Source organism: Typopeltis vanoorti, chromosome 15 (genome assembly GCF_054136105.1).
Source record: "Typopeltis vanoorti isolate ZY-2024b chromosome 15, IOZ_Tvanoo_1.0, whole genome shotgun sequence".
Classification (NCBI taxonomy): Eukaryota; Metazoa; Arthropoda; class Arachnida; order Uropygi; family Thelyphonidae; genus Typopeltis; species Typopeltis vanoorti.
Window position 1 is genome coordinate 20,719,851 of NC_143563.1, and position 72,089 is coordinate 20,791,939.

Consider the following 72,089-nt stretch of genomic DNA (forward strand, 5'->3'; position numbering starts at 1 on the left):
AATAATATTCTACCACTACAGAAACTGTATCTCTACGGTTGTCTATTGTACGTAAAAAGAAACGCTGAAAGTTTCTTGGTATATAATGTAGACTATGGATTACGCTGCGGTCGGAACTTGCTGGTAGTACCCAAGGCAAACAAAGAAATTTTTCATAAATCCTTCGAATACCTAGCGACAAGCAGCTACAATAAACTCCCAAATGAAATTAAATCTATAACCTCAGCTTATGCATTCAGAAAAAGATTGAGAGACTACCTCATGGGACTAAACGTATAGTATAAGAGATCATTATAACTCACATATCATATCCAATTACGGTACCATTATACTAAATAACTATTCCATTTAATTAGGAGACTAATATATTAACTTGTACATCAAATCAAACCTTGTAAGGTGAGCCCTCATAGATGCGGTCACTGGACTCGCAGTGACGCATAAACTAACTAACTTTATCACTAAAACCAGTAGCTTATTATAAACTACGAAAACTATCCGAAATGTATTCTACTCTACTTGCATATATGAGAAAACGTTTTATTAACTATACCAAACTAAATAGCCAAAAATAAGTGTAAGTACCAACAGAAAATTATAGTAATACTTGAATTGTATTATATAATACTGTATATTGAATTGTACAACTTGAATTTGTATTGTATAATATTGTACATTGAATTGTATAATTTAAATATCTTGTACTTTAGTTTGTAAAATAAAAAAAAAATATTCTGCATAAATAAAAAAATTGTGAGCTGTACATTGATTTGTTGATCAATGCCACGGACAAAGATAGCCAGTTGTGCTGTATCCTTCACATTTGTGCTCTCATCTAAAGCAAGTGAATATGACGTAAATTCGGACGACCATTTTTTAAAGTTCCTTCAATATCATTAGCAAGTTCTTCGTCACGTCGTGCTACAATTACTCCAGACAAACTCGGTTTTTTAAACACTTCCTTATTATTTAGCAGAATTATCCCCAGCAGCGATGAGACACTCTTTCATAAACTCGCCGTCCAAGAACGCTTTTGATTTTTTAGCAATTTTTTTCAGTTATTACATAACTTACTTTGAAGCACGCTTCGCTGTCTTCTCTCTGCCTTTTAAACGTACCCTGATGACATTTTAAATCAATTGGAAGACGGTTCATGTCCACACGAAGCCACCCTTGAAGGTGATCGAAATTGCACGCATGCTTTGTCTCAGTGTCGTTTTGTGTTGTATTCTTTTGATACTGACACTGACTCACAACAAATTAAACACACTCGGTTATTGTCGATTGGCACAAAAAAGTACAAATTGGTCCACTTATTATTATTATTATTATTGTTGTTATTATTATTATGATTTGACACCTCCTGGACTCCAAAGACTCATCGGGGGAGGGCATCTATCTGTCTCCACCACTCAATACTACAACTGACTACAACTACACCAACGCCATCTACCGTCAACCACCATCACCACTAGTAATCCACAGACTATCAAACATCCATGCCCACGGCGGGATTCGAACCCGCAGCCTATTGGCTGGAGAGGGGATACGTCTTACAATTCTAAATACTGCAGTATAACTTAATGGCCCGCGGGCTTCATTGAATTTGTTTTTTTATTTAATCGCATTTTAATGTTAAGTAGTTATTTTCTCAAAATGGTCGGCGGACCACAGCAAAGAGCATCGCGGGCCATACGTTGAAACCCCTGCTCTAGACCTATAATAGCTCTAACAATCGACATGAGACTATTTCGGGGATTTTTCTGTCCTTATCGTAAGTCAATTTTGGTTGCAGTTAAGTCATATTAAAAAGAAAAAAATGTACAGCACTAAGGAGTCGGATTAGGAATTTTCAAGTCGTATCAGTGACTCTTAACCGTCAAGAAGCGATTACAAAAAAACCTCGTCTCGTCTGTTGATAACTCAGGAACTTTAAACTCGAGTTGTTTCATTGCCATCCTACTCTATAATTTAACATCTAGTTTTCGTAAAAAGAAACTTGTCAAATGAATACCAAAATGAAATGGTTGACAAATGGATAAATATACTTATCGCATGCTCATCTCACTATTCAAAGAAATTAATCGTGCGTCATTTGGTTTCCTTCTGCTGAGTAAAAAACTAGTAGCATTCTGTTTCCTAATTTTTCGAAAATTTTATAAAATAAGATTGTAGATTAATTATTAATTTAAACACTTTTATAAAGGTAAAAATAGAGTATCGTTAGATTTATAAAATATATGCAATATGCACCTGTTAGTATTTTCTATAATAATAGTATGATAATCTTTTGGAAGAAAATTTGAAATGAGTCATTTTCCAAGATGGCGGCTCTCTTGTTAGTGTTTCATGCATTTTTGAGAATTGCGAATTTGATTGATATGTTTTTTAGCGATTTATGCTTTTGTGTCGAGTATTATGTTCAAAAATATTGATCAAGCTTCTTGGTTACGAAACGTTTTTATAAGTTACAGGTGTAAATACTTTAATTTCAATTTTGAGTTCCGTCGGAAACCATCTTCTAAGCCTAATCACAGGGCATACTAAACTATATATCGTACTGCTGGAAAACACCAGATTGTGTCTACGGAATTTGCTATGGCAAAACCTCTGAACGAGACCATTTTCGAGGAGGTTTATAATGAATTCCTCAGATAAGGAAAACTTCTGAGTGATAGTTGGCCGGGAAAAGTTAAGCTTTTTGACTCATTCCCACTCTCTGCAGTCACAGAAGATAACTTTGAAGAAGTTCGTGTGCACAAAACCACTGACACAAAACCTCCCATAGATTTTGGTATGGAAGAGGATACTCCCAGTTCCAATCCCTCGACCGCCACGAAAGAGAGGGTTCCACCGATAGTCCTCTGGGAAAAGAAAAGATGGACACAATTAAGGTCCACCATGATAAACTCACAGATGCAGTATCTCTCAGCCAAGAACACTGATGATGGCATAAAAATTCAGCCGGCTACTGTGACTGATTACTAGAAACTGACCAAAGTGTTAGACTCCAGTAATATTCAATACCACACCTTTTCTCTTAGTTTGGAGAAAAATCTGAAGGTAGTACTGCGGGGTGTCACAGAGGATATAACTACAGAAGAAATTGAGGCTGACCTCCGCCACCAGGACCTGGAACCTATTAAGATCAGCAGAATCACTAGAGCAGACAAATCCTCTATGCCTCTGGTCTTGGTGGAGAACCACAAAGCCTATAAGAACATCTATGATTTAACATCTGTTTGTGGACTCCGGATCACCCCAGGGCCACTCAGTAAAAGGGCATCTATTGGTCAATGCCAGAAGTTTGGCCATGCTCAAATACTCTGCAAGACAGACTATAAATGCCTGAAATGTGCTAAGAACTACCCCACTAACACCTGCACCAAGCCAAAAACCACCTCGGCTAAATGTGCCAACTGTGGTTGCCCTCATCCAGCAAACTACAAGGGATGTACTCAGCACCCAAAAGACAGAGGGATGGAGACAGGCTAAACCGCCCTCTTTCTCTAGTAAAAGAACACCTGAGGCCCCTGCTCCACAGCCTGAGCCTTGGCAGCAACAGTCGGTGACCTACAAAGACAGTGGAAGCCAAAGGCAAACAAGAAGTTATGCTGACGTGGCCCGTACTAACAAACTAATATCTGAACAAAATCAGCCAATAGTACCTACTAATCTGACAGTTATTACAGCTTCTTTTGCTAACATGCAATAAGAATTTAGCCTGTCTAACCCTTCAGCAACCACCACTAAAAGATTCCTACAGGAAACATAGGCCATCCTCACAGCCATCATAAATGAATAAAAACAAACTCATTCCAGCCTCTCTTCAGATCATTGCATGGAATGCGAACGGCTTAAGGAATAAAATTCTGGAGCTACAAGATTTCACTTACAGATACCAACCTGATATTATACTGATCAGTGAAACACACCTTAGACCCTCTGACAGTCCCAAAATACGGAGTTATCTCATGTACAGAAATGACAGATCCACTACACAGGTGGTGGCACTGCCATCTTCATTAAAAATTACATTAAGCACTATTCTATGAACAACCCACCAACCACTAACCTTGAAATTACAGGCGTGGAAGTTTTCACAGCTCTGCCGACAGATTGAAAATCTATTCAGCTTACAATCCACCCTTAAAAACTCTGCTGCACACTGACCTAAATGCCATTTTAGGAGTTAGAGTAACCATCATTATTGCTGGTGATTTAAACTCCAAGCACCCTGTCTGGAATAGTAGAACCACCAACAAGAATGGCTGCATCCTTTCCGACTACATAGGATCAAACTATGCTGTCGTGGCTGGATCTACCGAACCAACTGATCTCAGAACGTTTAGCACTGACATCCTGGATAGAGCTATCCTGCAAGACATCAAATTTCAGTACAGCCTTAAATCACTAAACGAGCTGTCATCAGATCAAAACCCAATTCTACTACAACTGGGAGAACAAGAATACCTCCCTCTCACTCATGCATATCGTGGGACAGATTGTCTAAAGCACTTAAGGATCAAATTGGACCTGTCGCTCACATATGCACAGAAGAAGATGTGGAATCTGCAGTGCCTAGTCTCACCCAACAGATTAAGTCCGCTATAATGGTTGCAACTTTCCACAGACCTGTTCCCAAGCCTGGTCGTTTGCCTGAGGATATTATGGACCTGATCAGAGAGAAGAACAGAGCTAGGAAGAGATTTCGTAACACTCGCGCTCCTCAGGACAAGACAGTGCTTAATAGATTGAACGGGGTAGTGAGAGATGCACTCAAAACTCATAGAAACCAAGTTTGGGATGAAAAGTTAGCTTCTATCTCACCTATTGATCACTCATCTGGGGGTTACTGAGAAACATCAAAAATAAAAACAGATCCCCCTATAATCTCTAACCAGGGCTTCACACAGATGTAGATAAGGCAGTAGCCATAGTAAAGAAGCTAGAGGTGCAAACCTTCATATAACAACTTAGATTTCAATCACTTATACAAAATCCACAGACAAGTCAGACACGTATTAAAACACCCAGATACCAGTGCTGACCATATTGCACCCACATCACCTGATGAATTATATGATATTATTAAAAAACTAAAGAACAATAAAGCTCCTGGACCAGAAAGCATTTTGAATAGGGTGATCAAGCTGTTGCCTCGAAAACTTGTAGTGCACCAGACCATTATAATTAATGCAATATTAAGACTTCACTATTTTCCTTCCACCTGGAAACTGGCTGATGTATTCCCTATACATAAGCAAGGCAAGGACCTACACCTACCGCAAAATTATCGTCCAATCAGTCTCATCTCCAATCTGGATAAGGTGGCAGAGAAGGTCATCCTCTCACGACTCCAAACCTCAGTAAATGACCTAAAAATCCTCCCTAAAGAACAGTTTGGTTTTCGGCAACACCGTAGTACTACCCAGCAAATCTACAGAATTGTGGAATACATCACCACCAGCTATAACTGGCGCCAGTGCACAGGAGCTGTTTTCCTAGACCTATCCAAAGCATTTGACAAACTCTGGCTTTTCGGACTCCTACGCAAACTTATCTCATCCGGTATCTCACTAAAAATGGTTCATATAATCCATTCATATCTTCAGAACAGATCAATACAAGTCAAAAGCAACGGTTCTACCTCATCCCAGGGCCATATCTTTGCTGAAGTGCCGCAGGAATCCTTATTAGCTCCATTGCTGTTTTCTATATACATGTCGGGCATCCCACACAATTCGATGTCTTCCATTTTGGCCCTGTATGCGGACGATACAGCAATACTGACCAGATCTCTCCTACCCCCATTTCATTTCCAGAAAGCTTCAAGAAAACGTTCTGAAGCTGGAGGGTTGGTTCTCCAAATGGAGATTGGAAGTCAACCCCCCAAAAAGCTCAGCCATTCTTCTTTCGAAAAGGCCAATATCTCCTGCAAGAAATGTGTTACTATTCAATACTAAAATTCCCTGACATACATAAACAAAATACCTGGGTATAATTATCGACAAAAACCAATCTTTCAACCAACACATTAAGTTTACGTGCGCAAAGGCATCTAAAGCCATAGCTTAGATCTACCGCTAATTAATAGAAATAGCAAGCTCAGCAACAGAATCAAATTGCAGCTATACCAGATGACGATTCGTCCTATCATCACCTACGCCTCTCCAGCCTGGAACCACACCTCTAATACTAACATTATCAAAACACAACGAGTACAGAACAAGTGCTTGAGAATGATTCTGAATGCCCCGTGGTATGTTAGAAACAATCAACTTCATAAAGATACAAATATTCCTTATATTTTCTCTTTCCTACAATCCTTAGCATCTAAGTTCTTCCTAAAGACGTCCATACACCCCAACGATTTGGTTCAGCAAGCGGCATCATACGAGGCAACAGACATATCCAAACATAGAAGACCAAAAGCTATTTTAACCTTCTATAGTGATGCATAATCTCCATGCCCAATCAGGGCGAGCAAACTGCTTATAAATTTTACCCTCACTATAACCACAACAGATAGAGGGGAATATGAAAAGCATATGAAAAGCTTCACCCCTAAAGACATAAATGTCAATTGTCAATTGTCAATTTGAATTGGATGTTTTAAAGACGATATTCTCAGCTTTCTGTTTGTTTTATGTGCGGTTTAGTTTTTGTGCAAAGAGCAAGGGATGTTGAGGAGTAATTTAGAAATCCAGCCAAGTTAAAATAAAAAATAAAAAAAATTCTCAACAGAAAAAGAAAACACATTAGTTTAAAGAACATTTTACGTGAAAATTTTTCAGATTCAGTAAAAAAAAAAGTAAAGAATTTGGTATAAGCCAATTTCTTATTCAATGATCTCATAATAGTTATCATCTTGAAATAATAATATTCATGATAATGATATCGCTTTGGAAGAGTCAAGTGCTCCATGTAATCGATCAAAAATTGTGTAGACGTTTATATTCGCTAAGTTGAACAAATCCAAAGTATTATATTGTACAGTAATTAGCTGTATCTTGTACAGAGAGAAATTGTATAGAGAGAAAATATTCAAATATCATCCTGTGAACGAAATTAAATAATCAAGAATAGAAATATAAGTTCTACATTCTTGGTGGCATGAAATTTCCTACTGATTTATTGTTATCTTTCAAACCCATTTTCTCCTGTACAAGCCGAAATCCTTGGCTTGCCACCGCTACGCCATTTGGCTTCATAGAAACCTAATTAATGTTATTATAGGACGGCTAATTCTGTCTGCTATCCTTCAATCGCGTATGTATTTGCTAGCAGGTGTCTTGAGGGATGAAAAACCCGAGTATCCACGAGGAAAATCCTTTGCCTCTTCCGTATAAAACCGGCTAACCCACCTTCAGTTGGAAGCTCTTATAAAAGGTTTTGATAAGAATAAATAATTTTGTGTGTGTGTGTGTGTGTGTGTATGTGTGTGTGTGTGTGTGTGTGTGTGTGTGTGTTCTGCAAAATAAATTATTTTCAGAGATTTCGAAATTGGATTGGAAAGAAATTTGTTTTTCTTCTGTTTTTTTTTTTTTTTTTTTTCGATTATCCATGATACCAAGAACCAAATGAATTTCGTTTGGTTTTATTCTAGAAATAAAAACCGAAGTCCGTCATCAACCACGTTACTAAACATGCTGTAGTTTTACCAAACTGACGTATACAGAATTGCACTGCTTTTTTTTTGTTAATATTTTTTGTTTTTCTTGTGACTTCTTTCATAATTTTCCCAATTTGCGTAAGCGAGTACGCCAAAAATAATTAAACGAATAAGTCGCAAATTTCCCCCTAAAAGCGAGAACCTAACCTAATACTAGTTCAAAACCTGCGCAGTATTTTTCAAGGTTACAACGTATTCCGGTTTAATAAAATGACGTAATCCTTCTATTTTAGTGTTATGTTTCATACACACACATTGGAACAATCCCACGGAGATCTCTTATCTACTCCTACCAGTTTATTATGACGTAGTTCAGTACAGACAGGTGGCCTTTGTTTGAACAAAAATAAATAATTAAAAAAAAAAATTGCTCACACCTGAAGGGTAAAATCTATATAATACGGAAGCAATTGTCGTACATTCATTTTCTCTTTGACTGCAGGAAAATTTGTTCTGATCCTTTCCTTTCGGTAAGTATTTAAATATAAAGTTTATTAAAATGTAATATGTTATGAAATAAAATATTCAGTTTTGTAGTTATTTAAAAGTTAACTTAGATTTACGTATATGTATCGGTATACCATTATATTTTATTAATATTTTTATTATGTATTTTTATCATTGTTGCTTTTTTTTTTTTTTTTTTAAATATCGTTTGAGTAACATTTGGCATTTTCATTATTGGGATTTTGTGACGGTTGAACCAGGGTGACCCCACATCTAGTACTTTCGTACTAGATCTAGTATGTTTTTTTAAATTTTTAGTGTTCTATTACGTTCACCAACAGATGTAGTACTTTTCCCCTTTCGAATAATAATAATAACAACAACATGAAAGTTAGACATATGAGTTGAATATTTTTCTCTTCTCCCACCTCCCCATATGTCACATTCAATGACACAATAATATCATTTCTCTTTTTTTCCTACCCTTCTCTCTGTCCCCACGTTCCCCTACTCAGGCAATCCGACTGGCATTAGCCAATGAAAATATATTCTTTGTTGTTCAAACACTTCTGCAGCGTTATTAGAATTCCAATGTTTTTATGAATTTTATTAACAAAAACTTGTTTATTTCTTCATCGAAAATATTATTATTTAGATTTTACTTTTAGACATGGACAAGTGACAAGAAAAACTTTCTAAATTTAAATTTTGATTCTAAATCTCAGGAGAAAATGTGTAGTGCATGAGTCAGTAAAGTACATAAACGACTTATTGAAGTGAAAATCTCGATGCTAGCTCTTCCCACTCACAAGAAACCACGTCTCACACAGGTAATTCAGATAAAAGAGAAAGTGATGCTAGTTATGATTCAAATTCAGGTTTGGAAGGTTCATTTTGCTTATATGAAAAAATCATATAAGAGTTCACAAAGATGCCTCCAACGATCTCGATCTTGAGCTTCTTTCTTCCATGTTATACCCATAGATTTCACTAGTGGGTCTTCTCATCTTATAGGTGGTCTTCTTGGTTTTCTCTTTATTCTTGTTGTCAGTTGAATATTCTATATGTCCATCTGTTATTCCTGAGTCTGGCTATGTGACTTGCCTATCTCATCTTGCTTTCATATACTGCAGTTACCATATCTTTTATGCCGGATCTCTTTCTTAGTTCCGTGATTCTAACATGTTCCATTTTGTTGATGTTACAAATCCTACGTTCCATTGCACGCTGAGTTATTCTGAGAGTCTCTTCTTCTTTTTTGTCGTGTACTATGTTACATTATAGGTGTATATTTGTTTATTATATAAAAATAAGGGTTTTTTTACTATTTGTGTTTTTTCTTTATTGTAATATACATTCATTCCTCTTATTGAGCAGTATAATAAAATGATTCGTGACGTGTTATTGTACTTCGGTATCCTTTAATTTTTAATGGAAAGGGGGGGGGGCACAAAACTTTTGCACTCAGGAGGTTCAAACCCACGGAACGGCCCTGGATGCAGAACACAATCTGCTTTTGTGACTTATGGATACTCTTCCAACTCTATTGAAAACAATTGCAACTGATAGTAAAATTGCTAAGAAAATACAGTGTGGACACACTAAATGTAATTATCTTAAAAAAAATGCGTTCGCTGTAGATTCACGCAATGAAATCTCAAAAGAAAAAAAAAAAACTCCTTTGGTGAATGGACTCCTTTTAACAAAATAAAAATTGAAACATTCTTATTTCTGTAGAGTTAATTTCGCAAAATCTGATAAAAAAAAATGAATAAACACTTGCAGTGTTTTTCTTGTCGGTGGGAACCCCTGTATATATGTAAACAGCATAATAAATAACTGAAAAGTTAATGTTACATTATTTTAAACATTAAAATGAGACTAAAAATGGTTAATTAATACACATGTGAAGTGGTAGTTGGGACTTCTGTTATGATGATTGACAACTGCAGCTTTTGGACTCATAGCCCACTACAGTGAGGTGCGTTTTGACTTTTTTCTTTTCATATTTGTCGTACATGTGTTAATTCAGCGGTTTTACATTGAGTTCATCTATGAAAATAAGGTAGTAATATCGTAAAATGCTCTAAATAGAGTGAAACGAAAGCAAATGAAAATTTAGTACTTTTTTTTTTCAGATCTAGTATCTTTTTCCTGCATAAGTTAGTACGAAATATTTTTTCTGGGTGGTCACCCTGGGTTGAACTACTCGTTTGTATAAATTATAAAGTCGTTTGTTTAAAATAAGGAATTATATTCTTCTTTTAATCCTTTACTCAAGTATAAGCAAACAGAGATTATTGCGTATACGTGTGTGTTGAGGTGATTCACGTATAATGACTTGCCGAAGAACTTAAATTAGTCAGTTTAACCACGCCTCAGTTATTTCCAGAAAGAAATTGGTTACATCATATTGGACTATTTGTGCTGAATATTTATTTTGTAGTATGCGGGCTTGATTAATTAAGTGTTAATGGAAAATGGGTTATTTTAAATCGGAGGATAACCAGTACATCAACTTCATCTAAGGATCATTTGACATTGTAGCGCCGTCACCGGTCATGAATCTAAACACATCTAAAAGAGAGAATGCACGCAACAGATGCTAAGAAACGTTTTATAAAAAGAACGTGTTTTTTTTTTTTGTTGTTGTTGTTTTTTTTTTGTTATTGTAATTTTCAGCCTGTTTACACACCACATAATTCTGGTGTCATGGTCTTTCCGATACTTTCCCACAAATATTAATTCCTGCTATGTATCATCACAGACCCTGCGGGTTACTATGAGCATGCTATATAATTAACTTCACATTATTAATCAATAGTTATTGCCTAAGTGAATCGGTTTACTTGTTAAACCTCCGATGTTAATCTGATCTTACTTATCGGCCTTTTAAGGCACTGCTAAATCATCAATATAGATCTTGGGATTTCTGTCATGAGACACCCGTTTTGTTACCTTCCCCCCACTCGCAGCTATTACTTTTATAAGAATCCCTCTTAATGTACCACGTTAGATTGGTACCCTGGGTGAACGACCTGCTCTAAGAGGCCCTTTCAAAAGCGAATTTAGTCCTCCTGTAAACAGCCAGGTGGTCTTCTCCTATCGCATAATGTAATTCACCTACCGCCAACTGTTTACAGGACTTAGAATGCTGTAGTAGTAGTAGTAATAATAATAATAAGCAAGCAAGCAAAAATTAACAAAGATAAGTTACTTTTAAATAGTGTAAGTATACGTAAATGCAGATTTTATAGTTCAACGCTATCTCTGCATAATTACAGATAACGTTGGAAAAGGGATTATGGAAAAAAAAGAATGCTCATCGGTATAGTTGATTTCAAACTGTATTAATAAAAGCATAGAAATAAAAGATTTCAAGTTAAAAATAATTGTTAAAGTTTATAAATAGTTGGGAATATGTATTTTTTTTCGCTTTAGAAAAAATTTTCGTATATTAATGGATAAATATTTTTAAACCACTTTAAATTTAAAATATCAATTTTATAAATAAATATATCTCGGCTGCCTAGGAGAATGGTGGTGATTGATTCATTCAATCCAATACCCCTTGGAGGGTAATGAATGGCAATGCTATAGCCAATGAAGTTCTAACTGAGGTTCGGCTATTGCTGTTACCCTCCTGCCATGATCAGAGCTTTAATTGCTCAATAACACCTTATCCACACACTGTCCTCTACAGATAACGGGGAAGATGAAAAGCATTCTTGCTTCGCCCCTTTAAGCCAGTCCTTATAAGGATAAGGATGCCTAGGAATTTTAAAAAAGTCCTTTTTAGGACTTCCAGGGTAACAAATGGCAATGCTGTAGCCAATGAAGTTTTAACTGAGGCTCGGCTATTGCCGTTACCCAGCCATGACTAGGGCTTTTTAGCTCAATAACATCTCATCCACACAGATTTTCTTCATTCAGATGACGGGATAAAGAGTCAAGGACTCAGTCCATCGCCCAGTTCTTTTAAGAACTAAGAACTTTAAGGATGCCTAGGAGGGTAATGGATGGCAGTGCTGTATCCAATGAAGTTCTAACTAAGGTTCGGCTATTTCTGTTACTTTCCTGCAATGATCAGAGCTTTAATAGCTCAATAACACCTTATCCCTACACTGTCTTCTACAGATAACGAGGAAGATGAAAAGCATTCTTGCTTCGCCACTTTAAGCCAGTCCTTATAAGGAAAGGACTGATTCTCTTATAACATAATAAAGTTGATTATACTATAAATAGTGTACTTTTGTAGAAAGGATGTTATTGTTTTCTTGTAGGATGATATGATATTTGCAAAATAAAAACAAAAATTGACACCTACAGTAAATATTTAAGTATACTAAGTATATCAAAATGTAATATATTATGAAATAAAATATTCAGTTTTGTAGTTATTTAAAGGATAAGTTAGATTTGCGTATATGTATCGGTATACCATTATATTTTCTTAATAATTTTATTATGTATTTTTATCATTGTTTTTTTTTTTAAATATCGATTGAGATTGATGTCTTTTAGGTGAAGAATGATGTTCATCACCGTTTATATAAAATCACTATTTTACCTATTATTACAGGCTGTGGTGAAAATATTTTGTTTGGTCTGTTATAGGAAGATTTCAAAATTATCTTTAGCACACAAACAGTATTAATGTCCTAAAGAAGTCTGAACCTTTCGTCGGATTATTATATATATTATATTATATTATATATTTATATAGCTGCCTGTGTTGCATCGTGGCAATCATGACAGACCTACCTAATTTGTCAGCCTAGTTTATAGAGTGGGGAGCGTATCCACGTTCTCCGATGAATGTTTTTTTTTTTTTTTTTGGCAGTAGATGAATTTCAAAACCACAGAACGTGATTTTACACCCATCACCTAATAGACATCATTCACAAGCATATATAACAGTGGAATTCGAACCCATAGTCTAAGTCGTACATGAACATTTTCGGTTCTGCCAGACAGATCCTTCAATTCGGTTTGACTCTTGTCACAGGTCATAGTTTGAAGGATATATACGAGTATAATACTTGAGCTGTTTGGTTTCGTGGAACAAATTTCTTTTAGCCTTAAAAAATCTATCAGTCTAGCAGATTAAACAAGAACAGGACTTCATCGAAGGGTAGTGAGGAGAGTAATTCATATTTATTTAAAAGAATAAATTTTATATATTACATGAAATATTAGAATAGAGTATACACGTTTAAATTTATGAGAAAATATAGGGTGAGTTCTAAAACGTAAGGGTTTCATTTAGCTTGTATATTGCTCTGGTATCTCTGTTGCTGAAGAAAATTAGAAATATGAATTGGGCAAGGTTCATCTTAATTAGCTAATTATAAGTGTGTGTGTGTGTGTGTGTGTGTGTGTGTGTGTGTGTGTGTGTGTGTGTGTGTGTGTGTGTGTGTGTGTGTGATTAGAATGTCTTATAACGAGAAATATCATTAGCTGCATTTTAATTTGCTGTAACTCGCTTCCAATTTTATTCCGGATATCCTTAAATGATATCTGAAATCCTTGTTCCGAATATCTTAAATGATATCTTAAGCAAAATCAAGTATTCTTAAGGCGTAAAGAATCACTTCGCCAATGAACCCTGTCTTTACGTCCTTGAATGTTAGCTGCATTTTAATTTGCTGTAACTCGCTTCCAATTTTATTCCGGATATCCTTAAATGATATCTGAAATCCTTGTTCCGAATATCTTAAATGATATCTTAAGCAAAATCAAGTATTCTTAAGGCGTAAAGAATCACTTCGCCAATGAACCCTGTCTTTACGTCCTTGAATGTGCTATTCACGTCAATCTTTACTGAGTTCCGGCATGCGATCCTGGTTATGAGATCGAAAGTTCAATAGGATCTTATGCAATACTGCCTAAAATAAAACAAGACATCATTGGCGATGTATATAAGATTTTTTTTTTCTTCGGAGCGCAGATTGTTACACTCAGCCAAGGAAATGAAAAACACTTTTTACTTGGAAACTCTGCTTTTACATGTCTCAAATACACATCGAAATGGGACAATTAACAAACAACACTAACCCCATCAATTTAATTGTTCCGACCTTAATTCAAACCAGCCATCATAAAATAGTCATAATAAATTACTTTATGCATTGTTTTGCATAACATAGTGATTATTGATCGCCAAATTCATATAATGGTATTATACAAAATATTTAGAGATTTATTGAATTTTTAGGTTGCATAGGAATTTTAAGGTTTTTTAAATATATATATATATATATATATATATATATATATATATATATATATATATATATATATATATATATATATATATATATATATATATATATATATATATATATATATATATATATATATATATATATATATATATGTATATTCAAAATTCATTTTTACTCGGTTGGAATATTATAAAAAAGGTTTAATGACTATTACCGAGAGAAAAGATGACAAGATATATTTAACAAGATACTACTAGTTTACTAGTTTCGTTACATGAACATCCTCAGGTATCACAATCAAAGAAGTATATTAAAAATTACAGAGACTTAAAATTGTAATAACAGAACAAGTATAAAAAATAGTAGCATGTTTGAAAAAAATGCAAGTATGAGTTCCAAACAAACGAATACTACGCGCTGTCGCGAGTGCGCCAGTACTGAACAGAAGCAACGTGTGCGTCAGAGAGATTGTAACTCAGGCTGTTGTTGATATGAGAGGAATGTAGAGAAATTTCCCTAGATTCAACAATCTTTCTTTCGAGTTCATCGTAGCACACATGGATGTTAGTAGTTTGAGTCCAGTTTACAATGTGCTGGCGGCCTTCGTCTGAGTTAGCTGAAAAGAGAACGTGGCTAGAGAGAGCGCTAGCTCTAGTCCTGTTATAGGAGATATCTCTACGGTGTTCATCCAAACGTAGAAGGATGGATTTAGCAGTCTGTCCATAGTATGGCTTTCCGCAATCACTTCACTACGCTTCCAAAACTGCGAAAACTGTTTGATTACTTAGCAAACATAAACAATAAACATCAACAAACATAAACATCTTCCTACTCAGTTTCCAGGAGTATACAAGATTTTGTGTGATTGAGAGCTAGCGCTCTCTCTAGCCACGTTCTCTTTTCTGCTAACTCAGACGAAGGCCGCCAGCACATTGTAAACTGGACTCAAACTGCTAACATCCATGTGTGCTACGATGAACACGAAAGATAGATTGTCGAATCTAGGGAAATTTCTCTACATTCCTCTCATATCAACAACAGCCTGAGTTACAATCTCTCTGACGCACACGTTGCTTCTGTTCAGTACTGGTGCACTCGCGACAGCGCGTAGTATTCGTTTGTTTGGAACTCATACTTGCATTTTTTTCAAACACGCTACTGTTTTTTATACTTGTTCTGTTAGTACAATTTTAAGTCTCTGTAATTTTTTATATACTTCTTTGATTGTGATACCTGAGGGTGTTCATGTAACGAAACTAGTAAACTAGTAGTATCTTGTTAAATATATCTTGTCATCTTTTCTCTCGGTAATAGTCATTAAACCTTTTATATATATATATAGAAGATGCATCCTTATTTCTTAGAATTCCTATATGACCCTGAAACAACACGTCTGCTTTCATAGCAAAAAAAAAAAATGCTAGAAAAAAGATCATTTTAGGTTCGAATTTAGTCTTTGCTTACAAGACGTTTCAGCCTCTTTCCACCCGTTGAACTATTTCAATCAGTTAAGGTTTAAGTAAGCGACATGGCAGCGGTTGCCTTCCCTACTCTCTCCCTTCTTGATGTCTTGAAATCGCGGGTAATCCTGAACTCAGCGCAAAAATGGACCAGCCCACAGGCTGGTCCATTTTTCATGTCCATTTCAACTGCGATTTCATATTATGGTTGATAAATCGATAATGTCGTATGTGTCGGTAACGAATGTTCTGTTTATTAGAAATTACCGGGTTTATTTAACATCTTTAACCACTGATTAAACATGACTGTCAAAGAAGGGAGAAAAGGCTACAACTTTTTAAATTTACCATTAAGAAGATTTCAGATCATATTATCGATACAAAAGTATACCAAAAACCCGCAGATATAGAAAATTTCTTGTCATTCTAATTAACCCTAGTTACTGTATTTTAAATACATTGCATCGTATTAACACAATAATTAATAGTCATGAAATATTCATCCTTAATAACTAATACTCAACCACTTAAACCAAGAAAAGGCTTGGCTTAAGGACATCTTAAGGCGCGAAATTTCTTCGTTATTCCTTCATCGGCAATTCAACCTACAACAGCTAATAGATATTAATAATAATATTTTTGGTTTACAGATCAAGTGTTGATCAATTTTATTAACTTAACCAACTAATTTCGCCACACTTTAACTGTTGGCGTCTTCAAGGCACTTACATATAGGCTGAAACAATCCCACAATTATGTGTGATTGTAAAAATTAAAATAACTGTGAAAAACTGACTAGAATAATTACAAATAAAATAGTATCTAACATTTGGAGTTTTTTTTTTTTTTTTTTAGATCTTAGTATACCTATTCGTAAACTACTAAGATCTCCAAGACAACCACCCTTTCTATAAATATGCTGGAGTTTATAAATATAATATTCCATGCTCGTGTGGCTCTAATTACATCGGACAGACTTCGGGAAGCCTTGAAATCAGGCAAAAAGAGCACATTGGCTATGTCAAAAACAACAGACAGGACATTTCTGGCCTATCGTCCCATTTCTCTACAACTGACCATGTCATCGAGTGGGACAAAAGTTGTTCCCCTTACTTAGAGGAACATTACCATTCAAGGATTTTCAAAAAAGCAGCTACAGTCGCCCGTTCTACTGTCAACCTTAACAGAAATCAAGGCCTAATACTCCCAGAGATATGGAAAACCCTAATCAAATCCCTAAAAACAAAAGAAATGAACTTTAATACAAACTACAGAAAGTCCCTTAGCAACAGCTAGCTAATCTTGTACACGCGATACGTGTTTCACGCACGTTCGATACTATTTTATTTGTAATTATTCTAATCAGTTTTTTACAGTTAATCGTGTCTGTTTTATAGTTACACATAATTGTGAGATTGTTTCAGCCTATATGTAAGTGCCCTGAAGACGCCAACAATTAAAGTGTGGCGAAACTAGTTGGTTAAGTTAATAAAATTGATTAACACTTGATCTGTAAACCAAAAATATTATTATTAATTCTGATGATCAAGAAAATAAACCTTCATTATAGCTAATAAACATATCCGAAAGAAACATACCAAAAACTTGTACGGCCTTAAATTCTCTTATGTTATAACATCAATAAAGCCATTAAACGAATTTTCAAAGTTCCAATTGCAAATTTATTTTTGTCACTAGTAATAAAATGCAAAAACCAACTGAAACAAACAAACAAAGTAACGCTCATTCTATTACAATGTCATAATGTTGTTTACAAATTTAACTGTAAATCCAGGTGCAATACCAGTTATATATCGGATCTAATGTTCATTCTTTGAAATAAACATTACATTACACTGAATGCAATGAACAAAAAAAAAAAAAAAAAAAAAAAAAAAAAAAAATGCAAACAATGTGAACAAAATCCTACGGAAATATCATTACAGGCCACACAGTGAAGGTGACTGTTATTAATTTTCAATAAAATGTGAGCAAATTACGTTACTCAGAAACTTTAGCAATAACAGCAATCGATACGTGATAAACACGCGTACACCACACTTAACTGCGTCTAGATGATAATTAAAATAAAATTAAATGCTCTCCTTACTCTCAAACTAATAAAATAGCATTAATATCTAATTCCTTCGCAACTAGTCTTTTTTTTTTTTTTCTATAATCTGATGACGAATTTCTCGAAATGGCCAGCACTCGGTCATTAATCCGACTGGCTTTTCATTTACATTACAGGTTTCTTTCCTTAGTTTTTTTTATGTACTTTATATCACAATTAATTCAAAATTTAATGTTTTATTTGCATTAGATTCTTGCTATTTTATATTTTTTAATCTATATAAATTCATCCCTTCGTAAATATATTGGTTCTTTTCTTTCCGCTTTTTCAATATCAAACACGTATCTCATTACTAATAAATATTTGCAGCTATTAAAATTGATACAGTATACTTTTCTATTGTCCTCGTTAAAAATAGTTTCATATGTTATGTACTGTCCGACCACAGATACGAGAACCTCAGTTGTCAATGTGCTAAAAGGAGTCAATTCATGCTGAAGGGGAGAAAGAAATACGGCGATGTACGAATTCGTCACCGACACGTTAAATCATGGGCTTTATACGTAAAATTTGCCAACTGTTGTACAAGCAAAATAGTTACCAGTTTAAAAACTAGAAATTTCATTGAAAAAAGGCTAATTTTCTGATAATAATAAACACTCGTCCCACGAAACGCATTGATTTCCCCTATTATATGAATGGATTCACCTTCTTCTGCCATGCGCAGAAGTGCTGATGAGTCTCGCATCTGTGGTCGCACAGTAAAGCTGTTTTCAAAAGATATTATTACTCATAAACACATAGAAAGTTTCATTTGCAATCATTAATACTAAACTCTATTTGTTTTCCAGCAGGTATGAATGCTTACATTAAAATCGTCTTTGGGATTTTGCTTATTCCCTGTGTGTTAAGTAATGCAGTGCCATCTAGGAATACATCTAAGCTTATAGCAGAAGCCAGTAATATTTTCTCATTAAATTTACATAAGAATCTGGTTGCAGATTCTGGAAATGTCTTTTATTCTCCAATTAGTTTGTCTGTTGCATTAGCCATGCTGTTCTACGGATCTCGTGGGACTACAGCTGAAGAACTGCGGGAGATTTTAGGCTACAAACAAGTTGGAATTTCCGATATTGAAGTTCATGCCAGCTATCAAAATTTGTTGTCCGTTTTAGAAAAAGTTCAAGATGAATACACCCTCAACGTAGCCAATGCTGCTCTGTTCCAGAAAGATTTGAACATTGAACCAACTTACACAGCCGGTCTGACTAACATTTACCAAGCAGAAGTTCAAAATGTGGATTTTGTAAAGGATAACGACAAGGTAGTAGAGCAGCTGAATTTTTGGGTAAAGGACAAAACCAAAGACAAAATCGAAAAACTTGTGGACACTTTAGATCCTTCAACCGCTTTTGCAATCCTTAATGCAGTTTATTTCAAGGGTACTTGGAGCACCCAGTTCGAACCCGAAGACACAAAGGATCACGAATTTTACAATAATGGTGAGAAAGAGCAATCCAAACTCGTCCCTACGATGACCATGGAGAAGGTCAAATTCTTTTATACAGAGACCGACGAAGCGCAGATAATTGAATTGCCTTACAAAGGCAACGATATCAACATGTGGATCTTTCTTCCTAAAACATTAAATGGATTGTCTGATCTGGAGAGTAAACTCACGCTGGAGTATTTGAACAACATTAACCAAAGTTTTGATGACATTGAGATAAGCGAGTTGAGTCTTCCCAAATTCAAGATGGAATACAAAAATGAGTTTTCTGATATATTGAAGTCGATGGGATTGAAGAGCGCTTTCCTGAATGCAGATCTCAGTGGAATTAGCAGTGACAAAGGTCTTCTGTTATCTCAAGTTCTTCACAAGGCTGTGATCGAGATTAACGAAGAAGGAAGCGAAGCGGCTGCAGTTACGGGATTGATATCTAATAGAATAAAACCTTTCCCGGATATGCCTGTTGAGTTTCATGTTGACCATCCCTTCCTGTTCTTCATTGTCGACCACAGAAATGGCATGATTTTGTTCACAGGAAGAGTCATCAGTCTGTAGAAAATGTCACGACAACTTTTACTGATAATGGCCAATAAAAAAAACCTCTTGTACATTTTTTGTATTAATGTTCTAATTAAATTATGACTTGACCAATAAATCTTAATTTGTATAGATATCTTTATATTTAACTTTATGATTTTTTTTTTCAAAGGGAAAAGATATGTTCTTTATTTGTAGACCGGAAAAAAAGTTGTAAATCAAAAGTCTTAAAGCAAAGAAAATATTCCCGTTCCATCTCAATTATACTATTTAACATTTTCGCAACAGTAGCTCTCAGCGCCCTCTCACACGATTGAAATATTGATAATTACTGCTATTTTATATTTTATTTGTCTTTTTATGATAAATTATTCATGATACTAGAATAACAAAAGGACCCGAGACTTGCTTTCATAAACACTAACAGAATTTGTAATGAAAGCGTACATAATTATGTTTTATGGACACTTTTGAGATTTGGTTATATTCAGTTATCGTCCTTATAGTCCTTATAAGGACTGACTTAAAGGGGCGAAGCAAATGCTTTTCATCTTCCCCGTTATCTGTAGAGGACAATGTAGGGATAAGGTGTTATTGAGCTATTACAGCTCTGATCATGGCAAGAGGGTAACAGCAATAGCCGAGCCTCAGTTAGAACTTCATTGGCTACAGCATTGCCATCCATTACCCTCCAAGGGTATTGGATTGAACGAATCCTTTTTTTTTTTTTTTCGCTCAGTTATCGTCCTATATTACGCTAGGGAATTTATTTTGTTAATTCAGTTAGTTATATGCATTTTAAAAAGGTGGGGGAAGGAGTTGCAAAATATATGATGAACTAGTAAAACAACAACAAATAAAAACGATATATATCAGCAAATTCGTCGTTTCTTTTTACCTTGCACTGATGTACTATAGGTCTTGCGATCTTTGGTGTGAGTTTTCGGAAGTTTACCGTGCATTCTCTTTAATCAGCTTTGATCTTTTGTGTCTTTGTCACATCGATGAGATATTTATGGCAGCATACCAGACGTTATTTTGATGTTGTGTATTTATTTTGCCATTCTTGGTATCTGAGCTGGACATAGCCATCCTAGTAGGGAACAGTTTCCGATATATTGTTGCTGGTGTGTCTGGTTACAATTATCATTTCCCTAATCACAGTGACAACTTTTCTAATTGGCCAATTTCATATGGTACCCATAATCTCATATGACTCCGATTAAATCTAATAATACGAGGCTCACAAATACACAGTACAGAGCTCCAAATGTTAGCACAGCGATTGATTTATTAACACATATAAGGCAATGATTGTACAATATTATCAAAAAGTATTATAAATAATTGTATTCTAAATTCCAAAGTAGATTATGACCAGCTCGGCAAATATTTTTGGGTAAATTTCTCAAAAAAAAACTTGTTATTAGTACACCATAATTTAAATAACACTTTTGATATATTTAAGTTAAATAGAAAAAGTTTGTTTATATGTATGCATTTTCTCAGGACAAATATTAGAGTAATGAGGAAAGAGACCTGAGTGTGTATTAGAATGTATGCGGAAAAAGACTTGCAAGTTTTCCAGAGCGTTTTTAAGAGGACTGAATTATTAAAGTTCCACCACTCGCCCTGTAAATAGCACTACATTATTTGGATTATCAATGATGAAAAACAGAAATGGATGGTCAGCAACAAAGTCCAAGGTAGCTGTCATAAAACACTCAGTGACAATACTGTATGCAGCTGCTTCAGTACCCTTCTCATTCACCTCAATATAGGACTTGTGAATCACTTTCGATACTGCTAATCCACCACGTTCAGTGATTCCCCCGAAATCAGCTGCATTAAACGCACTTTCCATTCCCATGGCTTTAAACTGATCGGAAAGTTCCTTCGTGTATTTCAGTTTGAATTTTGGGATTTGAACTGAATCCACATTAACACTATAAAGTCTTTCTTTCACTTCTACAAGTCGATCGAAGGTGAATTCTTTTTCTAGTTCTGACAGTCCGCCCATCTCATCGGGAAGAATAATCAACATAACAATATGGTCTCCTTCATAAGGCAATTCTAAGGCTTTGAAGCTATGTTCGTGTGGTATTTCGCACATACGAAACGACTTATTTGCTAAGTACATCATAGGCACTCGTTTCTTGGATTGTTCAAGTCCATAGTTATAGAAATATTTTTTCTTTGTGTATTTTGGGTCGAAAGATGACGTCCATAATCCTTTGAAATACACTGCGTTCAGTTGTAGTAATACAGTTCCACGCTCCACTGAATCCAACAGAGTTTTAATTTTATCTCGAGTCTTACGTTTTACCCAAGAATTCAATTTGGATTTCACTTCTTTTTCTTTGATAAAGTCAACTTCCATAATCTCTGCTTCATAGTTAGTCTTCAGTCCTTCCACATATGCTTCACTAATCGCAGACTCCTTTTGCACAACAATCGCGTTAGCAACGTCTAAAACATATTTCTTGGTTGTCATCTGAAGATATTGTAAGAGATTCTTCAAGTCTTTTCGGATGTCTTCATATGGGATGGTGCTATCATATTCCAAAACAGTCCTAATCTCAGATTCTGTAATGTCACGGGCACCATCCAGGAGCATATGTAATGCAACAGATAGACTGAAAGGAGAATAAAACAGATTTCCAGGACCCCTTGAAGCTAGATGGGTGTGTAATTTGAGAGCAAACTTATTGATCATTTTTCCAACATTGGGGCTAATTTCTTCAGCAGATAATTCAGCCATAGGGATCTGTTTCTTTCTTATGTAATGTTTCGTTGATATTAAACCTATAAAGAAATGAAAAATGGTTCAGTTATAATTGTTAACTTTTTAACATAGCTTCCAAAATGTAACATTATACATTAAGTAATTTTTATAACCAGGTTCCGAATCATTCGCTCTTTGACAGAGGCAGTTTAGATGTTTCTTTCAGAAACTGGATTTTTAACTAGCTAGTGCAGAACAGTTGACTGTAAAAGACCTTAGAAACTCAAATAATATTACCCTGTTTCTGATAATAATACCCCTTAGACTTAGGAACACGATATAAAAGTTTTCTGCCATAAATCTCAAAATCATCGGGAGAAATAAGTTCGAGCTACTCGCTAGGAGAATAAAATGTTTGAGAATTTATAGAAGAGGATTGAGACACAAACCGTGAAAAGATTCAAAGAAACTCATGTGATCTCTTGGCATTTCCTGAGTATGTGTTCGGCCCTAGCATAAAGACACACTTACTACCTTCTGATGGCCTGCAAATATTGAACATTAATTTATTGTCATTATCAATTACCAAAGATCATTCTAAATACCTCTGTGCACTTCCTTTAGAATTTTCTACAATATTTCTGTGATTATTGTTCATCAAAACTGATATCTGTAATTCCCTTTCTTTCTCTTATAGTCGTTTTCAAAATACACACGAGCGGAGAGTGTCGCTGTTTCGCCACCAAGCATGACATGGGTTATTTGTGAATGTCTTTAGGTGGTCGGTGAATTTCATTCTTCGGGGTAAGACCATCAGTCTGCTTATTGTAGGCCAGAATAGCTATGAAAAGTGTCTACATCTGTTCTATACAGTTTCTGAATTATCCATCACTTAGCTCGCCCATGATACTAATATAAAATGGGTTTGTAACCTTTCGTGGGTAAGAAAATGGCAAATATTACAAACATTTACCCATATTGTACGTCAGCGTTCAATGAATTTGATAAATCAGGTTTTTTAGATTTTCCTTGCTGAAACTAAACCTCCTACAGTCTAATTATGCCAATAATGAAGTGGCCACATCAAGTAACGTTACGCGCACTTCAGTCTAACTCAGTCCTCTTATAATCCAACTAATAGTCATTCTGAAGCACTTGCTATTAGCCTCAATTCAATATCGATGAAAATAATACCACCTGTTTTAACACGTTCATTGCCAATCACGCGATATCACGTTATGCGAGCACTCACCGTGTGGTCGATCACGCGTTATCGCGTGGACGTCGCTAACTAAATGGGAAAAAAGGGAAAAAAAATTTGGCCACCACACGAAATTCCAATTTTTAGCTTGGCAATGAACGATATCGCACGATCACGCGATGCGAGTTCTCACCAAACGGCCGATCACGCGTTATCGCTTGGACGTCGCTAACTAAATAAAAAAAGAAAAAAAATTTGCCCACCACACGAAATTCCAATTTTCAGCTTGGCAATGAAAGTGTTAAAACATTTGAACCGTTTTTCTGATATCCATTCCAGTTATGCTGTTTATGTTAATTCTGTCATAGGTAATTCTAATCACGATACTGTGCAAGTAGCAGACGTGATACTGTTTATGTTAATTCTGTCATAGATAATTCTAATCACGATAATACTGTGCAAGTAACAGACGTGATGCAGCAATCTCCAACAGCCGTTTCCAGAGTGTGGATGTAAAAATAGCAAAAAGACGAAGCAACCTTCCTCGCATCATAATTAATCCCTATATTCTACTACTTGGGAGGGGAGTTCTTATTTCTTTGCTACGAATATACCTGATGTTTCCTTTACTTTTTCATCATCAGGAAATAAAGAAAACCATCCCAGCAACAAAATGGATAATAATATGTCCTCTGGTTCCGATTTTACTCTATAAAACTGTGCCTCAGATATACGCTACTTCTAATTACATATTCAGCTTATCACAGCTTATAACGGGGAGGAGATTTGTATATTTTAATCACAGTCCTGATCCTTTCGATTAATTTCAATACGTCAGAGACTTCTTCATGAGATATTTCTGACAATTTGGTGGAATTAGTTGAAATGTGGATTTCTCACATAGAAAATCTGTTCTGCCATTGATATATCTTTCTAAAAATAGAAAATTTGATATCAGAATGGTATCCTAGAGATGGAAAGAGAGCTACAGGAAGACCAAAAGAACCGGTGGGAGGATGAGATGGGCAGAGAAAGGCTCAAGATAGGAATGAATAGAGGACTTTCGGAGAGGCCTTCGTCCAGCATGGACAGAAAATGACTGTTGGTGAGGAGTGTCATCTGAGGAGAAAAATAACAAATACAGAGAATAGTCCAAATTTAAAATAAAAAAAAAATGCTGAACGTTTTCTAAATACTTAATAGACCTATCGATTTTACATGCTTTTTCGATTTCACACACACACACACACACACACACACACACACACACACACACACACACACACACACACACACACACACACACACACACACACAAAAAAAAAAAAAAAAAACGTATCTCTAAAATAAAAAAGCAATTGGAAATAAACTATTTTTTAACATTACAAACCATACGTGAAATGGGTCGTAATACAGGGCGTTTCAAAAAGAATGTTCCGATTTGAAAATTGTATAGCTCTGCAACCACGAACCACCAATGAATGCGACTTGTACCATGTGAACGGCCTTGGTCCATTGTTTGAAATGTATGTATAATATAATAATATATAATATATAATAGAATATAATATAATATAATATAACCACGGTGGCTAAACTGCGCTCTTCTTAAGTTTTATTGCGGCTCAACTAACAAATAAAAATATTTATATATATTTTTTAATTTTCTATTGCTTTTAATTTTATTTTTCAATTAACTGCATTGCTTTTCGGCAATGTATTTATATTTATATTACTTTGTCAGAAAATTTAAAAAAGATACAAATGAATCAACTGACATTACAGACCAACCACAATTAGCAATTTTTATTCGTTTCGTTCTTGAGGACGGAGTGACGCGAGAAGAATTATTAGATTTAATAGCATTATAAGATAATAGTCGTGGCGTTGATATTAAGGAAGCTTTTGATGTTGCCCTTAAAAATGTTCCAAAAAGTAAATTTGTGGCTCTTAACAATTTCTGGTGGGTAACTATGGCTCTGGCTGCAAAAACTCTGGCCACTCTTGTAATATAATATAATGTATAATATAATTATTTGAAAGCGGGTCATTCTTTTTGAAACACCCTGTATTAAAACTATTTTAGTTGGCATAAGTTAATAAATAGATGGCACCTGAAATAATTCAAGAGTAAATTAAAATAATGTGTATGGTGGAGTAGAATAGTTCCCTGTGGCAACGATTCCTTGAAATCCTTAAAGATGTAACGTAATAATAATAATAATAATAATAATTAGAAAAATCATATAAATTAAATATTTATTCCCAACTTCTAGCTATATAATGGCAATCTCTGAATACACCATAAAGAATATTGCATAACTTAACTGAAATTCTGATTTGAGGGAGAGTTAATTGACAAGGAGGATGGAGTGATTCTGATCGACCATGAGATGCGGTGATTAATACCCTTCGAGGGTAATGAATGGCAATGCTGTAGCCAATGAAGTCTTAACTGAGGCTCGGCTATTGCTGTTACCCTCCTTCCATGATCAGAGCTTTAATAGCTCAATAACACCTTATCCCTAGACTGTCCTCTACAGATAACGGGGAAGATGAAAAGCATTCTTGCTACGCCCCTTTAAGCCAGTCCTTATAAGTTAATCGACAGTGAGATGCGGTGATTAATACCCTTGGAGAGTAATGGATGGCAATGCTGTAGCAATGAAGTTTAACTGAGGCTCGGCTGTTGCTGTTGCCCCCTGGGGCCCAGAGATCCGAGAGTTTGAGTTCGCTCTCTTAAGGTTTTTGTCTTAAGGGAGCAATTTGAGTCTCCGGGGAAGGTGTTCTCCGGCACGGCCCGCTGAGGGGCTTTGTCGGTGAATGCTTTTCTTTGGAATATGAGCGGTTCTGCTCGGTGGTGGGGTGTGGGTGGATGGCCATCACTGAGTGGAGCCAACGCTGAGATGGACGGTCTTTCGCCCACGATTGAATGGCCTAGGGATCGTCCGAATTTTTAGAGACAGCTTTACCTTTACATATGGCAATGCTGTACCCAACGAAGTTCTAACTGAGGCTTGGCTATTGCTGTTACCCTCCTGCCATGATCAGAGCTTTAATATCTCAATATATAAAGCTAAAGTTGGAGGAATTGGTCAGGAGAACAGAATCGACTGTGAGATGCGGTGATTAATACCCTTGGAGGGTAATGCTGTAGCCAATGAAGTTCTAACTGAGGCTCGGCTATTGCTGTTACCCTCCTGCCATGATCAGAGCTTTAATAGCTCATAAACACCTTATCCCTACACTGTCCTCTACAGATAGATAACGGGGAAGTTGAAAAGCATTCTTGCTTTTCAACACTTCCCCGTTGGAGAGACCGCAAAGATTTGCAAGTTGATGGCAGATTACTAGTACAGTATATATTACTTGTAGTAATATTTTTGCACATCCTGAATTATGTTTATGCTTTTAGAAGGAAATGTAAGAGAACTATCTGAGTATAATTAGGATTTTTTTTACTAGTCTGCTTTTAAGCTTGATGTTATATTATGTTGCTATCCTTTACTTACAAAAATGACCACAGGGTGTTACAGGCGCTGTTGTCTTGGCCTTCCCCTAAAATTTGATGTTAGGGGCAGTAGATAAGCTATAATGGATAGAATAAATGCTTCTTATTGACATTCCGATTCATTTAATTATAATTTAGATTTCATTAAATCTAAATTATAATTAAAAAAAAAAGCTCAACGTGTACTAAGTGCCTACTAAATAGCTAAATCAAAATAAAAGAAACTCGATTCCCATGGAAAAACAATGCATTGAACGATTTCTTTAACAGTTTTGGATTATCATGAAGTTATAATTATGCTTAATTATTAATTATAACAATATAATTATGCTATTATTTATTTGTTTATTTTATACAATATTTATCAGCAGTCGTAGTGCAATTAACTTATCTCAGCAATAAGTCAAAAAAAATAAATAAATAAAATAAATTTAACTATTTTAGCATGGGGAAGAATTTAGCATACATTGCTGTTGTTCCGTAAAACGTTACTTTAAAATGTTCTTAAATGACTTGCCATTTTGAATCAATTTGACGGATTTTTTTATTGTTATTGTGAAGATCAGTATACCATTTTTAATTGCACTGATCGACATTAATCTCATATTGTCGAACAAAAAATAATAAGATTTTTAAGAGTGAATAAACAACGTATTTTTAATACTAACTTATTCAAGTTGAATTGTTTTTATATAATCAATTATAATTATATATACAGTAAAACCTGTTTTTACGTTCCCGCAATTTATGTTTTTCTGCCATTTACGCCATTTTCTGTTGGTCCCGTCTTAAGTCCTATTCTCACGATTTATTGTTTTACCGCCATTAACAACTTGACGTGGACGTTATTTCCAGTGATTTGCGTTTTTTTTTTTTTTTTTTCTCGGTGGCAATACCGATTTTCGAATCGATTTCAGCGGAAATCTGCGCATTTCTGTTCTCAGGTAGCGTTGCTTTCGGCTGTAGTTTCGTTTCCGCCATCACGGTGACTTGCGCGCATGCAGCAGTGCTGTAGTGATGAGCGATCCCGTGATTTTTCAATGACAGTACGAATTGATATTGCAGAATTTCTGCAACGTAATTTAGCGTGTGAAAGTTGCTTTCAAGTTGCGGTGGTGGATTATCCATGTTAGCAACATGGGGGAAAAAAAAAAGACAGAAAATGTATTTCGGTGGAAGAAAAATGGCAATTCTGCGACGTGTAGATTGACATGCCGGAACACGTATGCATTTAGCACAAGATCTTGGACTCTCCGTGTCCACTTTGAACACGATAGTAAAAAAACAAGTCAAGCATTGAACTCAATGCAAAACAATCTGGCGCTAAGTCAAAAAAAAAAAAAAAAAAAAAACGAAAAGCAAAAACAGTCAACAATTAAAGATTTTTTTTAAATAGATACATACTAGCAGTAAGTCATCTTTTAGCCTTTTTTAATGTTTTTTACATTTACTTCTATTCACACTTTCCTGCTATTTGCACTTTTTTCCATCAGTCCCCTGAAAAGTGTAAAAAAGGGGTTTTACTGTATATATATAATCAATTGTAATTATATATATATATATAATCAATGTTAATTATATATGTAATTAATTATATATAATCAATTATAATTATAATTCCAATAAGTTATGGCGTATGTATACTTGAAGCAAATTCGGGACGTCTAATATCTTGACAACAACATTCAGGACATTTAATATCTCAATCCTTATAGTCCTTATAAGGACTGGCTTAAAGGGGCGAAGCAAGAATGATTTTCATCTTCCCCGTTATCTGTAGAGGACAGTGTAGGAATAAGGTGTTATTGAGCTATTAAAGCTCTGATCATGGCAGGAGGATAACAGCAATAGCCGAGCCTCAGTTAGAACTTCATTGGCTACACCATTGCCATCCATTACCCTCCAAGAGTATTGGATTGAATGAATCAATCACCGCATCTCACGGTCGATTGATTCTAAAATCCGACTGTAGGCCCTGAAATCATTAGTTAAATTAATTTATGTAATATACTTTATGGTGTATTTATAGATCGCTATTATTTTAGTTGCATTTGGGAAAAGTTTGTTTTATTTCATTTAAATAATTTCTTTTAACTGATGCCATCTATTTATAGTTTAATATAGTTGTCTTATTAAAAAAATTTTAATATTGCGAGCCATTTCACAAATACAGTGCTTTGTAATGGTAATAAATACTTTAGATTGTTTTGTTTTTTTTATTTAACGGATACACGTCTCTTACCTAACTCAGCGGTGGCGGGGAGGGGAGACTTTTAATTAGTAGACGTCAGCTGAATGCGTGATGTTTTTATCATGTTGGTGTACTTATGAACTTTAGTCCATCATGGTAATATAGCATGTTGAACTGTATAATTTTAAATTATTATTTTCTTCATTTTAAATTATATTTAAAATTTTGATATACTGAAATTAAAATATATTTTCCAGTTTTAATTTTTCAGGGGTTTTTTTTTTTTTGAAAAATGCAAATAATTTTATTTTATTATGAAATTAAACTGAAATTGTTAATTCAGTCATAAATTTATTCACGCGCTAATTTAATAAAATTTCGCCATCAGCAGTCTACGAAAGTTGTCACGTGCCAGTTAACTCATGCAGTTACGATTCTGCTTCAAAAGTACAAAAGAAATGTTGTTGTCCTAATCATTTTCTTATAAATACGCTAACAAAGAATAATAAACTGTTTGTGTTCACATTTCACTTGACTTAAATATAATTTTCTTTATCTCTAAAAGTCGTACAGACTTGTATACCTTGAGAATTGAGTATCGGAGATGAATTTCGTCACCTAATTTGAGATCCCTGCTTATTGGTGGCTTGAAATAATCCCATATTCGGTTCATTGAGGTTGCGGTGCCTGGACTATATAAACATAAATACCTGGAAATAAAAAAATTAAAAGAAGAAATCGTGTTGCCACTCACGGTTCAAATATACAATAGGTTTACAAGACCTTTCGTGCATTTGTATAGATGAGAACCATATAAAAAAAAATCAGAAAATCATTAGACACGCACACACAAAACTTAATAGTTTAAAGAAGCTGGTATGCTACTGAAATCCTAGGTAGCTCTAGGGTCTTTTATTCCAGAAAGGATGTCGGTGAAATTTTTCACTACCAACTAACTTTTGGAAATCGGTGGGTAGTGGGGTCCACCCTTAGTTGATACGATAGTTGAGTGCTGCTGAGTTGAAGATTTGGGGGGGGGAAGAGTACTGTAGAAAACCGTCATATGTGTCTCTAATCCTAATTTATATTACTGTGTTATATGTAGATTTCTAATTTGCGGGATTAACAGAACAGTTGACGTGTGTTTGAACCTATCTTCCGGTGGCTTAACATTATAATTTTAACATTATAAAATTATTTGGTTAAAATATAACTGAAATTATTGCCTAACATTTTGTATATTAAAAAAAATGTATTCTTTATATTTGTTTAAGAGTTTATGTTATTTTAATTTTCTTTTTTTAACTTATATATCTTAGAAAAATAAATAATATTAATACATCTTTTTTAATTAGTTATCATAATTTATTCTATAGAATAAACAGTACGTGAATAAGCATCTGTGTGCATCTGTAGAAAGCCGTATCAATGACTAATAAAATAAATTTGAAAGAGATGTGTAGCAATAGACTGCAAGCTTAAGATATATAGTATAATATAATATATAATAATTGGTCATATAGTATAATATAATATAATAATATAATATAATATATAATAATAATAACACTGACCTCATAGCCAATTGCTTCGGCCGTAAATCCTAAACAACCAACCAAAAACTCATAAAAAAAGAAAATTAACATCTTTAATTACAAATCAGATGATTCATTTAAATATGACTAATCAGACATGATACTTCCAATTATGTCACCAATAACTTTATTTCTAATATCAAATCTCTTTTTTTTTCTCTCCACTGGAAAGCTCAACTAATAATGACGCAAATGCTAATACGTTGACGCCTTTATTTGGAAAATAATGTGAACATGTAGTCTTTCGCAAACATACATACATCTTTCACTGCGAATATAGATACCTCTATCCTGGAGAGATTTTCTGCTGAATGTTGATGAGCGGACAACTATTTTACACTCGTTCCACCGTCAAAATGGCAGTTGCCCTCTTGACCTAACCCTAATCTTACACGTTTAACTTTACCAAAAAAGTGTTTTGTAAAGTTCACATCGAGACTAATCTGACTTTTGCATTCTCATTTCCTCAAACCATGTCACTACAGCCTTTGCAATATGCGACATAGGGTATTATCGTGTTGATATTCAAATGAGAACCATCCTCGCACAATAACACGAACACTCTGATAAATAACATTCCAATAATAATAATACTGAAATACATTCGCCATATGAAGCATAATTCCTCACTCAATAAATCACTGCTTTCCAGTGATCCAATCGTGGTGAGATCTGCACTATGCAAGTTGACCTAATTTAGCTTTTACGCCCAACCCCCCTTCCATACAAATAAAAGTTACGAAGTTCATCGGCACTAACCTCTAAAGACCGGTCGGGTCACAGATTACATCCTCCAGATATGGAGGACAGCTGCGAGACAAGCAGGGTATCCTGACCAATAAACAGATCCGAATCAACATTGCCATCACGGTTGTCGAATCGGCCCTCGGTAAGGCTTTCAAACCAAAACGTCACACAACCGTAAGACATCTGCTCCATATTAGGAACTGCTGCTTTTTTTCAGGGAATTGATGGTAGCATGCACCTTCTCCCTGCTAGAAAGTTGCATCTTCTGACTAATATCTCACCTTGGAGTTCAAATGCCAACTACAGTATTCAGGACCTGACAAAAATTGAACACACAATATCAAAGTACCGGCTCGAATACCGTCGGGTCAATAAGGATCTCGTCCATAGCTTAGGCAGAGGGTTATGTTCGAAAAGTCCTCTACAGTCTCCAAATCATCTCAATCACATTAAAAATGAACGAATGTAAACAAACCAGAACATTGGGAATTCCTTGACTATCCTTCAGTTGAATATCGAAGAATTCACTAGATCAAAATCAGATGTACTAAATAATATCCTAACCAATCAAGTAGAAATTGTTGCTCTACAAGAAATCTCCCCCCCCCCTCACACACACACGCACACACAAGGAAATATTACCATTCTTGGTTGCATTCTTCTCTCTCATAATCCTGGTGAACGACATGGTCTGGCGGTCTACGCAAAAGCATATTTGGGAAGCATCTCTGAATATATGAACCATTCGCAAAGTGCCTGTTTCATTGGTATCCGGCTGTACAACTTCTCGCTCTCTCTCTCTCTCTCTCTCTCTCTCTCTCTCTCTCTCTCTCTCTCTCTCTCTCTCTCTCTCTCTCTCTATATATATATATATATATATATATATATATATATATATATATATAAGTAAAACCGAGATTTAAGTAAAAAGGTTTTACTATAAAAACACTACTAGTTTCGGCCTGTAACAGCCTTCATCAGGTGACATTATAAAAGAAAGAAAAAAGAAAAAACCCTAAACACTGAAGGTTAAAAGACTATGAACAACATAGACAGTCTCTATACATAATTAGCATGAAAAAGTTGTAGTTGTATTTAAATCTGTTCTTTCGTTTGTGGCATTGTTGGGAGAGTGCGTGCTTGCAGCATCACGTGAACGCCAGTACATGATTACAGTTGAATGACTATCTGGGAGGTTGTAGCTCAAGTTATTATTTAGATGAACAGGATTGAAGATAATTTCGCTAGATTCCACGATTTTTCTCTCTAGTTCATCATTGCAACGGAAGATGTTAGTAGATTTTTCCCAGCAGACTTTGTGACTTTGTTTTTCATCATTAGGATTAGCCGAGAAAAGGATATGACTTGATAATGCACTGGCTCGCTGTCTCTTGTAAGTAATGTCCCTCATGTGTTCTTCTATACACAATTCGACAGATTTGTCTGTCTGCCCAAAATAAGGAATATCGCAATCACACAATATTTTATATACACCAGGGTATTTGAGTTGATGATGACAAGGTTTTGGGTGGCTTATTAAGAAACGGATCTTTGGAAGCGGAGTAAACAAGGTTCTGATATTGTATTTTCTTAGAACTTTTGCTAATTTATATGAAACTGTACTTATGTAAGGAATAGATATATTGTCTTTGAATCTATTTGTTTCTTCTGAGTGGTGTCTAGGAGGATTAAGAAGGAATTTTTTAATGATTCTCTTGGAATATCCATTAACTTCGAAAGAAGTTTTCAGATGGTTTTCTGTAAGAAGTTCATTTGGGTCATCCAGAAGAGAACGGGCTCTATGTCCCAAGGTGGAAATTATTCCAAGCTTATGAGAAGGGAAATGATGGGCCTGCACCTCCTCACCTAAAGATAAATCTCCTGGCATAGACGGGCTCACCACTGAATTTTATCAGTCTTTCTGGAAACAGCTTGGACCTATCCTCTACAGAGTATTTGTCGACTCGAATACCAATGGCTTTCCACTCGATATGACAACCTCAGTTATTAAGCTCATTCCAAAGAAAGGAGACGCGACGAAATTAGGAAACTGGAGACCCATCTCTATCACAAACACCGATTGTAAAATTATATCAAAAGCCATTGCCAACAAACTTAAACCCGCTCTGAGCGAAATAATAAATAGGCATCAGAGCTATTCCATCCCTGGAGGATCTATCCACGAAAACTTAACCTCATAAGGGATCTCATAAACATAGCGAACAACAACAGTGAAACAATAGGTCTTATAACACTAGATCAAGAAAAAGCTTTCGACCGCGTTGAACACCTATACCTCTTCAGCTGCTTGAAAACATTTGGCTTTGGCTCAGGTATCATTCATTCTATTAAGATGTTGTATGCCAAGGTACAGTTTTGCATGAAAATAAACAACATTCTTACCATAACTGTACCATACAGCAGAGGTATTAAACAAGGCTGTCCACTCTCCGGTCCTTTATACACAATTGCCATTGAACCCTTTTTGTGTAGACTCAGCATGCTGCTTAGGGCATCCCGCCTTAAACTTCTCTACCAAACCATAACCCTGACAGCATATGCTGATGATGTTACAATCACAGCCCGCAAAGAAGAGAACTTCCATAACATACAAATGGCATACCAACAATATCAGGAAGCCTCAGGAGCCAAACTAAACACATAAAACCACAGGACTGTGGTGTAGCAAATGGAAAAACTGAACGGATTCCCCAATGTCTGTTACCTGGTTCTGAGAGCGAAACAAATACCTGGGGATTTACCTAGGAAACACGCCCTCTTATGTGGATAAGAACTGGGAAACACTAAACAAACGTTTCAAGCAAGTACTAGGAAAGTGGGCAGCAATACGAGCCTCTGCCTCCACAAGAGGGAGAACAATAATCGTTAACCAAATAGCCACCAGTGTCCTTTGGCATACACTAAAGATTCTCACGCCACCAGTGCATTTCATTAAACAAATAAAGTCACCCATATATCGATTCATAATGAACAAAACAAACTGGCTTTCCTACTCCAAGCTATGTACTTCTCTCAAAGATGGAGGACAAAATTTGACCTCCATTGACAGCAGGATAACAACGTTCCGCGCTCGATTTCTCCTTAATACCCTACAACAGGAAATATCACACAAATGCACCACTGAATATATTTTCACTTCTGCCACTAGAGGTCTCTCTCTCTCTCTCTCTCTCTCTCTCTCTCTCTCTCTCTCTCCACAACCTTAAGAATGACAACAGCTCAAGTGCCAGTAAATTTAACAAACTTCTACAAAGATGCCCTTCGACGATGGAAGAAGCTAAACCTCCATCACTCAATGAAGACAGCATCCCTACCTGAAATCCTCATGGAACCCATCTTTCACAACACGATGGTAAGAAGCCCGATCACTCAGAAAGAGTTTTTCTTTCCTCCATGGAGCTGGCGAAGCATGAGGAGCTTGGGCGACATTCTTTCTCCAAGCCTCACCTGGCGCTTTCCAAATTCGCTCGAAAACCTGGAATATGGGAATGAGTCTGAGCAGATAGACACCGTAAAGGCCGCTTTTCAAGCCGCTATGCCTGATAGCATAACAGAAGTGGGGCTTAGCCCTCCCAACTCAGAAGATCTTTCTGATAATAACCAATAACTCATGGGAGCAACTTACACCCAGCAACACCAACAAGATCTACAGCACTCTAACACAACAGTCGAACCAAAGCACTTTATTGGAAAATCCTGCATCATCGGATCAAACACTATTTCAATGGGACCTACCATATCGCACAAGAGCCATCAAACCTGACACAGATAAGTGGAGAATGCGGCACAATATATTACCCACTCCTACTATATTACGAAAATTTAACTCAAACGTCTCAGATAACTGCCTGTTCTGCTACCAATTAGGAACAGTCCGGCATATCTACTTGGAATGCCCAGTCAACACCCAATTAATCAGTTTGTCACGGGAAACGTCAGCTCTCACCTGTGGTAGTCTTCATACAGAAGAGGAATATTTCAATCTAGTCCATGCGGAGTCAAATAACCATTCATTCTGCAATTACCTTTTCATCACCGCGAAAGCGGTAATATACAACTTCTACCTCAGACATACAAGACCAGACAGCACAGCAACTTCACAGAGAGGCAACTGACCAACTCACTGCAGCCTTCCAACAAAAGGTGAGAAGTCGGATCCTACACGAGCATCACCACCATAGGCAAAACAACACCTTAGATCTTTTCCACCAAGACTGGAATCCACGGAATCAACTCCTGGCTGAGCAGGGCGACTGCATTATAATCCACTTTCCAGCATAGAAGTGATATCATCCCCCCCCACCCCAAAGAAAGGGGGAAGAAGGATTGTTGTGCTTAACAGCGCGAAAATTAATCAGCTGGCACTCTCATGTAAATAGATAATATTGTGCAATGTTAACTCCTATGTTCTTCCACATTTATGTTCTTATGCAGTATCATGTTAAAATAACTCTTAATAGCTTTAATCTAAAAAAAAAAAAAAAAAAATGTAATTCGCCTTATAAGTGACTTCAATGTAACATACCTCAACAAGAGTATGAACATGTAACCTCTCTCTATATATAGAGAGAGAGATTACATGTTCATACTCTTGTTCATACTCTTGTATATATATATATATACATCGTAAAAATAAAAATATATATCTATCTAACAGGCTCACTCGTACTTTCTCATACTCTCGAGGGATAAAGCAAGGATGTCCTCTCTCCGGTCAATTATACACACTGGCCATAGATCCCTTCTTAAAAAGAGTACACGACACCATCATCTCCAAACGAACCAGCATAATAGAGCCACATCAAAAAATTACCCTATCAGCATATGCCGATGACGTCACTGTAATAGTCCGAAATGAAGAAGAAATGACAGTAACCGAGGAAGCACACAGACTATATGCACAGGCCTCAGGGGCCAAATTAAATTCTACAAAAACCACGGACTTGTGGTCAGACAGATGGAAGTCTAGAAATGATTCTCCGTTCGAATGTACCTGGTCAAGCGAAGGACAAAGATACTTAGGTGTGCACCTTGGCAACATCAAAATATATAAAACACTGAACTGGACACAGCTGCACAACCGTTTTAAACAGGTGCTAGTTAAATGGAACAGCGTTCGTTCCATGTCTTCACTTAGAGGAAGAGTACTAATAGTTAACCAGATGGCTGCGAGTGTCTTATGGCATACCCTCAAAGTACTCACACCTCCTGAAGAATTTCTCTACCACATTCAAAAGGAGAATCAAACTTTCCTCTGGAACAAAACTCACTGGACAACACACACACACTCAACTCTGTAAGCCACTCAGCAAGAGAGGTCAAGGCCTGATTTCCCTTGAAAACAAGATTAGATCCTTCAGGATAATCCTACCCCTAAAGACACTTTAATGCAATCACACTTATGTAACTACCTTCGATTACATCACGAAATCATCCACCAGAGGACTTACACTTTCCACAGTCCTCCGAATGGCCAGTCCTGCACCATCTTCTCCTAAACTACCTCATTTTTACAAAGATGCTCTACAACGATGGAAAAACACAGGCTTTCATCACACACTTATAGGATCAACAGAGTCAGCAGTACTTACAGAACCACTATTTTCGAACAGAAACATAACAAGTCCCACAACTGGCCAGCCTTTTCTTTTCCCTACATGGAACTGGGCAGGAATAAGAGTCATAGGGGACCTCCTAACCCAGACCCTAAAGTGGAAAGCATTCACAAGCCTACCAATGAAGAACCCAAAAACTGAAAAGCAGCTGCAAGATTCCATTATAAAAGTCTATCCGGATATCGCTACACCTCAGGAAATCCGTATTCCTTCTAGAAACTGCTCGGGGCAGATATTTCATCTTGTACAATCTGAAGCCTCACTTCCAATTCTTCCCTCCGACTACAAGAAAATGTACCACTTCCTCATGTCAGGGTCTCCATCCTCGCCCTTCTTATATTCATCCTTAACCCTCTCATCTACAAGGCTGCATATGCCATTGAGTTTTCAGTGGGATCTGCCATATAAATCAAAATCAAAATGTGCCATATATATCTATATCTATATATCTATTCTATCTGCATTAAGAGATAAAATAATTTACAATATAATTGCTTAATAAATAAGAAATTCTTAAAAAATAGCCTTAATTTTAAAAAATATAGCTCTGCTATAATTTATTTCATAATTTATTACATGCACTGGCTAAATTCACTGATCATTTTTCTATGCGATATTTTAATAAATCTTTAGGAAATTGTTTTAATAAAAATTAAAAATTGAAATGAAACTTTAAAAAAAGAACAGTTTTCAATTAAAAATTTATTTTTCTTTCTTAGAAGAGTAAATAACTGAATAAGAAATAAGATTTCATGCACCAGAATTAAATCTACTTCAACAAATAAGAAGAATGAAGAGAAATATCGCAGGATGATATATATATATATATATATATATATGAAGAGAGTGGAACCTTAAACTTTCGATAACAACTCCTGGAACTGAGAACTAAGATTCACACCACCAACTAAGGGTCTTTTGTACATCATCTTTCGATCCTTTACGTTTACAAGTTGTAAAGGAAAGAAATTTGTACAAAAGGTATTAGAGAATGAAAAAGTTAAGTGAAGTCTTTATATTATACTTACCTTCTTAGCTGGGTACTGCTCTTCTTTCTACATGCATGTACTGATGTCTTCGGAAGTTTTTTCGACTATTTTCAATCATTTGTGGGTTCAGACAAGGCGAGCATAGGAATGTTGTCTGAAATGGCACTGCTGGAGTGGCGTCGTCCTGACTGGCAATGATGCCCATGCGCGAAATCGATCGTAGATGACTTTTTCTCACTTTGTTGATCATCCGAATGATGCGAAGTTATTATGAAGTGCTTAGTGTCTTTATGACTTCGTACTAGAACTATTCAAGGCTGCTGTTCTGAATTGAAGCAGTGGATATTAATATATCAAAAAAGCAAGGTTACTAACATTCATTTTTAAAATGTCATTAAAAAAAAAATCATATGACACTCGCGAGAAAAAAACAACTTTAATTTGATTTTTTTTTTTTTTTTTTTTTGAAAACCTGAAGGTTGTATTCATGGGTAAAAAAAAAAAAAGTCTGGGTAAGGCTGTTCCAAAGATGATATTGTTGTTGTTTTGAAGGTTTCTGTTATGAACTGACTGCATTATGTTTATCAACCACGTTGGTTCTTCTGTTTTTCCAGAATAAAAATCCCTTATAATGGGTCTTTGAGTGCTAGACGGAATTGGAACTCAGGTCTATCTAACCAAGGAGCACCATAGGTTGCTTCCAGTTGGTTTTATGTAAGTAAAAAACAAAAAATGATATAGAGTAACATTGGAGATTGTTGTGCGTGTGGAGCACATGACGTTCAAAGCAGAAGAGTTCAGTCTATGACTGTTATAAATAGCACTGAAATTATGATTAATTAATAAATTATTTAGCCGTGATCGGATTAGTTGAGTTCTCAAAATGGGAAAGTTTTACGAAATCATTTCTGTTGACATTTGGTTCACGAATAGGAACTTTTTAAAATCTTTCTAACAGATACAGTTTTCGTATAAAAGAGTAATACTTTAGTCCTATAACAATGAATCCTTTGTCTGGTAGATATCGCGACAACAACACCCAATTCATCATAACCACGGAACTAAATGTATTCTTGGTGTTCTTTATTTGAGATAACTTAAATGTCTTTCGGGAATTTGAGAAGACTCAAAAGCATATTTTCTGTGAAAAAGAACTGGGATGAAGGTCATAAGGTGATGGTGCTAGGGTTGAAGCCAATGTTCTGCAAATTCCTTATGTTTTACAGATCGTCAAAAGACAATCTCTGGAATATACGTTTGTCGTGCGTGCACGATGTACTAAAGGTTATTTGATAATGTTTGACTTCTGAAGTGAATGACGATGATGATGAGAAGAAGCATCGATCATCAATATACCTCCTCGTACTTGTTTTCTTTCTGTAAACTTCACCACTAATTTATTAGGTTGCTTTTGGATAAGAACTACAGGAATTCAAAGCGCTTATTTCCTTCTATTTCAAGAATAACTGACTCCTGGATAAACCGAGTTAAATCAAATAATTTTATATATCTGGAGGAAATCTTGACGCAGTAACGTCAATGAATCTGCGAGTAGGATATTTGTAAAATGCAAAACTACATCAAAATTAATTAAAAGGTTTTTCGATAGTCATCAATTACTAAAATCTTGTTTTTGAAATATGAATTTTTACCATATGTAGGAGAATGCAGTAAAAGAGGGAAGAACTTTCAACAAATTATTTGAGTGTTTCTTCGTCCCAAAATTTTATGTGAAAAAATTTCGCATAGCTTCATTTGTAATTATAGTTCTATGCATCGCCATTAATCCTGGACAAATATGTTAGTCTTAAGTTTATTCATTTGTGATTATGCAGTGCCTTCAGCGATGCATCGATACTTAAAGGAATCATGGGGGGGGGGGGGGGGGAATGTTAAGCTCCCTTAAATAATCTTGTTTATTCTGAAAGGCTACGTTCTTTTCATAACGCAAAACAGGCAAATTGGTCAGAAGAATACACGAAATTTACAGACAAAATATATTCAATAAGCATAAGACTAAACATCTTACCCTAAAAAAGTTTAACTAATTAATTAAGATTTACACACACACACACACACACACACACACACACACACACACACACACACACACACACACATACACACAGATAACATTAGTATTAGCATGTGTGTCAAGAAAAATATCACCTACCTATTTTCATTTTTTTTAATTTAAAATGTTTCCTTAAATTTAAAATAATGTTGAACCGGAATGTTACAGAACGCAGTAATACGCATCTTATTCAGCTACTAAAAGAAAGCAATGGTTCCTTTCTATCAAACCCGAAGTTCTTGTTATCGGCGCTTTATTTCACTGTACTTCGTTTCGAACAGCTTTATTTGTAGTTATAATTCTCTTCATCGCCACTTGTCCTCCGTGGCGCCATCAGTACTTGAACATCTACAATTTTAAAATAAAATATTAGATTCCAAATATAGGTTTTACTTTTATTATATATTCCAGGGGTGGGGAATCTTTTTTCTGCCAAGGGCCATTTGGATATTTATAACATCATTCGCATACAAAATTATCAACTTAAAAATTAGCCTCCTATATTTGGTCAAATATTTAATTAACTCACCTCTAATGTGATGGCTGGAACTGCTTCTGTTTGGTGAGGAATGTGATGTTAGCTGGTATTGATGATGTTGCTACTCGCAACTGCTTTTCCAGGTTTGCGTCGGTCAGTCTGGAGCGCAGTCAACTCTTTGCGATGGTAAGTTTTGAAAAGAACTGCTCACAACAGTAAGTTATACCGAACACAGTTGCATATTTCAGTGCATGTCTCCTCAAAATGGAAAATTCATCATTGCTTATGTAACGTTTATAGAACTCAAGCAGTGGGAGGTTGTTGTACCTAGCTTTCAGCTCATCATCGCTTTGCAGCTGAATGATTTCGTGTTGTAGGTTATCAGGCACGTTGGTTGGTTCCACATTGAACAGTGTAGCAAAGATGTTCAATTCCATTTGTTTACTTTTCACGTCCTTGAATCTTTCATTTAATGCCTCAATTAGTTTCGCACATTCAGCAGCATATTCAAGTGTCGTAGAAGGGCTTTTGTCCTTCCAGAATGTGGAAATGCATTGTTATTCCTTTTGAGGTGCACTTTCCACAGCCTTAATTAGCTTCAAATGATTTCATGTTTGAAAGCAGGGAGCTGAGAAGCTGGTTGGGGCCCTGCAGCTTGTCGTTCAGTTCTGAGAGGTACTTGGCAATGTCCACCCTGAATGCTAGATCACACAGCCAGTTGCTATCGTTCAGTTCCCCGACAGGTTTTCCCTTCAACCTTGCTTCAACCTTCAACCTTGGACGTTCCTTGCTTGTCGCTCAAAATTTACGTCATTATTACGATTTACTTAATATAAATTTATGTTGCTATGAAAAAAACTCCTAGATTTATTAAATTTTGAGTCCCGCCTGCGGTTGCCTTGGCAGGGCTAGACCAAATGATTTTGCGGGTCTTATACGGTCCGCGGCCGGACGTTCTTCACCCCTGATATACTCTATAAAAACAAATAAGTAAATAATAATAATAATATTTTTTTTTTAACAATGAATTTCATACAAATTTTCCTTTTTTTGTATAATGTGTTAATAATAGTTACTATAGATGTTAATTTATAGTTTGCAATTTAATAAAATTAACAGCATTTATAGCAAACAGTATGTTATATTTTACAATTTTTGCTTTTAATATATTTTTATAATAATTTTTTTAATTTTTTTTACTCTTTAATTCCTATATATTTTATTATTATATTATTATTATTCTAAGAAACCTTTACATCAAAGGATTAATTAATTAAATAATAATAATAATTTTTAACAGCATTTATAGGATAACAATAATTTATATATATTTTGCAATTTTTGCTTTTAATGTATTTTTATAATAATTTTTTTAATTTTTTTTACTCTTTAATTCTTATATATTTTATTATTATATTATTATTATTCTAAGAAACCTTTACATCAAAGGATTAATTAATTAAATAATAATAATAATTTTAACAGCATTTATAGGATAACAATAAGTTATATATATTTTGTAATTTTTGCTTTTAATGTATTTAAGCGCTGTAACTACTGCACTTCAATATAATATTTTTTTTCTTTCTGTTGATCTCGGTTGAGATGTAATGTCTCAGCTTGCATCCTTGGTGGACACCGGCTAGCTATATAATAATAATAAAAATAATAATAATAATAATTTTGACAAGGTTTATTATCATCTTCACATATACAGAATATTTACAAATACAGAAGTGTTGCTATTACAGTTTTGTTCACTTACAAATATTCAGTACATAATGTTAAGCGAATATTTTATTTAAATATATATAAATAATAATACGAACAATGTAATTTACAATTTTCCTATATATATTTACAATGATTCATTTAATGTGCTAAGAGAGAGAGATATTTCATATTAACGATATTGGTTGTGGAATAATTTTATATAAATATAGAATTATTTATATTTACATAATTATTTTTTGGCTTTCTGTCATTTACATTTATATTTCAATCTGCAGTTCGTTTTAATTCACAAATTATATTTACAGCTTATTTAGTTTATTTTGATTTACAATTTACATTGTCTGTTTCTTTTCTATTAACATGTAGGAAGGCTGAATGCGTTCATTTCGCTTTTTCGCTATTTTTAAATCGATATTTTTTTGAATAATAATATTTTTTACTATTATCATACAGAGTATTTACATATATATATATACAATTAAAACATATTACATTTTCTGCTCAGCAGAAAATTCTGTACACAGTTTACAGTACCATAATTTCTTTTTATATTTTTCTTTGAATATAAATGCACATTTTTTTTTCATATCGGTGTTCATTATTTATTATTATACACCGTATTATCATATACATTTCAATAATTTGTAGTCTATGATTATGAGATTAGTTGAATGAGGCGAGCTAATCCCACCTACTTCGAAGCTAGGGTTAGGAAGAGGGAGGATTAGCCTTCACTATTTATGTTGTTTGGTACTGTTTATATAATCTACAATTAGCAGGCCCCTTCACAAAAGAATGAACCAATCACCACATCCGGCTTCTAAACAATAACAATCAGATTGAAATAAAACAAGGAATAAGTCAAGAAACAAATGAAGAACAAATACAGTTAATGATCTAAAGAAAATAATGGAAAAAATAAAAAAATAAAAAAGCTACAGGAGAAAATGGAATAAATTCAGAACTATACAAATACAGCTCTAAACCATTTTAAATTACAATTAATTAAATTCCTAAACAGAATACGGGAAGAAGGAAACATCCCACAAGAATGGAAAACAGCAATAGTCATAAACATATTCAAAAAAGGAAATAGAAAGGATTGCGAAAACTACAGAGGAAGAGTCTTATTAAATGCATGCTATAAAATATATCTAGATATAATTAAAAGTAAATTAATATGGGCCAAGAAAATTATTGCAGAATGACAATGCGGCTTTAGGAAAGGAAGTTCCTGCACAGATCTCACATTTACACTCAAACAAATTATAGAAAAAAGAATAGAATTTAACCTGCCAACAATATATGGCCTTCCTGGATGATGAGAAAGCATACGATCACATCAACAGAACAAAATTAATCAATATACTATAACCACAAAAGCAAAAGCAAATATAATGGATGAAAGCTATATTAAAATTACAATTATTAATGTAACAACTGAAAAAAATTAAACCGATAGGGGTCTCATTCAAGGAAGCGGATTGTCACCAATATATATATATATATATATATGGAAAAAATTTCAAGAGAGGTGGAAGGGAAAAAAATTATAGGAATTAAAATAGGAAATAAAGAATTAACCAGCCTTTTCTATGCTGATGATCGAGTTTTTTTGGGGTTTTTTTGCTGAAAATGAAGACCAATTACAGAAAAATCTACACACAGAGAACAAAACAATAGAACAGTATGACATGAAAATATGAATAAATAAAACGAAATCAATAGCATTTCAAGGCAAATAACTTAAAAGATGCAAACTAGTCATCCACAATAAAGTTATAGAAGAAGTGAACAAATTTAAATATCTAGGAAATTGCATAAGCCCCAATGGAGAAATTGACATTACATATAAAAAGTAAAAATTCCTAGCAGTAATTGGAACTTTGAACAGACACTTCAATAAGTAGATGTCTACAACGACCCAAATAAAACACTATAAAATAATAGCCAAACCAATTCTGAGATACGGCATTGAAACATAGACTTGGGGAGATATAAAAGACAAGTGGAAGATGCAGAAATGAAGTTCCTAAGACTGCTCGCGCTATAAAAGAACAGACAAAATAAGAAATGAAAAATTAATAAAACAATTATCCATAATTAACACAACAGAAGACATCACAAACTATAGAAAGAACTGGAAAACCATGTAGAAAGAATTAATAGGACAGATGGCCAAATTTGCCTGGAAATATAAACCAAAGGGACACTGATCAAGAGGAAGACCCAGGAGGAGATGGACAGAAGACTTTTTAAACCCTTGGAAACGTTACAGACAAACAATTGCGAAGATAAGAAGAAGATACGGTTTATGGATGGAATGTAGGCGTTGATGCTGGTGATTTTTGATGTGTATATTAACTGTGTTGGTATAGTTTCCGGAGTTCGTGTTTTAATGTTCTGTAGTAGTCTATGTGTTTTAAATTTCGTGGTAGCTTGTTGAGTAGCGTGGATATCAGATGTGATCTCACAGAAGAACCGTATGAGCTGTTGAAGGGTCTAGGGATGTAAAGAGTTGTTGTGGGTCATGTTATGCGACAGGTGTCTCTGTTACAGTAAGTGTTGTTGAAATAATTCCTTAGTAACATTATGGAGTGTTGCATATTTTGAATGTTCAGAAATGTGTGTATTGCCATAAGCGGTTCGGATATTTGCTGGACTGGTTGGCTGAGTGGTTAGCGTATTCGCTCTCCAAAAGGCTGAGTCTTTTGGCTGGAGAGTGTTACAAACATCCAGCCGTGAGCATGGATTCTTGTGATAGTCTATGAAAATACTAGTGGTGGTGGCGGTAGTGCTCAGTAGGTGACGATGGCGTAGACGATATGGTTCGCTGTAGATGGTGGATTTGAGTGGTGGAGACAAAGAGTTGTAGAGTAGGTGCCCTCCCCTGATGAGTCTTGGGACTCCTTGGAGGTGTCACGTAATAATAATAATGATATTAGATCTACTTGAAGCCATTTTATTGAACAATTTTACATTGTAAAAAACTGCTTCAGTGAATCAACTTAGATGATTGTTCCACTGGAATTTATATTCAAAATAACTGACAAGGTTTCACATAAAAACATTGAAAAGCAGTTAGCTTCAGAAGATCCTTGTTAAATGCAGCATCTTTGTGGCACTGATGAACATTACCTGGCAAGAAAGGGGGGGGGGGGAGGAAATGGGAGAGAATATTAAAGTGACCAATGATAAGTTATTAATTTAGTGCTCTGGATGCAAGAATAATATTTTCATTTTTTGTTTCCTAAAACAAATCAAACAAAAATACTCAAGTGCACACATACCTCACATAATAATAATAATAATAATAATAATAATAATAATAATAATAATAATAATAATAATAATAATTTTATTTACGTTGACAAGAATTATTATCATACAGTATATTTGTATATGTACAATGAAACACATATTATATTTTCTGTAGAGTATAAAGATAAGTAAAAAATGCAGAGTATATGAATTTTTTATAAATATCGATATACATTTTAACCAGCTAAATATTTATACGTTGTATACACTATTACAATACAGTAATGCAGCACACAATTCACTATACAATTCTTTGATTACAGCCTTTTTTTTGGATGTTTACACATTATGTATAAAATAACAATTTTTCTGTGTTCATCGTTCAGAGTATATACATATTTACAATTAATGCATATTACACTTGATGCTCTGTACATTATACTGCGCACAGTATAATGATATAATCTTATCATTATACTGTGCGCAGTATAATGATAAGATATATATATATATAAAGGTGGTGCAACACCAGGGCAACTCATTGTAAAGGTGGGTAAAGCTCTGATCACTATTCTTAGTATTTTCTCATAATGTAAAGCACATTTCACTAAAAGATGTATACTGCAATACATTATGGGTGGGGTCACTACCCAGACCGGTTTCAACCTTTTTTGAGGCCTCTTTCAGTGATTAGCTAGACCCTAAATACCAAGGTCCTTATAAGGGCTGACTTAAAGGGGCGAAGCAAGAATGCTTTTCATCTTCCCCGTTATCTGTAAAGGACAGTGTAGGGATAAGGTGTTATTGAGCAATTAAAGCTCTGATCATGGCAGGAAGGTAACAGCAATAGCTGAGCCTCACTTAGAACTTCATTGGCTACAGCATTGCCATCCATTACCCCCCAAGGGTATTGGATTGAATGAATCAATCACCACATAACACTAAGGTTTTAGTAATACAGAGCCCTATCAACTTTACCTATAGAATTTGCAACAAGGTGTTTTTATTTTTAATAAGAATCTCTGGAGAAGATATAGATGTAATAAATTTTTTAACTTGAGGATATTGTATATTAGGAATACCAAGTAATTTTATAAGCTTGTTTATTTTTACTCCTAATTCCAAGTATGCAAACAATTAAGTTTGCGCCTGAAACAAAGTTCAAGTCTAAAGATGGTACAACACCAGGGCAACTCATTGTAAAGGTTAACCCCACCCATAATGTATTGCAGTATACATATTTTAGTGAGATGTGCTTTACATTATGAGAAAATACTAAGAATAGTGATCAAAGCTTTACCCACCTTTATAATGAGTACCATCTTTAGACTTGAACTTTGTTTCAGGCGCAAACTTAATTGTTTGAATACTTGGGATTAGGAGTAAAAATAACCAACCTTATAAAATTACTTGGTTATCCTAATATACAATATCCCCAAGTTAAAAAATTTATTATATATATATATCTTTATTATTATTATTATACACCTTACTGACTGTTTTGTTACATAATTTGCAGTCTTTGATTATGAGGATTACGTGTGGATGAATGAGGAAGATTAATCCCACCTATTTCGAAGCTTGAGTTAGCTTTCATGAAGAGAGTAGGATTAGCCTTCACTCTTTATGTTGTTGTTGTTACTGTTTATGGATGGGGTGTAGGCATTGGTTGCTGGTGATTTGTGATGTGTATATTAGTGTTAATCGTATATTAACTTTGTCGGCATATTTTCAGAGTTCGGGATTTAATGTTCTGTGGTTATCTACGTGTTTTAATTTTCTTGGTAGGTTGATGAGTAGCGTTGATATCTCATGTGATCTCACAAAAGAACCTTATGAGTTTTAGGGAGTTGTTGTAGGTCGTGTTATACGATATGTGTCTCGGGTGTTTCTATAGGTAATGTTGAAGTAATTCCTTGTTAATGTCATGTAGTGTTTCAGGTTTTTAATGCTCAGGATTCTGTGTGTCGCCATGTGCTGGTCGGATATTGGTTGTTGCGTGTAAGGTGTCCAGATCACTGTTGACACGATTTTCCTATGTAATGTTTCTAATTTTGTTAGGTGGCTGTTTGATGTGTTTACATAGATTGTTATTCCGTATCTGAGTAGGTGTTCGCAGATACCGTGATATAGGAGTTCTTTATGTTAAATGAAATAATGTCCTTTACTTGGAAAAGTTTTGCTGCGATTAGGCGAAGTTTGGAATGTAGGTATTCTATATGGTTTGTCAATTTAAGGTGGCAATTTATGTAAAGACCAAGGTATTTTACATGTGTTATTGGTTTGATTTCCGGACATTGGTAGGTTTTTTTGTTGTTAATGCAGCGATATCTGTGACAGTGCATCGTTAGTGGTGCGGGGAGCATGATTCTTGGGTTGTGTATTATCAGCATGTGTGTTTTGGTGCCGTGATTAGAATTGCGTTTTGGTAGAAGTATGTTGTGATTTCATATAGGTCTTGTTGTGCTTTGGAGAGCCTATGTGTTGTACGGGGATCGATGCCGCTTAGCCATGCTTCTAACACATGCAGAAAGCTGAGTGGATTATCATCTGGGGATATATTATGTCTATTGTGTATTTGGTACTATGTTTGTCGCCAAAATTTGTGATTTCCAAAATTAGTGTTTCCGCATGTTCGAAATGAGTTTGTTTTTCAGTCACATCGTATTTTTCTTTGATAAATGCAACGATGCCACCTCCTCTTTTGTTGTTTTGATGTCTGTGTGGATTGCTGGTAGTGCGGTGTCATCTGCGTACTGAAATATTTGACTTCTTATGGATATGTTATGAGCATCGTTAATGTATATGTTGAATAGAGTGGGTGATAATATGGCACCTTGAAGTACACCGTGTTTTACTTGTATACTCCGACTGTGACATTATTATTATTATTATTATTATTATTATTTAACGGTGTCTCCATGGAGTCAAAAGACTCATCGCGGGAGACCCGACATTGACACACTAACCATTATTTACACAATACCTGTCATACCTCTCCTTAAATTCATTCACAGTTGAAGCATTCACAACCAGTTCTTGCAAAGCATTCCACCCATTCACAACCCTCCAAGTAAAAAATCTAGTCCTAACACCCTTGTTAACCACACTCTTACACAATCTCCAGGGATGGCCCCTCGTTCTCTCACATCCTACATTGGTCTTAAGAATATCATCAGTATCAATCCTGTAAAATCCCTTTAACAATTTAAATACCTCTATCATATCTCCTCTCCTACGTCTATCAGCTAGTTTTTGGAGCCCACAGATCATCAATCTATCCTCATAGGGAACATCCCACAGACCTGCAACAATCTTTGTAACCCGCCTCTGAATCCTCTCTACCACTTCCGCATCACCAAGAAATCCTGGCGACCAGATCTGTGCACAATAGTCCAAATGCGGCCTTATTAATGCCTTATAGAGTGGAATAATAACTTCCCTATCCCTGCTAGTTAGTGTGTTCCTCAACAACCATGTAATTTGATGTGATGTTTTGGCAATCTTAGCAATATGCCCTTTAAACTTAAGCTCTCTGTCCACAATAACTCCCAAGTCTCTTGTCTCATCAACTTCCTGCAGTTCAGTTCCGTTAATATAGTAAACAGCATGCGATGTCATCCTCCCGAAGTGCATCACCTTACACTTAGCCACGTTGAACTGACAGCCATTTACCTCAGTCCATATCGTCAGCCTATTTAAGTCATCCTGTAAAATATCCACATCATTTGAATTGATTATCGCTCTTCCCAATTTTGCATCATCAGCAAACAAGTGGATATTTCCATTCAAGGTATTTCCAATATCATTGATGTACAAATTAAACAATAGAGGACCAAGAACTGAGCCCTGAGGTACACCACTAGTCACTTGCCTTTTCCTGGACTCAGCTCCTCCATAAACCACTCTTTGATATCTGTCCGCCAGCCATCCTTTAATCCAAATCACCATCTTCGGATCCAAACCCATTTGCTCTAATTTATGTAACAGAGTTCCATGTGGAATCTTGTCAAAAGCCTTTGCAAAGTCAAGCAGTATCACTGAGTAAGGATTTCCTTTATCCAACTCCACTGTTACTTTATTATAGAACGTAAGCAAATTACTTAGGCAAGACCTACCTTTCACAAAACCATGTTGCCCCTTATAAAGTATCATATTGCTGTCCACCCAGTCCTGAATTCTAATGTTAACTAATTTCTCCAAAATCTTAACCACCACTCCCGATATATTGATTGGTCTATAATTTGCAACATCAGTCTTAGAGCCTCCCTTGTGCAATGGAACTATTTTCCCCTCTTTCCACTCTATTGGCACTTTACCAGAACTGAGGCTTAAATTAAATATCCTGGTTAGAGGAGTTGCTAATTCTCTTGCACATTCTCGTAACACATGGGCCGATATGCCATCTAACCCAATGGCAGTGTTAGCATTAAGGTTCTTTAATATATTAAGCACCTCGATTTCATCTATCTCTATACTCTCATCAGTCAATGTCACATCTGACACTGCACTATTACTACTAAGATGGTACACTTTTGCGAAATGATCACTAAGCAACTCAACTATTTGATTAGCTTCAGTAATTTCCTTACCATCAACACTTTTTAAAGTAATCTTTCCATGGATATTCTTCCTTTTACTAGCCACATAGCGAAAGAACTCTTTAGGGTTTCTTTTGGATTCATCAGCTAGCTTCCTCTCATAATTAGCTTTGGCTTTCCTTACCATACAGGTTACTCTCTTTGCCTGTACCTTATATTGCTCATTGGAACGCTCATCACCTTTTTCTTTATATGTCTTCCACAACCTTTTCTTTATCTGCAACTCTTGTTTAATAGTATTAGTCATCCATTTTACTCCTACTTGATTTCTCCTTCTGACTCTGGGAATACAGTCTGATACAGCTTTCCTCAAATACTCCTTGAGAATCTCCCACGCACCATCAACATCTCTCCCCTTGAATTTCTCATGCCATAGTACAGCTGAAAGCTGACTTCTCAGCTTGCCATAATCACCAGCCTTGTAATTCCACATATACCCATTCTTAATAGAATATTCAGTTCGTCTTTCAATCTCCCAGGTCAAGACCACATGATCGGTTTCCCCAAGTGGAGACATTGTAACTAAATTACTTATTGATATGTTCTCCGATGTTATGACCAGATCTAACACTCTAGAATCTCTTGTCCCTTCCATCACATGCTGTCTCAGGTAATTATCTCTTAACAATTGTATAAACTCCATTTCCTTTGTTCCTTGTGACCATTCCTTTCCCCAATCTATGTCCCCAAAGTTAAAATCCCCCATAATAATTACTTTACCTTTACTCATCGTGCTAATTTGCCAATACATTCTATCTATATTCTCCCTTATTCCCCTTGGATTATAGCAACAACCAATTACATATTTCGCCTTGTTAATCTCTATCTCACACCAAACAGCCTCTAATGAACTACCCTCTACATACCTGTCACAGTGAGGTACTTCTATCTTTTTTGGCTTTAATGTTTCGTCTATCATTAATAAAACCCCTCCCCCCATTCTGTCATCTCTGTCCTGCCTGAAAATACTGTACCCCTTACATTCAATCCCAATAACTATATCATTCTTGGTTAACCAAGTTTCGCTAATTCCTATAATTTTTGGCCATGTTGTACTAAGTAATGACAAAAATTCTTCACACTTATTCCTAATACTTCGAGCATTGGTATACATAAACTGCAATACACCCTTCCTCCCGTAATATCCCTGTGTGCGAATTACCCCACTCTGTCTACTGTTAACATTCTGCGAACAATTAATCCCAGTTTCACAACGATTAATGACCTTTGTACTATTTACAGCTAACTCTATCACCTGCCTCCCTAGCAAATCCCATTTCCCTGTTTATGACCCTTTACTCTGTCCTTTATCAATAAATGTTCTAAATGCCAAGCTCCTAATCCATTTAAGTGCAAACCATCTCTCTTAAAATACTCCTTCCTTTTATCAAACTCATCCCAGACATCCATAAAATAAATATTCAGTTTCATTTCTTTGCAAAACCTTTTACACAATCTGGACACCATTCCATTTACTATAATTGCTCTTCTGTTCATTTCATCACAATCAAATCGTGGTAGCACACTCATGATCTTTCCACTCTCACTTTTTGCATTCATTTCAATCATTAAATTCTTCAAATCCCGTCTTACAGAAAATCTTTCGCTACGTAGATCATTCGTCCCTATAACTGCAATAATCTCACTCACTCTATCTTTCTGCAATTTCACAGCCCTAGTTATATCCTTAATCTTTGACCCTGGATAACACGCTTTAATTACTCTACCATCCTTCACACCCTTAATTATAGAATTCCCATACAGCACAACATCTTTTTTGCTTCTTCTTAACTTGACATCGTTTACTCCCACTGATGCTTGTTTTTGTTCCTGAACCTCTCTCACATTCTTTAGTATATCACTCAGCAATATGTGTGTATCTATTTCTGCACTATTTATTCCATGCACATATTCACTTCTGTCATTCTCATACTTTGTCATTCTTAATCCCCCCATACTTCCTATTCCATAAAAAATATTAGAACATATTGGAAATCTAAAAGATAGATTATACAATTTGGTCTGATCAAAATTATAAAATATATTACAGTCATTTAAAAATGTTAGTTCATTTGTTTCAGGAGAACTTGCACAACACAGTCTACTCCACATACTTCTATCCGATACATTGGGATATGGCTGTATAAAACATGTATGTTCCCTATGTGACTGATGGTAGCTAACTGCGAAGTCTTGATGATCACTTAAACTTGGGATATTAGTCAAACCAGATGTATCATCATATATTACATTAAAACTTCTGCGATCATACGAGTCACTTAATACAGGCAAAACATTTGATATATTAGATGTGGAATGGACTGCACAGTCTTTCGTTTCTACTTTGACATCAGATTCAAGAGGAGATACTATAGAAACACAAGATGTAAAGTAATCTGGATTGACATCACCAGCAACCACAGAAGAAATGGCTGACTCAGATGACATACCCAAGTTTGTGACTGACAGGTGAGAATCAACCGTAGCATCAGAAACCGACAACACACTGCCATGCACACATTCACCTGAATTGATGAAAGGACCATCATCACCGCTAAAAACCGTGAATGCAGCATCAGAAACCGACAACACACCGTTATGCACACATTCACCTGAATTGATGAAAGGACTATTGTCATCACTACCCAAGGTTGTGACTGTTAGGTGAGAATCAACTGTAGCATCAGACACTGAACAAGACAATACACCCGTATGCACACTTTCACCTGACAGTTGACCCTCAGCAACCAAGTGAACAATGATCGGTTTTCCTGCTTCGTGACGATCACAATCTAAAGCGCTCTTCTGTATGCCTTCCACAGAATCATTGTACTTATTAGCAACTTCCAAAAAATCTTTCATTTTTAGGAACTCTGCAGATTTTAACAATGATGGAATCATATCCCATGAAATATTAATTTCACCATGGTACATATATTGGATCATCAACCTTAAGTCGCTGAACTTCATGTCATTTAATGTCACAACAGGATGACTACTTGGGTTCTCTAAAAATAAGTTGTATAGAAGAGTGCTGCTTGCAGATAGTACTATTTTGACATGTACCTATTTTTGTTACTTGTGTTCTGTTTGAGAGGTAGTTCTTGAACCATGTATGCAGTGTTACTCGTATACCGATTGAATATAGTTTGGCGAGTAGTATGTCATATTCAAGTGTATCAAATGCTTTGGTTAAGTCAAGTCTTTATACTGCTAGTATAAGGACGGCGTACTTGTTTTTTTCGAGAGCTTTATTTATTGCGTCGGCGATGTCGTTTAATAAAGTAATGTTGCTTTTTGTTTTCTGAAAGCCGTATTGGTTTTGTGAGATGATGATGATGCATTTCTGTAAATAGTTCTGTAGTCTGGTGTGTATTATTTTTCTAGAATTTTTGAAATGACTGGTAGGGTAGCTATTGGTCTGTAGTTCTGGGTATCATTTCTTTTACCATGTTTGTAAATTGGCGTAATTATTTCAGGTTTTAGTTGTTGTGGAATAATGCCAGTGTTGAATATTATGTTCACGAGTCTCAAAAGTATTGGATTTATTTTTTCAAAGTGTGTTAAAAAGTCTTTGAGTCTTATTTTGTCTATTCTTGAAGCTGTAAGGGTGCTTCTTTCAGTTCTTCTTTTGTTACTGGTGCAAACTGCAAGTTTGTTGTTGAGCGTTGGTTGATTATCTTTTTGGAGTTGTGGGATATTGTTTGTGAAAGCATAGTTGAATGAGTCTGCTAGTTCCTCTTGGTTTGTATTCTGACCGAAACTTTTTGCAATAAAATCTTGTGTTGAAGTTTACTTTTTTCGAGTTACTAATTCGTTAAGTGTAGCCCATGTTTGCTTCATGGTGCCGTTATATTCCATGACTTTTTGGAAGTAGTAATGTCTTTTTGCCCTACGAATTTTTGTCGTTAGTTGATTTCTTGTGTTGTAATGTTTGTGTGTGTTACTGGGTGACTTTTTTAGTTTTTTCCATAGATTTTCTTTTGCAGTAATACTATTTAGAATGTCACCATTTATCCATGGATTATTGTCTGTTTGTCGCCTCGTTTGTGTAGGCTTTGTTGCTTTTTTCTATATTTCTGTGAACTTTAGTTGAAAATTCTCATATAAAATTACAAGATCATTTCTTTTAAGTACGCAATTCCAGTCTGTATTTTTTACACAGTGGTCGACAATACTCTTTAATATGATCGAATTTTGTCGACTTTTGTGGTGGTGGGAGGGGGATAGGTAACATAATAAAACGAAGTTGAGACAAAGTTGCGATCGGCAATTTTGACGTTAATTATTGATGATGTATTGTATGGATGGGACCCCGTATGTTGATAATCAATGCGTGATCGTGTTAGTGAATTGAGTATTTCTTTTCTTTTTGGGGAGTTAATGGTAAGGTTCATGTTGTACTAACTTAGTACATCGAGGTATGTTAGTGGCTGAAGAAGCGTGGTCAAGAGTATTTATATTAATGTCTCCTATTAGGATGAGCCTATGTGTTGTACCGGGTTCGATGCCGCTTAGCCATGCTTCTAACACATGCAGAAAGCTGAGTGGATTATCATCTAGGGATCTGTATATTATGTTTATTGTGTATTTGGTACTATGCTTGTCGCTATTTGTGATTTCCAAAATTAGTGTTTCCGCATGTTCGAAATAAGTTTGTTTTTCAGTCACATCGTATTTTTCTTTGATAAATGCCACGATGCCACCTCCTCTTTTGTTTGGTCTACATAAGTTGTAGGTTTGGTAATTATTAATGTTATATGCGTAAATTTCTGTGTCGTTAATTCAACTTCGGTCAGTATTAGCGCATCTAGTATGTTTGTCAAGGTGTAGTTGAGCAGAGTGATCAATGTAAGCCAGTGTGTGTGTGTGTGTGTAGCAATTTGTAGTATTAACTCGGTACTGGGATATGTTCATATTTATATATACTGACTATAACCGAGACTAGAATAACAATTAAATTTATTCAAAACGCAACATGTTTCATCGGATTGTCCGACTTCTTCAAGCGTGGGAACATAGAAAGCAAGTAAACACTATAAGAAGCAAGTAAACACTATAAGAAGCAAGTAAACACTATAAGAAACATGTTTCTTATAATGTTTACTTGCTTTCTATGTTCCCACGCTTGAAGAAGTCGGACAATCCGATGAAACATGTTGCGTTTTGAATAAATTTAATTGTTATTCTAGTCTCGGTTATAGTCAGTATATATAAATATGAATATATATATATATATATATATATATATATATAATACATTACATGAACACATTTGTGCATAACAGCTACTTGCACGCACATAATATTTTTTTTAATAATAATAATAATTGTTTACAATGTATATTATTATAATATTAACAATGATGATTATTACAGATTTTTTTGCATTTTACCCTCTTTATATACTATAACAATAGATATAATTTCTCTATATAATAATATTTAATAATAATATTTTTTTCTATTATCATCACAAAGAGTATTTACATATATACAATTAAGACATATTGCATTTTCTGATCTGTAGAAAATTCTGTACGCAGTTTAATGTACCTTATAACTTTTCAATATTTTTTCTTTAAATATAAATAAACATATTATTGTTTCATATCAGTATCATCATTTATTATTATACATGGTATTGACATATACATTACAATAATTTGCAGTCTATGATTATGACGATTAGTTGAATGAGGCGGGCTAATCCCCCTACTTCGAAGCTAGGGATAACTTTTATGGAAAGAGTAGGATTATTCTTTACTATTTATTTTGTTTGGTACTGTTTATGGATGGAATGTAGGCGTTGGATGCTGATGATTTGTGATGTATATATCAGTGTTAATGGTATATTAACTTTGTTGCTATACTTTCCAGAGTATGGGTTTTAATGTTCTGTAGTTGTCTACGTATTTAAAATTTCTTGGTAGGTTGTTGAGTATCGGAGACTTAAACTCCAAACACCCTGCGTGGAATTGTAGAACCACCAACAAGAATGGTTGCATCCTTTCCAATTACTTAGGATCAAGCTATGCTGTTGTGGCAGGTACCATCCAACCAACTCATCTTAGTACGTTTGGCACTGCTGACATCCTGGATATAGCTATCCTGCAAGATATTAAACTTCAGTACAGCCTAAAATCATTGAACGAGTTGTCATCTTATCATAACCCAATTATACTACAGCTTGGAAAACAAGAATACCTGTCTCCTCCCTCTCACTCGTTTATATCGTGGAAAAGATTGTCAAAAGTATTCGAGGATGACATTGGACCTGTTCCTCATATAAGTTCAAAAGAAGATGTTGAAACCGCAGTCACAAGTCTCACCCAACAAATTAACTGCACTATAATGGCAACCACCTCCTACAAATCTGTTCCCAAGCCTGGTCCTCTGCCGAAGAGTCATTATGAACTTGATCAAAGAAAAAAAACAGAGCAAGGAAAAGATTTCACAACACCCGCGAGCCACAAGACAAAACAGTTCTTAACAGACTTAATGGGGCAGTGAGAGATACACTCAAAGATTAAGGTTATCAATTATGGGAAGAAAAGTTAGCTTCTATCTCACCTACTGATCACTCTATCTGGTGACACTACTGAGGAATATCAGAATCAAAGGCATATCCCTTTCCCCTATACTTTCTGACCAAGGCCTTGTTCACACAGACGTAGAAAACACAGAAGCCATAGCAAAAAATTTAGAAAAGCAGTGCAAACCTTTATATGAAAACGTGGACTTCAATAACTTGTATAAAATTCACAGACAGGTCAGACACTCATTAAAACTTCCTGATACCGATGCTGATCATATTGCACCCACATCACCTGCTGAAATATATCATATTATAAAAACTTTAAAGAAGAAAACAGCTACTGGTTCAGATGGCATTACAAATAGGGTGATCAAGCTGCTGCCCTGAAAATCTGTAGTGCACCTTACCATAATAATAAATGAAATCTTAAGGTTTAGCTATTTTCCTCCCATCTGGAAACAGGCTGATGTAATCCCAATTCATAAGCCAGGCAAAGACCTTCACCTGCCTCACAATTATCGTCCTATCAGCCGCATCTCCAATTTGGGTACGATTGCAGCGCAAGTCATCCTCTCACGATTTTAAGCTTCAGTAAATGAACTAAACATCTTTCCTAAAGAGCAGTTCGGTTTTCGGCAACACCGTAGTACTACCCAGCAAATCTTCAGAATAGTTGAATATATTACCACCAGCTACAACTAGCGCCAATACACTGGAGCTCTTTTTCTTGATCTGTCCAAAGCATTTGCGAAAATATGGCACTTCGGATTGCTACATAAACTTATCTCAGCTGGTATCTCACTGAAATTGGTACATATAGTTAGATCATATTTACAGAATGGAAGTATGCAAGTCAAGATCATTGGTACTACCACATCCCAGCGCCATATCTTGGCGCTGGGATGTGGTAGTACCAATGATTACCGCAGGGATCCATCCCTGCTGTCTCAATTGCTATTCTCTATATACATGTCAGACATTCCGCACAACCCAATGACATTAATCATGGCCCTATATGCATATGATATAGTATTATTAACCAGATCTCTCCGGCCACGCCTCATTACTAAAACGCTTCAAGAAAACCTTCTAAAATTAGAGAAATGGTTCTCTAAATGGAGACTGAATCCCCAATAAAGCTCAGTCATTCTCTTCACGAAAAGATCGATATCTCCTGCAGGAGATGTCTTACTATTCAATACCAAAATTCCCTGGCAGACAGCAACAAAATACCTTGGTGTCGTGCTCGACAAAAAATTATCTTTTAACCAACTCATCAAGACCACGTGTGCAAAGGCATCTAAAGCTATCGCCCCGATCTACCCCCTAACAGAAACAGCAAGCTAAACATCAGAATCAAATTGCTTTTATACCAGTTGACGATTCGTCCCATAGTCACTTATGCTTTTACAGCATGGAGCGATACCTCCAATACTAACATTCTTAAACTGCAACGCGTACAAAACAAGTACCTGCGAATGATTCTAAACACCCCATGGTTCATCTAAAACAATCAACTTCATCGAGATACAAATATTCCTTAGCTCTTCTCTTTCCTACAATCTTTAGCAACAAAGTTTTTCCTAAAAATGTCCATACGCCCCAACGATCTAGTTCAGCAAGCTGTAGCCTACGAAGCAACGGATCTATTCAAACTTAAAAGATCAAAAGCCATTTTAATTTCCTGTAGCGATGCATAATCTCCATGCCCATTCAGGGCGAGCAAACTGCTCATAAAATTTTACCCTCACTGTAGCCGTAAGAGATAGCGGGGTATATGAAAAACATTCTGCTTCACCCCTAAAGCCATGAATGTCAATTGTCAATAGTCTTTTAGTTATTCCCGTGTGATGACTGGGATAAGAATAGCCCACTGTAGCCAATGAAGTTTTAACTGAGGCTCGGCTATTGCTGTTACCCTCCTGCCATGATCAGAGCTTATAGCTCAATAATACCCCATCCATACATTTTCTTCTACAGATAACGGAGGATATGAAAAACATTTTTGCTTCACCCATCTAGCAAAAAATCTTTTAGTCATTTCATTATCGAAGTATAGTCCCACGTTTTGCCTAAGTGAAAAGTTATGATTTAGTGCAAGGATTTGAAAGATGGTAACATTACACATTTTTTGCAAGTGATGGCGTATCTCACGAAATTGTATTCAATAAATAAAGAATCTTTTAAAAAAGTGTGATGAACTTGTGGAACGAAACTTACAAATATACAGTTTTCTTTATTCAACAAATATCAAACAAAAAAAGAAAAAAAGGAAGGTGAAGATGTATTGAATTATTTTAAAAATTTTGAACTCTCGTGGGTCACCTTTATGAGTTATTAAAGTCTCTGCAACCACGAGTTTTAGCAGCTCTCTGATCCCCATCCTAATCTATACGATCAATCTGATATTTTCCACTGACCACAGTAACAAATTCATAAATAAAATAAAAGTAACAATTAACTGCTTAGCTGATGAAGGAAATGAAAGACGAAATTAGAACCAGACATTCCCTCTCCACAGACATGAAGAAATCTGGTCATGATTCTGATACTCCAAATGACAAACCTAAAATTCGATTGCGATTTATCAGTCTATTAAACTTTCTATTAAACGCTAATGCACACGAAAAATATTATAAAAAGAAAAATGTATTATACAAATATAATGTAACTAAAATATTTATTTTAAAACTGAAGAAATTTTCAAAATTCTTTAGTAATTCTGATCTAATTCCATATCTAATAAAACATCATTAAATAATATTGATGAGTCACTTTCGTGAGATGCAGTGATTGATTCACTCAATCCATTATCCTTGGAGGGTAATGGATGGCAATGCTTGTAGCCAATGAAATTTTAACTGAGGCTCGGCTATTGCTGTTACCCTCCTACCATGATCAGAGCTTTAATAGCTCAATAACACCCTATCCCTACACTGTCCTCTACAGATAACGGGGAAGATGAAAAGCATTCTTGCTTCGCCCCTTTAAGCCAGTCCTTATAAGGACTATACCTGAATGTCCCCGTGTGGTTGCCCGGATAAGAATAGCACCAATGCAAATCCAAGCATTTCGTAAGAGATGACTAATTGGACGCAGAGATTCGAGAGTGTGAGTTCTCTCTCTTAAGGGTTTTTGCCTTAAGGGAGCAATTTCAGTCTCCGGGGAAGGTGAGGGACTTTGTCGGTGAATGCTTTTCTTCGGAATTTGAGCGGTTCTGCTCGGTGGTGGTGGTGGTGGTCATCACTGAGTGGAACAAACGCTGAGTTGGACGGTCTTTCGGCCACTATTGAGTGGTCTAGGGATCGTCTTAATTTTTAGAGATTGGCTTTACTTATGTATCACTAATGTAGCTAATGCATGTCGTACGAGGCGACTAAAATTGGAAGCCAGGGAGGGTAATGGATGGCAATGCTGTTTATCTAAGTTCTAACTGAGGCTCGGCTATTGCTGTTACCCTCTTGCCATGATCAGATCTTTATAGCTCAATAACACCTTATCCTTACACTGTTCTCTACAGACAACGGGGAATATGAAAAGCAATATTGCTTCGTCCCTTTAAGCCAGTCCTTATAAGGACTATCCCTGAATGAAAATATAGTTGTTGTTGTTTTATTTTCTCGTATAATAAATTTTTCACAACTGCGGTTATAAACCAAATTTTATATGAAATAAATACTATACTGTATTTCGAGTTTTTTTTTTTATTATTGTTGTTCAGTTTAGCTTCTATTTGTAAAATACGAGTAAAAATTAATCTCCCTGATCCGTTTCCAGGGGTGCCCAGAGATCAATATTAATGGCGTTGTTATTTATCCTTTATAAGAATAATTGATTTAATTTAAGTTTAATTTATCCCTGATCTCAGTTACCATATATTCCGATGATATTGTTCTAAGCAAATTCAGTGAAGGACTTTCCCATATAATGTACAAAAATCAGCATTACTTGGAACAGTCCATATTTTACGATTCTACTTAACAGACTATTCTTAGATTTTTAGGAAGAATCTGAATTGCTCTGTATCACCAGTCAAAATATTGTTTGACTGGTGACTGGTGATTCACATCAATTATGCGAATAAAATAATAATAATAATTTTAAATAACTTTTTCAATAATAATAATAATAATAATAATAATAATAATAATAATAATAATAATAATAATAATAATAATAATAAAAGGGAGAATCAGACAATACATTTTTGTAGATCATGTCATACAGCCTCCGTAGCTCACTTTATTAGAATTGAGCTACGGAGGCTGTATGTAAATAATATTTACATGAAATATTATTTATATTTAATAATTAAGAAATTCGATAATAATAAATTTATTTAAAAAATAAATTATTACTACCGGCATTCGTGGGCAAATCGCAAGCCAGAATCCATCTCGTATTTGCATGATTTTTCCCGAGAAAGAAATAAGAATAAAAAAATTTGTGCCACAATCTGTGAAATGCCCTTCATAAATCAGCACACAAATGTAAAACAGTTTATCTAAGCAGATCGATATGCGGGTAATGGGGTCACTTGTATACATGGCCAACTAAAAGCTTGAATTCGGTGCCAGACGTCTGCAAAACAGCAAAATGTGGGCTGTCGCCAAACAGGGGAGACCGAGATGCTAAAGTCACTTCTTGCGTCTGTTTAGAAAAATATTCGAGGATCATCCGGAGACATTCTTGTGCAAATCATTTAATCGATATTTCAGTTGTGATTTAAATCGTGTGTGATGTGTTTTATTACTCGCTCGGCAATTTTCTCTTACTGATATTATCATAGTTTCCAAGCAGCGAAAGAGTCCTATAGGCTTGAAAGTATTTGGAATGAAATAAATAGTGTATTATACTTAATTAAAAAAATGAAACAAAAAAGCAACTAAAGAATTCCACAAAAACTGGTTAAAAAAATTTTAACCAGTTTTTGTGGAATTGGAAAAAAATTTCAATTTATCCTATTATTGAAATTTATTTCCTTCGCAGGAAATAAATTTCAATAATAGGATAAATTGAAACAATAGCGAGAATTCCCGAATGATAAAAAGATACAAGGTTAATATTAAGCAACATTCTCACATAATACTTTAGATAGCAATATTTAGTTTAGCTTTTGAATTTAGAATAATAGTATACAGGCAGCAAACTAGCCGAAAGTTGACAACATCTGCTAAAAAAGAACGGATTTTACTCATACTGTAATTTATTTCTCTTTCTAGATAATTCATGGCGAGTAGATTTAGATATAACCAGTTTTTAACTCGTAGATATTTTTTATTAATGTGTTGATAAAAAAAATACACTCCTATATTAAAAGCTGGTAATTTATTAACTTTCGCTTTTCTTCTGTTACTGATATACATTGTTTATTAATATAAATTGAGCATAAGTTTGAAAGATTTTCGGATTTTTGTGTAAAGGTCATTTTTTTTTAACATTTTCAAGAGCAGCCATTGTTTGCGTTAGCGTTTCTACAGCAATATGACGCAAGCTTTCTTGCAAAACAACACGCGTGTCACGTGACTAATATTCACAAACACTCTCTAGAGAACTGATGACAGTGAGACTGCGCAATAGCAACTCTAATTTGAAATGCACATGACAGTTACTAAACATAACATTCACGAAAATTGCATGTACGCAACATACCACATAGCTCAATTAATCTTTTATTGTATGAATTATGAAATTACATCGCAGACTACATTAAAAATATTGACTATTTTCCAGTTACAGTCGTGCATTTGAAAAAAATAAAGATAAATAAAACAATGATCTCACGCCACGTGGAAAAACTATGAAAAATGAAACATTTTTTGGCTTCAATTGGGTCATTAAAAGTAGCAAATTTCAACAAAACAAAATTATATATCTTCTAGTGACGATGATCTAAAAACGAGTACACATGTCATAATGCGTTTAGCTTTTCACACACGCTTAACTAATTTTTATAAAAGTTGCGTAACTCGCCAGTCTTTGAATAATCCCAGATATCCTGAGAGTGATTGCAAAATTCAATAAAAATATTGATAAATTTCATCTCTGAACAGTTGTAACCTATATACATATTTATTTATAGCTCTCGTGTGTGTGTGTGTGTGTGTGTGTGTGTGTGTGTGTGTGTGTGTGTGTGTGTGTGTGTGTGTGTGTGTGTGTGTGTGTGTGTGTGTGTGTGTGTGTGTGTGTGTTAAAGATACCAAGAAATTTTGTATACATGTATTTGGTTTTAATCCTTTTTCCCAAGTAAGCAAAACAAAATTTTGCCAGCAAAATATATCACGTCTGAGCTACTTGTATATAGAGACTAATGACTTGATATCACTGGCTTTAGTATGTATTAGTATGTATCCCTTCCATTATGCATTGCATTATACACGCCTGAAAGGGGGAGTGCTTTGCATTATGGGATACATAATAAGGCAAGTGATATGAAGTCATTAGTCTTTATATACAAGTAGCTCAGACGTAAATATTTCGCGGGCAAAACTTTGTATTAATGCGAAGAAATAAACGAAATTAAAATAAATATGAATAATAAAAAAATGAGTAATTTTTAAAATTAAACTAAATTGTTCTTAAATATTAAAACAAATGCCAAAATACTATCATTAAATAATATATTTCACACGACACTATTATTTTTTAACAATGAATTAGAAACAAATAAGAAAACGGCAAAAATCGGCTATTGCTGTTACCCTCCTGCCATGATCAGAGCTTTATATAGCCCAATAATATAAGAATTTGATCGTCTAGATTGAGTTTTTTTTTCGGGAAGTGTTTATACTGTTAGTTCCCAATTCTAATCCAAATAATAATAAAAAAAGATAATTATACAAATTCAAAAGAAAGAATTTCCCCCAGTCATCCTAAGAGATAAAAATCTCTGTCATCCGTTGTCACTTCACTCCAAACATTAGAAATCACATTTACGGAAAGCCACCAATACAGAAGAAGCAATTCGCATCCAACCAAAACTTCCACCGATTACAGAAAACTAACCAAATTACTTGATAAGAGCAACTTATCCTACAACACATTTACACTCAACAGCGAGAACCTTAAGATTGTGCTCAGAGAGCTAACCGAAATAATAACAATAGAAGTAACCAGTGGGGGCTTGTACATAAGCACTGCGACACTGTAACACCCGCAAGGAAAAAACGAAAAAAATTAATTTTTTTTGTGTGTGTGTGTTTATAAATAATAACAATGCACACAACATTACATAAATGCAGTACAACATGTCAAAGGTTACAGCTTATGTTTCGACATTGATTGAATAGTTAATAATTGGAATTGTTCGATTAACGCTTTAGATTACGAAACAAATGCACTGCGATCTAACGCTGCGGAGACCCACACTCCACAAACTACAGGGGTTGTACCGCATTCCCACAGAACAAAAGACTCAACCACAAATCAGCAAACCTCCACAAGACCATAGATCCACCATACAAGTAGAAAATCTTACGCGGAAGCAATTATGCCAAGACCAACTTACCCCCAACACCCCTTATCACGATCAAACTACCCCCAAAATTCCATTAAATCTGACCTGTCAAATTTGATATGCTGCATTGGAAAAATGCTATCAGAACTTCGACAAACCATCCCCCTCCCTCACAAGAAGCCAAGAACATCATCCTTAGGCATACTCAGTTACTATTCTCAGCAATCCTCAATGGATGGACACAACAGAAAACCTACCTCACTACAGATTGTCAGCTGGAACGCAAATGGAATAAGAAACAAATTCTAGAACTACAAGAATTCGCAGCACAGACCCAAGCTGATATTATCCTCATCAATGAAACACATCTACGCCCAAGTGAAAAACCAAAAATCAACAACACTATTACCTACCGCATGGACAGATCCTACGCAAGAGGAGGAGGCACAGCCATCTTCATCAAAAGAGGAATAAAACACAACGAATTTGCTAAGTACCAAAGTGAACACATTGAAACAACAACAGGAATCGAAGTCCACATGGAAAACACAAACAGTCTCAAGATGTTTGCAGACTACAATTTCCTTAGAATCAGACCTAGCAGAAGTACTGAATGTAAGTTGAGCAGTGATCTTAACGCCAAACACCCAACTTGGAACAGCAGAAATTCAAATATCAACGGCAGAACACTCAACTACAAGAAATGTGAGAATAATAGGACCCACAGAGCCACCATCCATCCAGATGTACTTGATATCAGGCGGTTCGTGGCTTGAAATCGACGGGGTGCTGCAACTTTCGAAATATACATACACTTTGTAAGTACAGTGTATACGTGTTTGGATAAAATATCAAAATTATGGTAAAAAAAAAATAATTAAACATGAAACAATATTGTTTATTATCGATAAAATTATACACTTTGGTATAATTCAAAATTACTTAAAAATAAAATCCATTATCATAACCCCAATAATGTTCTAAAATAAAAACTATAACAAATGTCTTTAATTGTAATGTCCAAATATTTAAAGAGACGGAGTAAACACGATAAGCACTACGAACACTCTACTACTGGCGCAAACTGCATATAAACAACAGTGGAACTGCGCGACGGACAGTGCCGCATTATGCTAATAGCTCGCATCTCACTATGACGTGCATATGTTTGCACGCGTAGCAATATGACACTGTGGTAAACACAGTGCTGCTAGCGTCCTTTACCCTCCTAAGTGCCACAAGATGGATTTTTATTATTTTTTATACAAAATAAGTGAATTGTATAGGATTGTTGATGATAAAATTAAATATTACAAGCAAATATAAATAAATTAGTAAATATATTTATATAGCGAGAAAAATTGGGGTGCTGTAGTTCCGCAGTGCCTATGCACAAGCCGCCCCTGAACAGTACCGACATTCAGGAAATTCCTTTTTTACTGTTGTTGTTTTATTTAGAATGCAGTGCACGTATCTGACACAATAAAAGAAATTTGATGACGATGAATAACGTTTGTGGTGAGTTGGGTGAAGCAAAAATGCTTTTCATATTCCCCTTTGTCTGTAAAGGAAAAACTTTGAATGGGGTGTTTATGAGCTCTAAGCTCGCCCAGTGAGTGCAGTGAAATTAGCTGTGTTCAGCTGGACGTAAAATTGACTTGGGCCTTTTATATTTGTAGCTTTCCGCTTCATTATATTCCAAAGCTTCCTTGATCAACGGGTTTGGGAGAAAAATTAGGTGTGCTGCAGTTCCGCAGTGCCTATGCAGGAGCCTCCCCTGCTTGATACGTAGGCTGTTCAATAAGTAATAAGACTAATTTTACTGTGGCGAAACCACTCATCACAATATTAACTTCTTTGGAATAAAGAAATGTTGCTGTCTGTATTAACAAAAGAGGTTGATAGATGCGTATACGGGCATCTATCATCATCTATCATGATGTGCCAGAGTGTCGCGTGGCTAAACGCAAGCTTGTTTCGGCGCGCCTCGGAGCGATTTGTGCGCGTTTGCAAAAATCGGCATCGGACAAGCTTAAGAAGTTGTCGCCTTCTTGTTCCAGTCTTTCTTTCCATTCTGTGCACACATCCACTCGATGCTGCATTTGCTCCGGTGTCAAGAGTTTGGGAATCCATCGGGCGCAAACACGTTTCAGTCCCAAATGAGTGAACACTTCCTACAGAAATATTCAGGACAACATGCAGCTGGCGTACTGTAATTCTGCGATCCTCCTTGATGATAATCGCTGGTGTGTTGATCATTGTCTCTGTGATGGACCTTGAAGGTCTTTCCTCACGTTCAAGATCTTCCACATTTTGTCTTCCTTCCTTAAAAGTTTTATGCCAACGAAAAACACTTGCCCTCGACATTGCTTCATCGTGGAAAGCTTCGCGTCTCATGTTAAAAGTGTCCGATGCCGATTTTTGCAAACGCACACAAAATTTAATCGCATAACGCTGTTCCAAGGACGCTTCCATTTCGACAACTGGTCGAGTTTCGTAGGCGCGCCGAAACAAGTTTGTGTTTAGTCACGTGACACTCTGGCACATCAGCCTGTATACGCCATCTATCATCAACCTCTTTTATTAATACGGACAGCAACATTTCTTTATTCCACAGAAATTAATATTGTGATGAGTGGTTTCGCCACAGTAAAATTAGTCTTATTACTTATTGAACAGCCCTCGTATAATAATACTGAAAAACATAGCACAAGGCTATCAAATACATGCACCAATGATATGAGTTCGGACCACAACTCCATCATACTGCAACTGGGCACCATATAAGATCTAACTGAAGACAACAACACGTTTATCAACTGGAAACAACCCCTCAACTTCTAGAAAACCTAGGCCCAGTACCACACGTGACGTCTGTTTCTTCAGTACACGAGTGGGCAACCTTTGAAAAAACAAATATTGACAGCAATATCCTGAGTAACAAAACAATAACACGTGCACCGCAAAACAGACTCCCAGAGGAAATAAAACAACTTATTCGAGGAAAGAACAGGCTACGAAGAAAATATCATAGAACAATGGATCCCGTAGATAAACAGGCAATTAATAGAACCACGAACCAGGTTCGGAACGCACTAAGAAAACCCCCGAAACCAACTTTGGAACAACCGAGGGATCAATTGTTCCAAACAACCGAGGCCATAAACAAACTGCAGATAGCAATCAACGAACTAGAGAACTGGTACAGCATACGGTGCATTTCAGTCAACCTAGAAAAAAGCTCCGCAGTACTATTCACCAGATATAAAGCAGAACCAGATATAACCATACATCTTCGGAAAAATCATCCCTTGGCACAAATCAGCCAAATATCTAGGAGTTCACAATGATAAAAGCCTGTACTTCAAGACACATCGATAATGTCTCCACTAAAGCCAATCAGACCATAGCACAGCTATATAAACATGAACAACAAAATTCTCCTCTACAAAACCTCCATGATAAGACCTCAACGAACCTACGCCTGAAAATCCTGGGGACACACGACTAAAAAAAAAACATCCAAATACTACAAAGGATCCAAAACAAATGCTAAGAATGACGCTAAATGCTCACTGGTTCATCAGAAACCTTCAGTTACAGCGAGAAGCTAATCTGTCAGATATCAAGACCCGCAGAAAAATTCTTCACCGTCACAGACTATCACCCAAATCAGCTGATTCGACAGGCAGCTGACTACAAGCCCTCAGACCGTTTCAAACATAGAAGACCGAATGTCTTCATCGCAAAAGAAAGCTGAAACAACACAAAATGCTCACAAAAAGCGGGTAAAATACTCACACTACCCCCCACCCACAAACAAGAACTCTGCGCACGATTCCTTTAACTTTAGGCTGGACATTCTGATATATATGCATTTTATTTATTTCAGTTTTTTCTGTGGCGTATTTTAATGTTAATAAAATTGTGTTTGATATTAAGTTATTATTATTATTATTATTATTATTATTATTATTATTATTATTATTATAAAACCTCCATGGAGTCAAAGACTCATCGTAGGAGGTCCACTGTTATACACACAGTTTATCATACCGGGCCTTAAATATATTCACTGTCTCTGCGCTTACCACACTCTCAGGCCATGAATTCCAATCACTCACCACTCACCATGAAAAAAACAGCTTCTCACTCCCTTGCTCGCACCCTCCTTATACGGCTTCCAGGAATGACCTCTTGTTCTCCTGCTATCCTCACCCATTCTGTGCAAAACTTCCCTGACATTAATCTGGTAATAACCTCTTATTAGCTTATATGTCTCGATCATATCCTCCCTCCTCCTTGTATCCACCAATTTCTGCAAATTGCATTTTATCAATCTGTCTTCATACTCAACATTCCAGAGACCAGAAACCACCTTAGTCAATCATCTCTGAACTTTTTCCAACACATCTTTATCTTTTTGAAAACCAGGTGACCAAATCTGTGCACAGTAATCCATATGTGGCCTGATCAATGGTTCCTTATACAAAGGAACCATAACATCCTTACTTGTACAAGTCAGTGCCCTCCACATCATTCCCATTATCCCCTGTGTTGTCCTCACCATTTTAGTCACTCCCGGATCTCTCATCTCCTCTACCACTTCCAAGATATTTCCATCAATTGTGACCTGTACATTCCATCTCTGCTTCCCAAATTTCATAACTTTGTTTTTAATTTATTGCATGCAATACGAACACTGTTTTGTGAAACTTTTGTTTAAGAAGTATGGTTTTCTTTTCTCCCAGGTAGCGAGCTGACTCAAGAAGTAGTGCGATAGTAAACAACACAAGGCGAAACTCCAAACACTTCACCATCCTCCAAAAATTAGTTTAATATCATGGGGACCTTAAGATATTATTATTATTATTATTATTATTATTATTATTATTATTATTATTATTATTATTACCACGGGCTACTCCAGGAGTCCTTAGACTCATCGAGGGAGGCCCTAAACATCATGTTCACGCAGCTGTTCAACATTCTCACAGTATCTATCATACCTTGCCTTGAACTCGCTCACTGTCATAGCACCCACAACAGACTCTGGCAGCTTATTCCACTCATTTACCACTCTAAAAGTAAAGAACCCAGCTCTAACACCCCTGCTAACCACGCTCTTGCCCAGCTTCCATGGGTGGCCCCTAGTTCTCCCACCACCAGTCCTGATCTCAAAAATATCATCTGAATTAATCCTATAGAATCCTTTTAGCAATTTGAATGTCTCAATCATGTCTCCCCTTTTCCGCCTATCAACTAGTTTCTGCAACCCACAAATCTTCAACCTGTTCTCATATGGTTCATTCCATACACCTGCTATCATCTTAGTCACTCGCCTCTGGATCCTCTCAACCTCCTCCCCATCAAGAAGGAACCGAGGTGACCAAATCTGGCCACAGTAGTCGAGATGAGGTCTTATCAGGGCTCGGTACAGAGGTACAATAACTTGTTTTTCTCTGCTCGTCAAGGTATTTTTCAACAACCAAGTGAGTTGATGAGCTGATTTAGCTACTTTCGCAATGTGCCCCCTAAACTTCATCTCCCTATCCACCAACACTCCCAAGTCCCTGGCCTCATCAATCTCTTGGAGTACAGTTCCACCAATGTGGTATACTGCTGCTAATCTTTTCACTCCAAAATGCATAACCTTACATTTTGTCACATTAAATTGACATCCATTCTCCTTAGTCCAGAACTCCAATCTATCTAAGTCATCTTGCAAGACTTTGACATCTTCTGCATTCACTATCGCCCTACCCAACTTTGCATCATCAGCGAATAAATGAACTGTCCCACTTAGACCCTTCCCTATATCGTTAATGAACAGATTAAACAGCAGTGGTCCAAGAACAGAACCCTGTGGCACACCACTAGTCACAGGCCGTTTTTTGGACTCTACTCCTGAATAAACTACTCTTTGATATCTCTCCATCAACCACCCAGCTATCCATCTCACCAAAATATATATTTATATTAAATATATATAATAAATATATATTTAATATATTTATTTAGTATTTAATATATAAAAAATGCACAACTAATAAATTTATAAGCAAGAAAAAAAAGCAACTAAACTTACACCTATGGAGCCAAATAAACCTAAAATCTGGGCAGATATGATATCTACCTCACTATCACATGTTTAGTTTACAACATACCAGCGGAAATACGTTAAACATTTTCTCTGTAATCACGCATGCGCAAACTACTAACTTCCTTCTGCTAAAGATCATAGTTGTTTTGGGTTTCGTATATACGATATCGCAACATGTACGGAAATTGAGGTAAGCATAAATATTTTCCAGTTCTTTTATTTTTTTATTCATGTTGCATTCTTTAACTGCAGCAGCTTACAGGTAACTTCATTAATTCAAAGTAAGTCCTTCAGAACTGTTAACTAGTTTCGATGAACGACACATTAAGCTACGCCTCTTGCGTGTGTCATGGCGCACTTGCGAAATATACGAGTGGAAACTGATAATGAAGATATGAAATTATATTGGCATTGCTTATTAAAATCTTTATGAAAGTAGAAATTTATTACTTATTTTAAAGCGGAGTTGGTTAGTATTAGGGTCTAGTTAACTGATTCTGCAATTAAATTATTCTATCAAACTAATTGTGATGGCTATTGTGTATATAAAAAAGCTTGACTAACTAGGGTTATTTATTTTTTTCTTCTTATAGTTTAATTCATTGTTAATAGTATTGGAGAGATATTTATGTAGCAAATCGGAAGAAATCTTTCAGAGGAAGAAGGGAGAAAACAAGGCTATCCCGTTCACTGTATGCGATACTAGAGGCTTAATGCGACGCGTCGCCATTGTGAAATGATTACTGCTAGTTTATGTTGGATTCTCTCCTGTCTTTTTCCGCGGTACAAGAAATAGGACGCAATCAGGAATACAGCTACGATAACTACCTATACATAATGCGATATTATTTTAAAAGTAGATTGATGGCCGTCTGAGGTAGAAAATGTGTAGCGGAAATGTCAACTTGTAAAAGGACTGATGTTTAGACAGCACAGACTTTTGTACAAGTGGCGCCGTGGAGCTGTTACGTCATCAGTTCATAGTAAAGGTAGCAGTAAAGTTGAGATTTGAACTGAATTATCTTACATAAGATTGAATACACAGTAATTACTTATAACAGCAAATAATTTTTCCGACTTAAACAGTAAATTGAGAGTTAATATTCCAGTTAATGTCCAGCCATTCGAAATGGAGGGGCGACTTATGACGTAACGAAAACCGCGCCCTCTCGAATACATCACTTGGTACCTTTTACTAATCATTTTAAGTGGTGGATTATTTTTATACATGTATTGCAAAGACTCTTTAAACTATTTTATCTTATTTTCTTTATAGTTATGCTCTTTTTAAAATTCGCACTGTCTGCACGGAAGTGTTT

General features: G+C 35.5%; 1 protein-coding gene and 2 pseudogenes across 4 annotated transcripts in view; 2 read left to right on the top strand and 1 right to left on the bottom strand.

The window, feature by feature from the left end:
- Nucleotides 1-8,057: 8,057 nt before the first annotated feature.
- On the top strand, nucleotides 8,058-20,048 carry LOC150098466 (iripin-2 pseudogene; annotated as a pseudogene). 2 transcript variants are annotated; one of them, XR_016549500.1, is made up of 2 exons: nucleotides 8,058-8,145; nucleotides 18,735-20,048. The product of XR_016549500.1 is annotated as an iripin-2 pseudogene, transcript variant X1 (transcript). The 2 variants fall into 2 exon arrangements; XR_016549501.1 differs by having other exon boundaries at nucleotides 8,126-8,145; nucleotides 18,738-20,048.
- Nucleotides 20,049-21,542: 1,494 nt separating this feature from the next.
- Nucleotides 21,543-22,691, bottom strand: LOC150098467 (intracellular coagulation inhibitor 3-like). The gene has a single exon (XM_090405227.1). It carries the CDS (start codon nucleotides 22,689-22,691, stop codon nucleotides 21,543-21,545), a length of 1,149 nt encoding a protein of 382 aa, XP_090261353.1.
- Nucleotides 22,692-70,874: 48,183 nt separating this feature from the next.
- Nucleotides 70,875-72,089, top strand: part of LOC150098468 (serpin B3 pseudogene) — a 7,049-nt pseudogene continuing 5,834 nt past the window's right edge. The window contains exon 1 of the transcript XR_016549484.1: nucleotides 70,875-70,960. The product of XR_016549484.1 is annotated as a serpin B3 pseudogene (transcript). The remainder of the gene's footprint in view (nucleotides 70,961-72,089) is intronic.

Excerpts from the sequence above, each read along its gene's own strand:
- LOC150098467 (XM_090405227.1), bottom strand. The coding sequence starts at position 22,691 with ATGGCTGAATTATCTGCTGAAGAAATTAGCCCCAATGTTGGAAAAATG.